At 39.3% G+C, this 72,089-nt stretch overlaps 2 protein-coding genes and 1 long non-coding RNA gene across 4 annotated transcripts in view; all 3 read right to left on the bottom strand.

Annotated features, from left to right (window-relative positions):
- Positions 1–624, bottom strand: part of LOC124285101 (neuropilin and tolloid-like protein 2) — an 8,622-nt gene extending 7,998 nt beyond the window's left edge. Inside the window, exon 1 of the mRNA XM_046721258.1 lies at positions 16–624. Coding sequence (XP_046577214.1) covers positions 16–103 — 88 coding nt within the window. The 5' untranslated portion in view covers positions 104–624. The remainder of the gene's footprint in view (positions 1–15) is intronic.
- A 1,857-nt stretch (positions 625–2,481) lies between these two features.
- LOC124285112 (U1 small nuclear ribonucleoprotein C-like) lies at positions 2,482–7,960 on the bottom strand. Of its 2 annotated transcripts, none has more exons than XM_046721276.1 (3): positions 7,653–7,960; positions 3,778–3,897; positions 2,482–2,863 (listed from the first exon to the last, which is right to left on the bottom strand). In XM_046721276.1, exons 2-3 carry the CDS (start codon positions 3,880–3,882, stop codon positions 2,603–2,605), a joined length of 366 nt encoding a protein of 121 aa, XP_046577232.1. In that variant the 5' UTR covers positions 3,883–3,897; positions 7,653–7,960; the 3' UTR covers positions 2,482–2,602. The 2 variants fall into 2 exon arrangements, with proteins under 2 accessions (XP_046577232.1, XP_046577224.1); XM_046721268.1 differs by having other exon boundaries at positions 3,778–3,901; positions 7,653–7,951.
- Positions 7,961–19,457: 11,497 nt separating this feature from the next.
- Positions 19,458–64,459, bottom strand: LOC124285087. The gene is made up of 4 exons (XR_006900723.1): positions 64,212–64,459; positions 58,439–58,481; positions 20,858–20,975; positions 19,458–19,747 (listed from the first exon to the last, which is right to left on the bottom strand). It is a non-coding gene; the product is annotated as an uncharacterized LOC124285087 (long non-coding RNA).
- Positions 64,460–72,089: the final 7,630 nt, after the last annotated feature.

Below are 72,089 nucleotides of genomic sequence, written 5' to 3'. Positions count from 1 at the left end.
AGTTTCTGACATTACCAACTGATAGCGACGACGTCAGCCCTGCCGCTAATACAAGCACTCCGCACGAAGTCAACATCCCTCGAATCGAACCTTCCACTGTCATTTTCCTCCTCGGCTGTCCCCCGAATCACATCTTACGCCATTTTTGTTTTCGTTGTGTTTAAACATGCATGGTACACCCCTACCGCGTCACAAGGTCACAACGTAGGTAATCCGTATTGTCAGTGCAATTGTCTTCTGGTCGCGGTCGATAACTATACCCAGTAGGCAATGTTTAGAAATGGCCTCCGTTGCCTAGCGACGGTATTGACTGACATTCAGAAGGGCTTATTTCTCATGATCGCGTTAGGGAGGTGTTAATTGCTGAAGTAAACTGCAGGTAGACTGTCAGGCCTACCTATACCTGTCGTCGTCAGCTGGCAATAAAAGCCCATGTGCCGTGTAATGAACGCATTATTTCCTTGTTAGGGACGGAAGATTGGGGAAAATTTAAATCAGGAAATATCACTCCCGTGCAGCCATTTTATCCTTGCTTCTGCTGCTTGTGTTCAAATATTGCTCTTGTGGGCGTATCCTGACAGTTATTGACATCTGTTAAGCTGCTCACAGGCACATAGCCGATTTAGTGAAAGAACATGCTCGGAAAACAAATATATTTTCTTATACCTTAAACAACTAAAGACCAGCGGGGACTATATGAATAACAATTAAAACATTATCAGAAAGATGAATAAATCAGGGAATGATTTAAAAAGCCTGTATTAAATACATACATGAAAAATATTACATGTTTGTAGGTTGGAAACATGATAACAATGAAAAAAAAAAAGTTTCAGTTGGGAATAAATATAGTTTATTGCTAGAATGTCACATAGATATTGATACAGCATGGGCTACGTCGTGTGTGACCTCGGCACTGATTAGCTTGTGGTCTAAGGCTGTCAAGCTTGCAACGTGGCTTCGACGAACTCCCAGCTGTTATGTAACAGAGACGTGCGTGATAATATAGGTTATACATAGGCGGATCCAGAGGGGGGGTGCAGGGGTGCGCATCCCCCCTTTTGTTCTGAAAGTATATTAAATGACCATTGAAACTCGGGTGAAAATGAAGTGTGCACCCTCCCTTTTCTCAATAGTGTGCACCCCCCCTTTCTCAAAAAGCTGTATCCGCCCCTGTTATATGTTAGATGTACAACAATAGAAGGGTAATAAAGGGCCACAATAAATCTATTATTGGACTTTCATCATTATCTATTTATCATTATTTATATAAATCATACTAATCCAATGCTTAAGGTATATTTTGATGCAGATGTGATTCACATAAATGTATATTCAAGTGGAGAATTGGGATGGCAACACCCGCAGAAATGTTTTTTGTCTCTGTAGCGACATTTTGTTTGTTTGTTGTTTAACGCCGCACTCAGCAATATTCCAGCTATATGGCGGCGGTCTGTAAATAATTGAGTCTGGACCAGACAATCCAGTGATCAACATCATGAGCATCAGGCAAGTCGGGGAGCCTGACCACCCGATCCCGTTAGAGAGCGCTTACGACAAGCATGGGTTGCTGAAGATCAAACTAGATCTTCCTGTCTTTACGTGAGGACAATAACATTGAATGAAGGGTGGAAGTCGGCAGAGAAAAACGGCGAAGATAATATGAGAACTGATTTAGAAAAAAACGCAGAGGAAAACGGGGATGATAATACAAGAACTGATTTATCACGATCTTTAAAAACAGAGCAAAACGGGATGATAATATAATAAGTGATTTATCACGGTCTATAAAAAACAGAGGAAAACGGGTTGATAATACAAGAACTGATTTATCACAGTCTATAAATAACACAGATTGTTTGTAGAAGCAATTTGTTCTTTATAGAACCCAATACTTGGTGTTATAGGTTATTCTGAATATACCGGTGCAGTAGAAACGAGGGGTCTTGTTGAAAGACGATACTTTGACGCATATCTGTTGCTGATATCCATTCTGACTGGTTGTGTTTGCCATGGACTTCCTAACCTATACGCGCGAATTGCCAGGATCTTTAACATCTGAGGCACTACAAAAAACAGTCCGTTTGGCTCAAAAGCGGACCGATGAATTGCAATCTAACTCGAAAACTAATAAACATAACATACTCAATGAAACGCTGATCATAATCAAAACATCATACCCACTCTGTGAGGTTTTTGCAGAATTTCTGTCCTAAAATTAAAAAGTTGTTTAACAAACTATCATTAAAATATTGACACAGGTCACTGTTTGTTACGAGGGAGGAGTGCAGAGAAAGGGACAGCCAGGTGTTCGAGAAGCACGTTCACAGCCAAAGTTATTTATTCATTAACCTGTGCTGTGCCGTCTCCATCAGTTCTCGAACACCTGGCTGTCCCTTTCTATGCACTATAACTATGATTATTACTATGGTGGCAAAATCAGGTAACCCTCAGCGAAGTGAAAAACGTGTAACTGTTGGTCCCGGTTGTCTCCACAGGAACCCCAATTTGACAAATAGAAAGTCGTACTCTGTCATGGAAAAGTCAGTCCAGAAGAAACGTTACTGAACACACGAGACCATGTTAAATGGCTATTCCTTCTTCAGAGCCTCATCGCTTGGTTCTGTGGTTCACGCATCGGGTACTGAGGGTGTCGTGCACCGGCTGGGGGTTGGGTCGAGTTTGCAGTGTAAGGGGGCGGCATGCCTTGGGCACCGGGTGGGGGTCGGAACTGGTTTGGTGTGTAAGGTGGTGGCATGGATCGTGGAGGGATCCGGTTGCCTGGGGGAGGTCTTGCGGCCATTGCTCGCCCAGGGTAGGATCTGTCAGGCATCACCTCATGTTGGACCAAGCCAGCTCGATCCTGAAACAGGGATTGGTATGTTCAAATGGCAACAGTGAATGAGCTTAGTTTTACGCCGCACTCAGCAATATTACTGCTATATGGCGGAGGTCTGTAAATAATCGAGTCTGGACCAGACAATCCAGTGATCACATCATGAGTATCGATCTACGCAATTGGGATACGATGATATGTGTCAACCTAGTCAGCGAGTCTGACCACCCGATCCCGTTAGTCGCCTCTTACGACAAGCATGGGTTACTGAAGATCAATTCTAACCCGGATCTTCACGGGTCAGATTAGTCTTGGGATTAGGAAAGATGTATATAGGGGACAGAATATTTTCGGCACTGGTTGAACGAAATTGTCAAAATGACACATTGTCTGATAAATTCTGGATGGAAAATTTTCGCATGGCAAGAGAAAAAAAAAGTTTTCTTGCGAAGAACTACAATAATGTTTTCCAACAGAATGTATATGTGATGGATCCTCCTGAGTTTGATCATAAACTGGTCATAACAATCTATTGGCTTGCCTCCTCTGATTAGTGTAGAACTATTGGCAACCTCTTCGGTTTTGGAGTCTTAACACTTCACAAATACAACATGTCTCCAATGTAATTACAGAAAGATTGTTAGCAAAATATGTAAAATTTCCATAGGTTGAGGTGTAACATGTCGCTGACACACACACGCACGCATGCACGCACGCACACACGCACGCACACACATATGTTCTAATCACTGTAAGGTGTTTGTAAAACATATATTAACTAAATTGCATCATATAAATGCATATCCATAAAAATGATATTTATATTATTTAATATATATTCAACCAATTGTTCAGATGTATGCTTTGCAAAGACCTTACAGTGAATGGAATAAATATGGTTTTGTGATTAAGACGATTCATATCTAAACGGTGCCACCTACAATCCGTTGCTCTCGCACCACTACAACAGCTCGCTGCCTCCTCTCCCTCTCTTCCTCCCTCGCCATTTCACGGAGACAGCAACAGATGAGGGTGGCGATCACCATGGTAACGGGTCACTGCTGGCTGAAGGAAGGAAGGTTTTAGAGGACTAAACAACACGTTATCGGATTAACAAGGTTATCCATCCTAAGCTTATAAGTTAAATTCTCCCCCTCCCTTATTTTGTCAGAAGAAATTCCAGCTCCTATTCGTAAAGAGGCACAGCGTCAGGGAGGGAAACACAATTGCTGCCTGTAAGGAAGCTTATTCTTTGCTAAAATGTCCTATTTCAAAATTTCGGGGAAATGGGGTAGCCCAGTGGTTGAAGCGTTCGCTCGCCACGTCAATGGCCCGGGTTCGATTCCCCAAATGGGTGCAATGTATAAGGCCATTTCTGGTGCCCCCATCGTGATATTGCTGGAATATTGCTAAAAGCGGAGTAAAACCATACTCACTCAGTCAATATCTAAAATTTTCAAATGGATGTTTATCTATGATTAAATAAATGGCCATGACTCATGACAGAGGATGTCTAGGTGTTCGAGCATGTCCTACCCTGAAACATCTGTAGCACATACCGTGTCACCTCACGCAAGTGACCTCGTTTGTGAGTGAGTGAGAGAGTTTAGTTTTACGCCGCACTCAACAATATTGCGGCGGTCAGTAAGTAATCGAGTCTGTACCAGACAATCCAGTGGTCAACAGCATTTGGGCTACGATGACGGATGACCTCGTTTGAAATGTGCCTCTGTTCACCCAGCGGTGAATGGGTACCAGGTAGGAACCTTCTAGCATTTGACAGGCAGCTTGGGTTGTGTTCACAGGTACTAATGTAACGCTTTGAGAAGCGATCGGGTGCGGGTTTGGCGCATGTACATTATTGTCATTCTTTGCTAACTGGTGTCATAGCTTTCACTGTATAACACAACCCAGTCCTGCGACAGTCGTAAACTTCAACTATTCAAATCCGTTCCGTTTCCTTTCTACAGTGTTTTCCTACGGATGTGAAAAGGGTTTTGTTGTTCCGATTCAGCACAGACCCGTCTAAAAAACAACAGTCGTTCTAGACTAACTCAATGCGTCACGATCTGGCGTTGTAGATACAATAACTTTAAAACAGAAAACATTATTCTATTGCTGCGCGAATGTAAATAAGGAAAGGTGTATCCGAGCGTGTACAAATAGTGCCTTGAGTTTTTGAATCACCTGCAATACTATTCTACGTAATGCTCAAACTAACCTTAATTCTGAATTTTAAAATTGACCCTCAGATCTTTTCTTCATCCAAGATAATAATTTGACGGGGAATGAAAACATTTCCTGTTTGCTCTGATACAAATAGAATTTGTAGTTTGTTTATTGCCGTAATCCGAATTCAGCGATACATGTCACAGCAGTGTTCAATTCAACAGCATCCGAGTGAATGATCTGCTCATACCGAAGTATTACCGTATTAAATCTAAATCACAATTCTCTTGTAACATTATGAGGGCGTTCTCAAATACTGGTTTGTTTCTCATCTCCCTCCACCTGAAAATATTCCCTCCTCAGAAAGACTAAAATTGTTCTATTTAATCCTCCGTAAATGTCGAATCTTTAACCTGTCGATAAATATGCCAAATATATCTCTTTGATACCATGGTCAAGCCAGTTCTGTTACATGGCTCGAAATCTGGAGTTTTGAAAACGGTAAAGTAATCAAATCTGTTCTATATGCAAATTACTTCCCGTATAGAGAAGCACTCCATTATACATATTATGTGGAGAACTTGGAAGGGTACCCCTAATTAACTCTATCAAATGTCGTATGGTATGTTTCTGGGCTGAATTCCACTCGTGAAAGAACAAAAGCTGTCACGAAATCTATGTCAAATGTTATATTTAAGCCTGTATAAACAACAGCAATCAATAATGGATAAAATCTGTGGAAGCCGCTGTTAATGAAACGGCTATATACTGAAATGAAACTGACATGTATTATCTCCTTAAGGTTACATTATATAGCAACTTAAACATGGCGCGCAGAGATTTTCGAATTCTTCTAAAGGGAATGCATGTGGTGCTACTTATCGCATATTCAAATCTACACTTGTCCTTGACATATACAAAGACGGTTCCGGGAGGGGGGCTTTTCTCCTGAAAGCTTAAATGACAATTGAAACTCTCGTGAAGTCGGGTTAAAATAAAATGTGCAACCCACCCCTTCTCAAAAATCTGTTATTTTGTAACCTCTGCGACACGTGTGATGTTGGAGATGAATTTCATTACAGTTATATTTGCCCTTTCTTCAAACGTTATCGGCAGACAGATATCTCAAGACATTGTGTTAAAAAATCCAATGGGTTAAAAGTTAATGAATTGTTGAACTGTCAACAAATATGTGTTTTTTAAAAACTATGTATATTCTGTAATCCCATCATGAAAACTGTCCAATCTTCCATGTAAACTATCCCGCCAACTGGTGTATTTTTACCTCTTATGCCAAGTACCCCGACCTGAGCGTAATACAAGTTCTGTTCTGGTCTGTCCTTGAAAATAAACAGTCATCATATCTCTCCGAGAGAGCTTTAAAGATTTTTAACACGAAATGTTGACTCAAACGGACACGGTGTGGTCAAGCTTTTCTTCACCAACCTATACGTTTTGTTCACATGCAATGACCCAGTTTGCCAACATTTCATTTATTCGTATGAATATGTTGTCATTTCATATATACAAATATAACTGAAAATGACATTGGAGTTCACCAAGCCGTAACTGTCAGTTTCAAAGTAATCACTAGTGGATATGCTTTGTTATAATGTCTTATTTCAAGACATTTCAAGATATTTTGATTAAAGTTTCCTTTTGTAGAAACCTCCGTTTATTTAATGCTTATAATATTTAATAATTTTAGAATTTGCGTGACATCTGTGAGATGTAACAAATATCACAAAATTGACCTTATTTTTGCCTTATTCGTTCCGCGGTGAAAATCGAAAAAAATGATTCTTGTAAATATTGTAGGAATGTTTTGTAATTAAACTTTTTAAAAATCTGCTTCACCTTAGGAAAAATTGGCATTTTGTTGTTGTCATATTTAAAGTTGACTGAATCAGCGAGAACAAGTCCATATGTAATTCTGTTATTTAATAAATTAGATAAAAGAAACCCAACGAATACGTGCTGCTTGTTTTAATATTTCAGTATATTTAATGATCGTAGCTTTGCTTTTTTTTGTCTAAATGTGTTTACGTGTTGATCCTTTGATTGTATTTTCCTATATTCATAATGTATATAATTTCGTTGTTGGTGTTCAGCTGGCTCTTGAAAGTCAACCTGACATGTAATACTTAATCTAGATCGTAAAAACCTTCAGACTACGATGGCCCGTTGGCTTTACTTTGAATGTTTTGACCATCTTGAATAGGTATACGGCAATAGGAACCTCATTGTCTTCTGCTTTGAGTCTTTATACGACAACTCGAAAATCTTGAGAAACGGGAAACGCACAAAACAAAATCACGAAATCACCTTGAAAGGGCAAACAGACTGATGTAACGTTTGTGTGACGGTTCGATGGATATTCGGGTCAACAACATGCAGGACTAAGTCGCAGTTTGTTGGAAGCCTGGGAAAGATGCGATAACTATCGAAACGTGTTCTCTCATATCATAAGATACACCCCATTCAATCTCCCAAATAAGTTCCAGAAACAGGCTGACAACCTACCCGACAGAACATATGTTTCAATAATGGATATACTTTTTCTCATCACAAATGATGTTTTCTGTGTTCATCTACACCCGGATGGTCAAGTGTGTTCTGATTATCTGCTACTGTATAAACGACTTACCTCAATTGGGGCTTGAGTTGGAAACAATGTGTCTCGCTTATCTTGTCTTTATCTTGGTCTCTGAACGGGACCGGGTAGGTCTAGCCAAGACGGTGCAGGGGATACCGGTTATGGCGGCCCTCTATTGTAGTCATCAAGTCGCTATGTAATACATACTGGGTCAACTTCCTTGTTACACAATGTAGTTGTTTGGCTCGCTAGGATGACGTCGCGGTCTGATGCAGGGTGTGTGCTTGAGGCCACAGCTGTTTGAGAGCAGGATAACTTGGACCAGTATTGCTCAGGTCAGGAGCGTATATCTTAATGGATCCAGAAACTGATGCCTTAAAGTCCGTTTGTCACCAATGACAACGATAAATTGCAAAATAATTCAAAATTGGGAAGTCTATTAAATGTGAGTGAGTTAAGGTTTTTAGTCACATCGGCTATTAAATGTCAATGGGGTACCTGGCAATGGATATTATCCTGTACTATACAATATCTCCTGTTTGATTTTTTTATACCCACCCCCTGAGAAAAGTTGCTTAAGAAACTACCATGGTAAGTGTACAAGCTGACATCTGTAACGGAGGGGAGCACAACCGTAGAAGGAACAGCTGGGAAACAAACACTACACATGACTCATGGTATGTGTCGATGTTGACAGACAAGATGCTCAACTCAGCTGAAGTGAAGTAGTTGATTTTTAAGGCGTATGATTTCTTTTAATGTGAAGCAAAGGGAGGAAAACTGCCATTTTTGTCATTAATAAATACTTGAAACAACCTTCTAAATCCTTTCGTTTGTCTCCTAACACGCTGGCGAGGGGCAGATCAAAACCATGTTGGGTTGATAACTTGAACAGTTTTCTGAAAAATCAAGGCAATCGTGCAATTGTTAAACTGCATTATGAAAACAAGTACATGTCAGTGAGAGTCTTGAAGAAATATCTTGAAACTGAAGATGATTGAATTGTTACAAAATCAGGATGACAGCTTTTGTATACAGTTGGATGCAATACAAAATTATAAGTAGTGAAAAAAGATCTGTGTTACAATCTGGCATCGTTAGTCTCCGAAATCATTATCTTCGAATCATTAAGTAGAAACAAGAAGGATGTGAGCCTGTTTTCCTAGATGAGGCGTGGGCAAATGCCTCTCACGTAGTCAGTGGGTACCCAGTGGGGACTGTATGCAGTCTGGGAGAAAGTTACCAACGGGAAGAGGCGAAATACTAATCGTTCTCTATGCTGTCTGTGGTGGTCTCGGTTTCTCCCAGGCTGTGACCTCGTCTTTCGAGCCCAAGCAAGGGACTACAAAACAGAAATGAACGACAAGGTATCTCTAGCCAAATCGATTGTGAGATCCCAACTGTACGGTTTTAAGAATGTGAGCGTATCCTGCCCCACCGGTGTCATCCGTCACAAACACATGCAATGACAAGTCAGTTGTTCACCTGAATTTTGATCGGAGGGAAGCATGGGGCAGTGAAAATAGGTAATTGCATCGGACAGCGATTTTGTCTCGGATGCATCAATGGAAATGTCTTCCAAAGTTCCAATGTATTCCAAGTTCATGGGAACTTGAATGTCAACGTTGTAATCTTGATCAAAACACTTTTTAGTAAGAGTCGAATGACGCTCTTTGAAAACTTTGTCAAACGTGTCAAACGCATATCACAAATTTTGATACACACACGAGAATTCTCTTTCTCCAAAGAGTATTTACCATGAGAAAATTTCCATATGACTGAAAACCTGACGCAGTACAAAATGGCGAATGGTTCAGGTTATTTTCATGTGAATAACTGAAATGTGAGCTTGATGGGTGGAGGCAGGATACAACCAGCTGGTAACATCAGTAATAGTAGTGGTTCACTAATACAAACGGGGTGTCCTCACAGGGAGGCTAAACCATTCAAACCTATTACACTGTCGAAATCCTACAAAAGTCTCTCCTTTTAGCATTTTCGGGACTTTGAAACTTATACATATTCCTTTAATGGATTGCCCGCTCCAGCCTCCGTCGATGCAGAACGTTAACATTGCGGCACACAACAACATGCAATCCTTCCTTCAAACAAATGCAACTTTCCTCAACAAGATATTACATATTTTAATTCATAAACCTGTAGTGGAGGGCGTGCTTACGCCTTTTCCGAATACCTGGGTGTCATTACTGATGGTTTTAAGTGATCGATAAATCTTTGTCGCTATTTTCCATTTTACACACATGTAGGCAGATATTCGAGATTGATTTTTCCCTGGGTTGATATTTTGAAATAAATCATATTGAAAAAACCCTGTTAGACCAAATATATCATCTGTGTAACAAACATGCCTGAAACAGCATACTAGGGAACTTTTTAGACTGACTGACTGAGTATGGTTTTACGCCGCTTTTAGCAATCTTCCAGCAATATCACGGCGGGGACACCAGAAATGGGCTTCACACATTGTGCCCATGTGGGGATTCGAACCCGGGCCTTTCGGCGTGACGAGCGAACGCTTTAACCACTAGGCTACCCCACCGCCCGAACTTTTTAGAAGATATATAGGCTATATAAGTAGGCACGAGCATGGATCTCCTACCTTAGAATTGATCTTCAGCAATTCATGCTTGTCGTAAAAGGCGACTAACGGGATCGGATGATCAGGCTCGCTGACTTGGTTGACACATGTCATCGTATCCCAAATGCTCAGATCGAAACAACAACAACAACAACAACAACAACAACAACAACAACAACAACAACAACAATTTAACTTGGTCTCTGAGGCAGATCATCTGTTACCCTGGCCATCCCCTATACGGTGGTTTGCTTGTTCACCCATCTTCTTGCCAGTTCGTTTGACAGTTTCGCTGTCCTCATGACACACTAATTCTCCCACAGTTTCCTGTCCTTATGCCCACCACGTTAACCAACAGTTTTCCTGTCCTTATGTCCACTTACTTACCCGACAGTTTCCCTGTCCCCATGTTCACCTACTTAACCCACAGTTCCCCTGTCCCCATGTCAACCTACTTACCCAACAGTTTCTCTGTCCCCATGTCCCACCCCTTAACCAACAGTTTCTCTGTCCCCATGTCCCACCCCTTAACCAACAGTTTCGCTGTCCCCATGTCAACCTACTTAACCGACAGTTCCTGTCCCCATGTCCACCTACTTAACCGACAGTTTCCCTGTCCTTATGTCCAATCCCTTAACCGACAGTTTCCCTGTCCCCATGTCAACCTACTTAACCGACAGTTTCCTGTCCCCATGTCAACCTACTTAACCGACAGTTTCCCTGTCCCCATGTCCAACCCCTTAACCAACAGTTTCCCTGTCCCCATGTCCACCTCCTTAACCAACAGTTTCCCTGTCCCCATGTCCACCTCCTTACCCGACACACAGTTTCCCTGTCCTCATGTTTCCACCTCATGTCCACCTACTTAACCGACAGTTTCCCTGTCCTCATGTCCACCTCCTTACCCGACAGTTTCCCTGCCCCCATGTCAACCTATAACCCGACAGTTTCCCTGTCCCCATGTCAACCTATAACCCGACAGTTTCCCTGCCCTTATGTCCACCTACTTAACTGATAGTTTCACTGTCCCCAAGTCCACGTCCTTACCCAACAGTTTCCCTGTCCTCATGTCCACCTTCTTACCCGACCGTTTCCATCTACCTAACCGACAGTCTCCCTGTCCTCATGTCCACCTCCTAACCCGACCTCTTCCATCTACCTAACCGACAGTCTCCCTGTCCTCATGTCCACCTACCTAACCAACAGTTTCCCTGTCCCCATGTCCACCTACTTAACCAACAGTTTTCCTTTCTCCATGACCACCAACTTAACAAACAGTTTCCCTGTCCTCATGTCCACCTCCTTACCCGACAGTTTCCCTGTCCCCATATCAACTAACTTAACAAACAGTTTCCCTGTCCTCATGTCCACCAACTTAACCGACAGCTTCCCTGTCCTCATGTCCACCTACTTACCCGACAGTTTCCCTGTCCCCATGTCCACCTCCTTAATGTCCAACAACAGTTTCCTGTCCCCATGTCCACTTTCTCCGTCCGCCATGTCCACTTAACCACAGTTTCCCTGTCCCCATGTCCACCTCCTTAACCGACCGTTTCCACCGTCCTTATGTCCACCTTAACCAACAGTTTCCCCTGTCCTCATGTCCACCTCCTTATGTCCACCTACTTAACCAACAGTTTCCCTGTCCCCATGTCCACCTACCTAACCAACAGTTTCCATGTCCCCATGTCCACCTACTTAACCAACAGTTTCCCTGTCCCCATGTCCACCTACATAACCAACAGTTTCCCTGTCCCCATGTCCACCTCCTAACCAACAGTTTCCCTGTCCCCATGTCAACCTACTTAACCGACAGTTTCCCTGTCCCCATGTCCACCTACTTAACTGACAGTTTCACTGTCCCCATGTCCACCCATGTTCCCTGTCCTCATGTCCACCTTAACCCGACAGTTTCCCGTCCTCATGTCCACCTTATGTTCCCCTACCCCATGTCCACCTTACCCAACCGACAGTTTCCCTGTCCTAATGTCCACCTACTTAACCAACAGTTTCCCCTGTCCTCATGTCCACCATGTCCACCAACTTAATTTCTCCATGACCACCTTTAACCAACTGTCCCTGTCCATGTCCACCTACCTTATGTCCACAACCCAACAGTTTCCTGTCCCCATGACAGTTTCTCCTGTCCCCTACGTCACCTGTCCTCTCCACCTTATGTCCACCTATTAACCAACAGTTTCCCTGTCCCCATGTCCACCTCCCCAACCGACAGTTCCACCTACCACCTACCTAACCAACAGTTTCCCTGTCCTCTTATGTCCACCTGTCCCTTACTTCTAACCGAACAGTTTCCCCTGTCCCCATGTCCACCTACTTAACCGACAGTTTCCCCCCTGTTCCACATTTCCACCTCCTTAACCAACAGTTTTCCCCTGTTCCACCTCTAACCTGACCCACCTCCTTAACCAACAGCTTCCCTGTCCCATGTCCACCTACTTAACCCCACAGTTTCCTGTCCCATGTCCCCATGTCCACCTACTTAACTGATAGTTTCCCTGTCCCCATGTCCACGTCCTTACCCAACAGGTTCCCTGTCCTCATGTCCACCTCCTTACCCGACAGTTTCTCCGTCCTTATGTCCACCTATATAACCAACAAAGTTTCCCTGTCCCCATGTCCACCTACCTAACCGACAGTTTCCCAGTCCTCATGTCCACCTACTTAATCAACAAGTTTCCCTGTCCTCATGTCCACCTACTTAACCAACAGTTTACCTGTCCTCATGTCCACATAAATACCCGACAGTTTCCCTGTCCTCATGTGCCACCCTTTAATGACCAACAACCAGTTTCCCTGTCCTCATGTCCACCCCTTAACCGACAGTTTCTGTCCTCATGTCCACCCCTTTAACCGACAGTTTCCCCGTCCTCATGTCCACCCCCTTAACTGACAGTTTCCCTGTCCTCATGTCTACCCCCTTAACCGACAATTTCCCTGTCCTCATGTTCACCTACTTAACCGACAGTTTCCCTGTCCCCATGTCCACCTACTAAAACAACAGTTTCCCTTTCTCCATGACAACCTACTTAACCAACAGTTTCCCTGTCCCCATGTCCAACCCCTTAACCGACAGTTTCCCTGTCACCATGTCCACCTACTTAACCAACAGTTTCCCTGTCCCCATGTCCACCTACTTAACCAACAGTTTCCCTGTCCTCATTTCCATCTACTTAACCGACAGTTTCCCTGTCCCCATGTCCAACCCCTTAACCGACAGTTTCCCTGTCCCCATGTTCACCTCCTTAACCAACAGTTTCCCCTTCTCCATGACCACCTACTACACCCAGTTTCCCTGTCCTAATGTCCACCTACTTACCCGACAGTTTCCCTGTCCCCATGTCCACCTACTTAATTGATAGTTTCCTGTCCCCATGTCCACGTCCTTACCCAACAGGTTCCCTGTCCTCATGTCCACCTACTTACCCGACAGTTTCTCCGTCTTTATGTCCACCTATATAACCAACACAGTTTCCCTGTCCCCATGTCCACCTACCTAACCGACACCGACAGTTTCCCCTGTCCTCATGTCCACCTACTTAATTGATAGTTTCCTGTCCCCATGTCCACGTCCTTACCCAACAGGTTCCCTGTCCTCATGTCCACCTACTTACCCGACAGTTTCTCCGTCCTCATGTCCACCTATATAACCAACACAGTTTCCCTGTCCCCATGTCCACCTACCTAACCGACAGTTTCCCTGTCCTCATGTCCACCTACTTAATCAACAGTTTCCCTGTCCTCATGTCCACCTACTTAACCAACAGTTTACCTGTCCTCATGTCCACCCCCTTAACCAACAGTTTCCCTGTCCCCATGTCCACCTACTTAACCGACAGTTTCCCTGTCCTCATGTCCACCCCGTTAACCAACAGTTTCCCTGTCCTCATGTCCACCCCCTTAACCGACAGTTTCCCTGTCCTCATGTCCACCCCCTTAACCGACAGTTTCGCTGTCCTCATGTCCACCGACTTAACCGACAGTTTCCGTGTCCTCATGTCCACCCCCTTAACCGACAGTTTCCCTGTCCTCATGTCCACCCTCTTAACCGACAGTTTCCCTGTCCCCATGTCCATCCCGTTAACCAACAGTTTCCCTCTCCTAATGTCCACCCCCTTAACGGACAATTTCCGTGTCCTCATGTCCACCCCTTTAACCAACAGTTTCCCTGTCCTATGTCCACCTTTTAACCGACAGTTTCCCTGTCCTCATGTCCAACCCTTTAACCGACAGTTTCTGTCCTCATGTCCACCTACTTACCTACGACAGTTTCCCCTGTCCTCATGTCCACCCCATGTCCAACCGACAGTTTCCTGTCCTCATGTCCACCCCCTTAACCGACAGTTTCCTGTCCCTCATGTCCACCTACTTAACCAACAGTTTCCCTGTCCTCATGTCCACCCCCTTAACCAACAGTTTCCCTGTCCTCATGTCCACCCCTTAACCGACAGTTTCCCTGTCCTCATGTCCACCTAACCAACAGTTTCCCTGTCCTAATGTCCACCCCCTTAACCGACAGTTTCGCAGTCCTCATGTCCACCTACTTACCCGACAGTTTCCCTGTCCCCATGTCCACCTATATAACCAACACAGTTTCCCTGTCCCCATGTCCCCCTACCTAACCGACAGTTTCCCTGTCCTCATGTCCACCTATTTAACCAACAGTTTACCTGTCCTCATGTCCACACCACCCTCATAGTTTTCCCCTGTCCTCATGTCCACCCCTGTTAACCAACAGTTTCCCTGTCCTCATGTCCACCCCTTTAACCGACAGTTTCCTGTCCTCATGTCCACCCCTTAACCAACAGTTTCCTGTCCACACTAACTCACAGTCCACCCCTCATGTCCAACCCGACAGTTTCCTGTCCATGTCCCTCATGTTCCACCCCCTTTAACCGACAGTTTCCCTGTCCTCATGTCCACCCCTTAACCGACAGTTTCTCTGTCCTCATGTCCAGCCCCTTAACCGACAGTTTCCCTGTCCTCATGTCCACCCCTTAACCAACAGTTTCCCTGTCCCCATGTCCACCCCCTTAACCAACAGTTTTCCTGTCCTCATGTCCATCCCCTTAACCGACAATTTCCCTGTCCTCATGTCCACCCCCTTAACCAACAGTTTCCCTGTCCTAATGTCCACCCCTTTAACCGACAGTTTCCTGTTTCCCCAGTCCTACGTCCACCCTACTTGTCCACCCGACAGTTTCCCCTGTCCCCATGTCCACTGTCACTTAACCAACAGTTTCCCTGTCCCCATGTCCACCCCTTACCCAACAGTTTCCCTGTCCTAATGTCCACCTCCTTAACCGACAGTTACCCTGTCCTCATGTCCACCTACTTAACCGACAGTTTCCCTGTCCTAATGTCCACTTACTTACCCGACAGTTTCCCTGTCCCCATGTCCACCTACTTACCCGATAGTTTCCCTGTCCCCATGTCCACCCCCTTAACCAACAGTTTCCCTGTCCCCATGTCCACCTACTTAACCAACAGTTTCCCTGTCCCCATGTCCACCCCTTAACCGACAGTTTCCCTGTCCTCATGTCCAACCCTTAACCGACAGTTTCCCTGTCCTCATGTCCACCTACTTAACCAACAGTTTCCCTGTCCTCATGTCCACCCCTTAACCGACAGTTTCCCTGTCCCCATGTCCACCCCTTAACCAACAGTTTTCCTGTCCTCATGTCCACCCCTTAACCGACAATTTCCCTGTCCTCATGTCCACCCCCTTAACCAACAGTTTCCCTGTCCTAATGTCCACCCCCTTAACCGACAGTTTCCCAGTCCTAATGTCCACTTACTTACCCGACAGTTTCCCTGTCCCCATGTCAATCTACTTAACCAACAGTTTCCCTGTCCTAATGTCCACCCCTTAACCAACAGTTTCCCTGTCCTAATGTCCACCCCCTTAACCAACAGTTTCCCTGTCCTCATGTCCACCCCCTTAACCGTCAGTTTCCCTGTCCTAATGTCCACCCCCTTAACCGTCAGTTTCCCTGTCCTAATGTCCACCCCCTTACCCGACAGTTTCCCTGTCCTCATGTCCACCTACTAATGGAGCGGTTCCTCGGCTCGTTTTGTTTCGTGTAAAACAAGCAACAAACAACAGATATGGTATGTAACAATTGTATCCTGACATTTACTAAGTTCACAAAACAATACAATGGTATCCGATGGTAGCACTATAACTGGGTGGCAGTACAAATCAAAGGGCAAGGGAATACAACAGCAGTGACTATAGCAATAGTGAAATACTCCTCAATGCAACTATAGTGGAGTTAAAACATAGGCCTTGGACGAGTCTCCTGAGTAAGATTTATCACACAATGCTGGTCTTCTTATAACTTAAGATGTAATATGATACGAGAGGCAAGAGTCAGTTCCCCTTACATGCCTATGAAAACGACCCCAGAAGATGCTCCAACTCCCTGAGTCAGGATATAGTGGAAAGGCCCAAATGATTGTAGAAACTGTCAGAGTGATGTTTAAATATAGCACACGCCTAAAAAAAGAGCCTCACTGCACTAAATGCTCACAATGCATAACCCTTGGAACAGACAACGCTGACACAAGACAGTACGTTTATCGGAATATCCTGCTGCGCATTTGCCGGTTGGCTTACTTGCCTCCCTACCCGACGGTTCACTTTCTTTATGTCTGTCTACCTCCCCAAGAGTTTACCTTTTCTTATGTCTACCCATAAGCAGTTCACCTGTTTGCATTTCTATCCACCTATCCAACAGTTCACCTGTTCTTATGTCTACCTACCAACCTAGCAGTTCACCTGTGCGTCTCTCTATCTACCTGCTCGACAGTTCATTCGGTTTCTTAATCAACAGCAAAAGCAGAATGATTTAATTGTACTGAACTTCATCCAGAAACGTACAACCTTAGACCTGCTCAAAATATACGCATATTACCCTTAAATAAAAATTTAACAACACAATACAATATTAAAACATTGTTAAAATTAATACTTACAATAACTGTATAAAGATACACCTCTTTAAATATTGACTGTATTTGATGGACTTCATACACATGTAAAAACAATAGTGAGTGAGCGAGTTTAGTTTTACGCCGCTCTCAGCAACAAATAATAGACTCTGGGCCTGTTTCTGTTTCTCCTTATCTGATTCACCAACTTCTAAAGATGCCACTCAAAGACGCTATCCCAGTTGTGTTTTGTGGTGTTTCGATACCGTTTTCAGCCTAATAAAATTTTGATAACTTTTGTAATTGTTTGGTCAAATCAAATTTCAAATGCCTACGTTTTGGAGGTCAATTTATCAAATTACCCCGAAAGGTGTTTTAGTACATAGAAAAAGCTCCCTGAACACATAGAAGACTGTTACAAAGAGATGACTGAGCCGTGTAAAATCAACTCTTTACAACCCAGCCACTTTTCATTTCAAACAAAGGGCACTATATGAATATTCCCAACATCGCCTATTGCTATTTATGTGAATGCGTTCGATGTATCGCACTCAGTCGTAATTAAAACCTTGCTTCTCGCGAAAGTTAGGAATAATGCGTTTACATTACTTCGGATGTTGCTTCCCCTTTCAAGCGCCACCCATAGCAAGATATCGCAAAGTAATTAAAACCTTGCTTTCTACGGATAGCGCGTGTTAACGCGGAGTGTCTAAGGATAACCTAAGTTCTAGCATGTTTACCAGCTTCAGAATGGAGCCCTCGTCATTCTGTACCTTGAAAATATTTGAGCGTTATTGTAAACATCAAGAACACGACAGCGGTCTCGAAATATCCTCTCAGGGCCAAATTTCTGTCTCCTTTGTTTATGAATTACAACAAACGCCGCCATCTTGTTCATACACAACAATCGATCGTAAGTAAGTTACAGACGGTCATAAGAAACTCACGAAAGTGATTGTAACTTACAACTATTGTAACTTACAATTGCTTTGAGGAACGGTGGAGTGATTGTAAGTTAAAGTTACAATTGTATTGTCGTGATTTACAGCTATTGTAGTGTTACAATTGCTTTGAGGAATTGTTCCTCAGCGATCGTTACAACTCGCTTTCGAGGAATGGGACTGTCGCCCGATCGCTTTGAGGAACGGGGCCCAGGAGGATTAAGTGAAGTTGGATTATAGCATTTACATTACGACGTTCTTCGGCATTTGCGTGTGTGTATGTGTGCGTGCAGGTGTGCGTGTGCATGCGTATGTGTGATTAGTGATCCAAGCCATCGTGGCAATATTACAAACGTTTGAAAATTTTAACAACTGTACTTATAAATACATCGTTCTTAAAAATCTTTGACACAAAAAAGCGGCCATTCTTTCTTATGGTTTGGTTAGATTACGTGGTGTTTAAGGTAGTAGCAAAGTTGTACGGCGAATGTGATCGCATACCTCACTAAATACTACTAATAAAATACTGCCAGAGAGTATATTACCCCCAAAATGTTTAATATGATGCTATTGTATAAAGAGAACCATGCTTTGCTTTTTAATATCAATAAGACAGACATCTCCTGCTAAGTACTTTCAAATTGAGACATCTATTGTGGGTGATTCGAGTAAATGTGAATGCATGTATACATGTGTTACAAAATGTGCCCGAAAATTATTTAACAGTTGTAAATATAGGAACATACATGATATCTTTCGTACAATTAATACCAACTCATACAGGTAAAAAGTTGAAGGTGGCAGGCACAATAACTAACAAAATGTATTTCAAATTACACAAACAATGCTAAGGACATAAATGCTATCGTTCATGAATGCCACTTTTTTTGTATGCTGCAGTAATGCTACATTTAAAGGGAAAATATTGACACAAAATATACTGGACAAAAATAGTTAGGGATATATGTACATTTTGAAATTATGAATAATGATGTATTTAGTCATTGACACATTGATAAAATATCAACCATAAAAATAGCAATATCCCTAACTTATCTTGTATAGTATATATACAACAAGTGTCTCATTAATGTCTCATGTGAGCTACACATCCACACGATATGTCTTTTTTATATATCATGCCATGTTATTAAGAAATCAATCCTTGTAAAACATTTAACCTCATTAACATTGCCCTGTATTCTGTACTATGCGCCTGTGGCCTTACCATGTGGCGACTAACGGGATCGGGTGGTCAGGCTCGCTGACTGGGTTGACACATGTCATCGGATTCCAATGGCGCAGATCGACGTTTATGCTGTTGATCACCGAATTGTCTGGTCCAGACTCGATTATTTACAGACCGCCGCCATATAGCTGGAATGTTGCTGAGTGCGGCGTAAAACTAAACTCACTCACTCACTCAAATTATATATGAACAAATTATAACTGAGACATCTGAAGTAATTGAAGGTGCAAGCTGGTTTGGCTCCATCTTAGACAGGATATGAGTATGAGTTTGAATTATGCAAATCACGATCAGCTCGTCCGTACGTCGGAGACTGGTTGTGTGACGAGGCGTCCGGGTTGCTAGGCGATCCGTTCAGACTTGACACATCCGGTGGGACTTCGCAGTCAATAATGGGCGTCCGATCCTGTAAAACAGAAGCATGTTCAATTGTTCAAAGACCACTGGCAGTGAAAAATGGACATGGCCGGAGCCGGACATGCAGTGGGTCTAACCCAAATACGAGATTTTGGATGGCAATTGCTTTAGTTCTGTCATTCGAACTTGGTTCAAAACAAAGCTTTTATGGCCCATGGAATATATATAATAAGACTAATAGTGCATGAAACCTACATACGAGCATGGAATAATACAGATATTGCATAAACGAGATAAAAGCATGCAATAATGCTCATATTGCATGAAACCTACGTGCGAGCATGGAATAATACCAATATTGGAAAAACGAGATAAAACAAAGCAACAATATACTGTTACTGCATAAAACTTACGTACGAATATTGAATAATACCGATATTGCATAAATGATATTGCATGAAACCTACATGCGAGCATGGAATAATACCGATATTGGAAAAACGAGATAAAACCAAGCAACAATATACTGTTATTGCATAACACTTACGTACGAATATTGAATAATACCGATATTGCATAAACGAGATGAAATAAAGCATTAATACTGACGTTGCATTAAACCTATATATGAACATGGAATACTATCGATATTGCATAAACGACATAAAAGCATGCAATAATACTAATATTGCATGAAACCTCCTGGCGAACATAGAATAATGCTGATATTGCATAAACAATATAAAAGCATGCAATAATACTAATATTGCATGAAACCTACATGTGAACATAGAATAATAGCATAAACGACATAAAAGCATGCAATAATACTAATATTGCATGAAACTACATGACATGCGAACATAGAATAACACTGATATTGCATAAACGACATAAAACCATGTAATAATACTAATATTGCATGAAACTACATGACATGCGAACATAGAATAACACTGATATTGCATAAACGACATAAAACCATGTAATAATACTAATATTGCATGAAACCTACATGCGAACCTAGAATAATACCGATATTGCATTAACATACATAAAACCATGCAATAGTACTGATATTTCATTAAGCCTACACCCGAACATTGAATAATACTGATAATGCATTAAACAGAAATTGATAAGTACAAGGGTTCCATACATTATTCCTTCCTGGCCGTGACGATGAATGCACCCATCGCTTCTCCTTTGGCTGAGCTCTAACGGAGCAGAATACAATCCAAAAGAGAATTTTTATGAAGATTAGTACGATGATGAAACTGAAACAGAAACGAAAATATATGAATTATGAACGTGTTTAATATGTACTACTCAAAGGCAAATTTAACAGATATTTTGTTTTATTACTAAGTTCAAGTTCTTAAAGGTCACATGCAACGTAAAACACAACTTTGCAGATTCTGATACCTTTCGGTATGGACTACAGTAACAAATAATCAAAAATGCAAATTCAACTTATAAAGTTGACAAATAACGCGATGAAAAAAGCCCGCGAAATCGGAGTTCAAACGATTCACTAAATTCACCCCAGCTGGGATGAAAAGTGGTTTCAACAGCTGCGCTGCGCTGCACTGCGCTCGTGGCGGATGCGCAGTGAATAGGTTCGCGGAGCTTGGAAGGGGGATGTCCGGATTTTAAGGTCGTGCGCAGGAGTAGTCTAATCTTGGTTGTGTACACAAACAACAACTAGTAAATAATCTACTCGTTGCATAAAAGAACCTTGTTAAGGATCTAGTTCTACTAAGCTATGTGTCAACCAGTGAGGCGTTCGACAAACAAGACGGAAAACCTTCGCTGGCGGTGAGTACTCGGAGTAGACTTTGATGGAGCTATTTTTCTAATGTTTTGTTGATATTTCAGAGTCGCGAGATTTTCTGATGTTATGACAGGAGATTACCGATTTAACTGCTTATATAATTTCATTTGACTATTTCACCACACGTTCTTCTTACCGAGTCACTTTCTCAGTTCGATACTTAAAGGGCCACTGATCCAGAGCGATTAATGTTTCTCGCCAACAGTCTAATTACGAAACCTAGTTGCAAACGGTTGTATCCCATTACCCCTACATTCCATTACCCCTACATCCCAGTACCACTACAATTAGTTAAAACAACACACGGCATTTACCTGTCTGGCATAATGAACTTACCCATGGGAGCGATTAAAGTGTTGTGTATACAACTTAGAAAGGATTAAGGTGTTCTTGGTTAGAGAAAGTTTAAGATGAAATGAAGTAAATGTTGAAACTGACACTGAGATGAGACAAGTAATTTGAGATGACTTAGTATAGTAAAGTGTTGTGTATACAAATTAGAAAGGATTAAAGGTCACATGCAACCAAAAAATCAAACATAATTAAAACACAATTATCACTTATTCATGGCATATAATATACATTGCTGGTTATGAAAAAACATATAAACAAAATTATAAGCGTACAATCGCAAATCAAAAGTGCAGTATTGTGTACTTCGGTTTACTTCCCAAGAAACGAAGCAGCCGGGATACCGAACCCAGTCAGAGCGGGTGGGTGTGCACTCAAGTGTAACGGCTGGTTCATTTGCAGATGCCGCTTTCACGGCTCATTGTGTGTGTATATATAGAGATGTTGGGTTTTGTAAATACATGCTCATTTTTTGTGTATAACATTTTGCAATCAACAGACATCATAACATGTTATGTGTTCAAGTATCACACCTGCCTGTCTGTGTAATTACATAATGTGACAGAGACCGAACTCGGGCCATAAATCAATGCATTTTGTTTATGGTGTACAGCCTGATTGGTGTTAAGTTCAATTGCATGTGGTCAGTGATAGCAGCTGTGTATTGAATATTGTCATTAGCAGACAGGCAGGCAGACACACAGGTGTCAATAAAACAAGACATTGAGTTTTGTCTGTGACAACGACATATCTATATCACAGTTAGAAATTCTGTCAACGCTAAATAATGACATTGCTTTTAAGTATCGAACTGAGAAAGTGACTCGGTGAAATAGACAAATGAAATTATATAAACAGTTAATTTACTGTCATAACCCAGCAGGCACATCAACGTTGTTTCAACGTTGAGAATAGGTTGATCCTCAACGTTGAAAATAGATTGAAAATAGGTTGTATATGAAAGTTTTTTTGACGTAGATATCCGACGTGGAATCAACGTTGAAGTTTGACCGATTATCAACGTTGAAAAAAGGTTGATCCTCAACGTTGAAAATAGGTTGTATATGAAAGTTTTTTTGACGTAGATATCCGACGTGGAATCAACGTTGAAGTTTGACCGATTATCAACGTTGCGAATAGGTTGATCCTCAACGTTGAAAATAGATTGAAAATAGGTTGTATATGAAAGTTTTTTTGACGTAGATATCCGACGTCGAATCAATGTTGAAGTCTGACATATTATTAACGTTGAAAATGGGTTGTTCGGTGGTTGTGTCTGGGAGGTATTACGCTTTCCTGTATATAGACTCGCATTTCATCTTTAAACTACAATAAAGTAGCACCAAACTCCTGCATCCAGCTAAAATACCCAAAAAGCTACCTGCAATAAACAGTGTTCAAACAGAAAATTGCAGTAAAAATATTTACCTGATAAAATACTTGGTTAAAATTCCACATTCAATATAATGTTCATTTAAGTTTTATGTCAGTTGGACGTATAATTCCCGTAAGAAGAAAAGATCATTCCAAATTAAGAAAAACTATTTACTGTTGTATTGTTACCTTGAAAAGGTGAAAATTGTCCCGAGAAGGCATTTTGTCTGAATTTCAGCTCTTAGACAGACCTCTGAATAAACACAATGCAATTACTTTCACCATGAAAGGGATCCAAGATGACCAGGAACTATACCTGAAGACAGCACATAAAACGAATCACTTTTCATGAAATCTTTATGAACACACACGCACACAGAAAACGTGGTTTAATGCATAATGTAAAACATCACACATGACATAGTCTGTAGGTGATCTCTGTTGTGCTAATAACACAATATCATCTGCATTTTTTCAACACAATTACAACTCCAAAAACAAAATTATCAGCTCCTCTTCTTTCTGCCACTCCCTGCCTGGCGGTCAGGTGGATACTTCAGAAACGTTCCTAACTCTTTCTTGAAATTTGCTTCGGATGCATTCCCATCTCATTCCCTTGAGATAGGACACATTCTGAAATTTTATATTTAAATACATGAATAAGTTATATGGAAGATATATTGTCTTAAATGATTCAAGTATTTGTTTAATCAATCACTTGAAAGGTTCATTTCACAGCTGTAACTTGGTATGTGAACATATGAACAGCATCAATACAAAATATGACGAAAAGTGTAAACGATTTATATTTTCAACCCGAAGGAATGGAAGTTTTCTTAAACATTTTCAAAGAAAATCCTCAACTGCAAGTTGATAATTTAATTAGACTATGAATTACCGGTAGGATGAATTAGACGATGCTTTACTGTCATATATTATTTGCTATGGTCATGATGAAAATGCTGCACTTGGTAATTAACTTACAAAAAAAGATGATTGAATACAACCTTGTATTCTTAAAAGAAAACTTGCCGTTTTGCCCATCAACATTCATTCTTGACATCAAATTGTTTGACATTGTCCTGCAAAACAATGGAAGATTGTTGTTATTCTGTCAGATTTAGTTTTCTTTAGAGATTCTCGGAAATGATTATTTCAAATTAATAGGAGTTGAACTGATGTAGCAATTTTGCTACCAGGAGTCATAAATTGTAACAAAAGCCATTTTACATTAAATGATAAGAAAACAAAATGGGTGGTGGTTCACAGGTCAAAGAACAAGTCTATTGTGGGAGGTCTCCCAACACCATTTGTTCCCAAACACAAGGAAGTATGGATCATGGAGTTCTGAAAACAATAATGAGCTCTCATAAGTATACAATATATTCTCTATTATCTACTCTCTCTCTCTCTTTGTCATTTGTACACTCATAAAACTCAGATAAATAACTTTTTTATAATTCATATATGTTTACACTTAATCTCTTATAGGAACGCTTAGAAAATCTCTCATATAATGAATTATGTGTGCGTATTATCTGCGACGTCATAACTATGCTTCTCTGAATCATGAACAATAAAATAATGAGATTAAACTCTACATTGTCAGAAATAATCTATCATACCATGAATAATAAGACATTGAATAACATCTCTTACAACTCCAATCTACATTCTTAAAAGAAAACTTGCCGTTTTGCCCATCAACATTCATTCTTGACATCAAATTGTTTGACATTGTCCTGCAAAACAATGGAAGATTGTTGTTATTCTGTCAGATTTAGTTTTCTTTAGAGATTCTCGGAAATGATTATTTCAAATTAATAGGAGTTGAACTGATGTAGCAATTTTGCTACCAGGAGTCATAAATTGTAACAAAAGCCATTTTACATTAAATGATAAGAAAACAAAATGGGTGGTGGTTCACAGGTCAAAGAACAAGTCTATTGTGGGAGGTCTCCCAACACCATTTGTTCCCAAACACAAGGAAGTATGGATCATGGAGTTCTGAAAACAATAATGAGCTCTCATAAGTATACAATATATTCTCTATTATCTACTCTCTCTCTCTTTTGTCATTTGTACACTCATAAAACTCAGATAAATAACTTTTTTATAATTCATATATGTTTACACTTAATCTCTTATAGGAACGCTTAGAAAATCTCTCATATAATGAATTATGTGTGCGTATTATCTGCGACGTCATAACTATGCTTCTCTGAATCATGAACAATAAAATAATGAGATTAAACTCTACATTGTCAGAAATAATCTATCATACCATGAATAATAAGACATTGAATAACATCTCTTACAACTCCAATCTACACTCAAAAAGACTTAAATGTACTCGTAAACAAACATCGCTGGCTAACGCAAATTCTTGGAAACAGTGCATCTCTGACTCTCAATTCCAAGAAATGGAAGTCCTACTCTATTTGACCAAAGGGGTGACAGGTGGCCAAAACATATTAAATGTAGGTCATACACTGAAAATAACTCTGATTTAAAACACTACAAATATACACCTTCTCTCTAATATACTCGATAGATAATCTTAACAAGGGAACATGTACATAAAATGCTGATATCTAACAACACCTGTACTTTATATAATGGACTCTTCCAAATCTCAGTATGTTTCACTGCACACATATTAGATTGCAAATAATGAAAAACCTACCCTTTGACAATAATAAAAAAACATCATATTCAAATTCTACAGCTGACCAAATACCTGAAGAGTGTGTTTCCCAGCAATAAACATCTCTATATATCTATAAATGTATGACTTCTGTCCTCTCGCGTGCTATCTTGCATCCAGCTGTTTACGGCGGAAAACAATATGGCGCCAAGCAAGGGAGTGCTCATTAAACTAAACATCTCCGGGAGAAATCATTGTCAGTTTTTTCTCTTAAATGATCAACCTTAATATATAAATGAAAATAAAGACCAACTATTATCACCAAAAAAGACCAAACATTATCACAAATATTCAAAACAGGTGGTAATGAAAGAGCATTATCATCTTTCTCTTAAACTTTGTGGTGATATACTGGAAACAAGTGAAATGTTAAAAACGTGTTACCTTAGCCTTGCTCCTTTTATGTGATCCACAAAATTGCTGCCACCCAGTCTTCGAAGATGAGATTTCTGCAAATTCCATTAGAATAATCTTATTTCATAATTAAATGTTCCTTACATTAAAATTACTTCTTTTGTATGTAAGATTTTAACCTTTAAGAGACATGAATTATCATATCCCTTCCAAACAAGTGTAAGAATGAAAGTCTGTGGGTGCAGTTTTGTTAATTGTCCCATCAAAGAATCATTAGTGAAGTTACACTTTTTGTAAATAAATAAAAGTTCAAATAAATTACAGTGTATATACAATTTCATCCTTAACAAAGACTTTCACAAGACATTTTAAAGTGAAAATTTTCGTTGCATTTCCTTACGCCATTCTCCCCCACCCCCTCCCCAATAATATACATATGTTGATAGGGTTCAGGGCGTGCTCAATGCATCATTTACTGATAGATCTATTCAAACGAACAAATGTTCATAATAATGGGATGCAATATAAAATGTTGATTAATCCTTTCCGATTTTGTATAGCTGCCCTTAGGGACCGTTCATAATGTATGGCTTTGGGGTGATGTTGATTATTATGTACAATGTGAATTACACCGCTCCCCCCCCCCCTCTAAAAATGTATGAGTATATACAGAATAAGAGACGCCCACCCTGCATGTCATGTACGTTATCTATGACGCCCTCTCCCCTTCCCATAATTTCTAAACATAGTGCGTGTGTACAAAAATGCTGACCCATTAGCTCCCCTGAACCAAATGGGTGACACCCCACCCCACCCTCCAACCCTTACAATCAACACCACCACCCGCAGCCATATATTTAATTATGAACGGTTCCTTATATTGATGTACTTCATTGATTATTTGAAAATGTATATTTGCAAAATTCAAATCAGGTGATGGGTACGAAAGGAAATCTTATTCGATTATATAATAAATTATATATGCATGCAAATATATTGAAAAATAACAAAACAAAATTTTTGAGAAACATGTACTGTGACATACCGGTAACCTTGTGAGATAAAACATGAGCCCTAATTCGGGTTTCTTGCTACTGCTAGATTTAAACGGCATTCCTACGTTTTCATTATACATGAAGGACATACTTACCAAATAAACACCAGCATGCCGTGAAGATGGTGAAAATAGAACGATATTGCGTTGAACTTCGCCAAAGTGAACTGACAACGATCAGCTGCCTTTGCGCGCGCGATAATTGTGCGCATGTCCGGATATGGCCAAACGAGGCGATCGAAAGGTCAACATCTGGCTTGTGTTTGAAACAAATTGTCGGGAATTATACAATTTTCACAGTTTTGTGGGAAAATATCGAATGTAATGCAATTTGGATAACTGATGACTTTATACCTAAAACTGCGATTTACGTAATATTTCCGTCCGTTGATCGATGCACAATCAAATAATATATAAGATTATATCTGTCACTAGCTCGATCTTGATCTTTTATGAAAATAATGTTCCGAAATGATAGTTGCTAAGTTGGATACCTATTACCAATATGAATTATGTATCAAATTTGCCAAGGAAACAATTAGTTGACATTTTGTTGGTTCCTTACGTTGAAACAACGTTGACAACTAAACGAATCTCGACTAACTTTCTTTGGTCGCATGATAAACGTTGAATCAACGTTTATGAAAGGTTGATCAACCAAACAACCAAAATTCAACGTTGATTCAACGTTGATTCAACGTTATGTGCCCGCTGGGATGACCTTTAAGGTGTTCTTGGTTAGAGAAAGTTTGTTAAGATGAAATGAAGTAAATGTTGAAATTGACACTGAGATGAGACTAGTAATTCGAGATGACTTAGCATAGTATATAAATGTTGGTAACAAACTAACATGACATCAACATGGCTGGTCTTCGCAATGTTGAGTTTGTTATGTCACGGAGAGGTAGCACCCAAGTCCTATTTGAGGGTTATCTACACACTAAGAATGTCGAGAGACAGTCTTGTGTACACTGGAAGTGTGTCCAGTCAACTTGCAGAAGCAGAGTCACAACAGTCGGAAATGTTTTGAGGAATGCGACGGAGCAAAATCATCCGCCAGAGGATAGCCAGAAGGTCCGGTTAAAAAGTTAACATGACCTGCTGCTCATATTCATGTCACGACCAGGAAGATATCTGTGTATTATATTCATTTATTTGTGTAATTAAATCCATAAATTAAAACATTAAATCTTGTGTTCATGTGTTTGGGCTAGTCCATTGTCCAGGTAACAGGTAACAGGAAGGGGATTAGCAGTGCATTGGACCGTGAACTGTGTTGTTATAAGCTGTAGGGGTAATGGGAGGATACCTTGCAAACTGGTCAGCCCCTGCTCCCTCGACCGTGACGGACGCGGGGACTGGGCTACTGTCCACCTTGGCATAATTTCTTTAACCTAATCAGAAGGGACATTTGGAAGGGTGGATGCCCATCAGATGCCGTTATTTGAAAATATTCCCTGTAGTTCTTGTCTGATTGTAATAAAGTATCCCAGCAGTGTAGGCTTTTTCAGATTTTCAAATGTTTGGATGGTATAGTGACTGATCCAATTTGATCCTATTTCTGTGTTTTTTACCTCAATATTTAATCATGTAAAAATATGAAGTCTATTAGGTATGCTATGATATCAAAAACACACATTTGAAATATTTGAATCCATAAACTAAACAACCCAACTTTGCCATTGCAAAATAAATCTGAAATTTTACATAGGTATATACAGTTTTTAACTAAGTACACAGCAAATGCTTATATATATTTCTTATGTAACAATGAAGTTCCGTTCGTATCCTCTAAACAGTGTCGGCCCATAAGTTGTTGTTTTTTTCAGGCAAACTTGCATGCAATACAGCGATTACTACTCTCTTGCTGTAACCCTTGTTTGGTGGTAAACCTACACATGTTATTTGTCATCATTCACTTGATGGTCCGTTAATGAATTTATAAAAGGTATAATTAGTGATAACACCCCTCAGATTACCCGACAAAGGTTCCCATTTGGCATTTCTTGTGTCTGGAGTAAATACTCATCATTATTAATTGAGGTCTGATGTGGCAAATGTATTAAATCTTATGTAATACGCTCATGAAAGTGCAGTAAGAGGAATTATCAGCTGAGTTACAAAACAAACATCGATCAATGGATTAACCGATAACACGCTGATTGATTAATTGCTTTTATCCTGCACAGCAGATTTGTCAAAAGGTAGTGTTTATGTATGTAGATTCACTCATCTATACTGAATACACCCTGTCGTACAGTGCCTGTGTAAAAACGACCTTCCTTCAAAGGATTAACCGCCAATACATTGATTGATTGCTCAATTGGCTAACTAAATTACTTTTTTAAAGAATGGTGGACAACATGCAATTAGTTGCCAGGTGTGCTATCTTAGGTGACCAATGGGACTATACACTAATGTGAAGAACCTGAAACGATAGATAACTTTTTTCGCATATGAGACAGTTAAAGGACACCACATGGAACAGGATACTTTGTCAGCTGCAGATGAATGGCATCTCATTCCTTTATGTGGATATTGATGGATACATTCCCCGGACAAGGTAATAGCCTGATATTGTTGCTATGACTTTAGTCTGTTTTAATTTTAATATTTGCATTTTGTTTTTATTTATTTGTTATGGCATTCAGCAGAATAAATGTTTTTTGCCGTGAAGTGTAATGAGACAGACAACATACACTAAGTCGCACTCAGGTTGTGTGTGTGAAATATGATACACGTTGGCAATATATAAAATGTCTAGATATTACAATCATGTTATAAATTCACTAAGTATAAGCAGATCGTGTGCATTCTATTAAGTTTCAAAATGCATACAACTATGATAGTAAACTAATGAGGATTATAAGACAAAATATAAAGACGTACATGACTTCGTTATTTCAGTCCTAACATTTTTTACCACTGGCAGATGGTTATAAAATGTTTTCATTTGTTATCAAAATAATGCCATTTAATACAACATTCAGACTGACTAGCAGTGAACCCACGCTCACTACTCTCCCCAAGACTCCCCATGTACTTAGTTAGCCTTACTTTCAAAACAACGCTATTATATCAGGCTTCTCACCAAATTCAAGGCCAATTATTCTACATCCATCCATTTACGTTAACATTACTATGAAACCAAAATTCTACATCAAAATCAGGATTTTTATCAAAGTGAATATTTTTTTATAAGAAATCAAATTATTCATCAAAGTCTACATAATTTTACAACAAAATCAACATAAGATTATCGAGTAAAAAAGATTTCATCTTTGTTGATCAGTCTATACTTATTCTATTAATTCTGGGTCATCATCCGAGTACTATTGGAGAAAAACAATAACAAAAGCAACAACCATGCAGTCCACGGAAATTGCTCTGGATCAGTGGCCCTTTAACATCAACGTCATTATTTACCATTGTCAGAATTTCTAACTGTGAATTAGATATGCCTCTGTCACAGACAAAACTCATTGTCTGTTTTATTGACACCTATGTGTCTGCCTGCTTGTCTGCTAATGACAATATGTAACACACAACTTAGATCATTGACCACATGCAATTTGAACTTAACACCTATCAGGGTATACACCATGAACAAAATCGAATAAAACGTATTGATTTATGGTCCGTGCACCCGAGTTCTGTCTCTGTCACATTATGTAATTACACAGACAGGCAGGTGTGATACTTGTACACATAACATGTTATGTTGTGTGTTGATTGCAAAATGTTATACACAAAAAAAGAGCATGTATTTACAAAACCCAACATCTCTATACACACACAAAGAGTGTATCGGCAAATGAACCAGCCAATGAAAGTCCCCGTTACACTTGAGTGTACGCCCACCCGCTCTGACTGGGTTCGGTATCCCGGTTGCTTCGTTTCGAGGGAACTAAACCCAAGTACAAAATATTGCACTTTTGATTTGCGATTGTACGCTTATAATTTTGTTTATATGTTTTTCATAATCAGCAATGTATACTCTCTATCATGAATAAGTGATAATTGTGTCTTAATTATGTTTATCTTTTTTTTTCGGTTGCATATGACATATAATTTAACTCAAAAACGCCACCATCGGTGGTGCATGAGTGACAATATCAAATAATAAAAGCAAAAGTTACAAGATGGACAAGGGCAAGAAAGTAAATGACAAGTGCTACAACAACAATAACAACAAAGAACAACAACACACCCCCCTTCCCTCCCCCCACACACTCCAACATATTGCGATGTAATAAAATACAGAAACGCATTAGAATTCAATAAATTGTCTTAAATAATGCATAGTATACATAAAATTACAATCAATTATCGTGCAAGCAAATGCAAATGAGTTTTTTGAAATTCATATAAATAAAGTTTGCTAATTTTTTTAATTCATTAACATACTACGTATACATCAGTTTCCAAACAAAGTTATAATCTATAACCAGCTGCCCTCGAGAGCCTTACACCTCAGTAGGTAGTGAAACTCAACCCTGACAGCAGCGAGTTACAAAGATTACAAACACGTTCTTCTCCAGGTATTGCTCGCCATAGACCTGTTAACAACTGGCAATTTATGATTATTTGCTCTGACTGTTAAAAGTGGCATATTTATAGATTAGGAGAGATAAAGACGTCGTTGAAGACGGGTTCCTCTTTACATATTTTATAGTAAAGGCCTTTGAGTCTTGTGTTAATCTCTGCTCTCCATGATTGGTTGAATTCGTATTTAAGTATTGTATTGAAACAAGCCATGATGTCGAGCAAACAGATGGTTTATCAAACTGACTGACTGACTGAGTTTAGTTTTACGCCGCTTTTAGCAATATTCCAGCAATATCACGGCGGGGGACACCAGAAATGGGCTTAACACATTGTGCCCATGTGGGGAATCGAACCCGGGTCTTCGGCGTGAGGTTTATCAAAAGCATACACAAGGACCACAGTTATCGAGGACTGATAAAATAGAAGACAACCATGGATTTTCGTTAACTGTTGCTTTTAAATTAATTGACATAAATGAATACATAACCTGGGAAAGCTTGCGACTCGATGCACTGCATGAGAGTTTGTGCCAGAAAGATAACATTCTTTTATAGATATATATATACAATGGATACCTTCCAAATTCCCCATACAACATAAATGAGGGTGTAGTTACTTTAAGGCCGACAGCCAAATTAAGAAATTTTAAATGAAATTTTTCAACATTATCCATTTTTTCATGACCCCACACCTCACAACCGAATAACAAAATAGAAACTACCATAAGATCAAACGCACTGACACGATCCAGAAGTAAATTTACGTTTCGGTCTTTCTTCAGTAATGCGAACATTGCTTTTGTTGCGCTTTCTGGTAGTTTCTTTATTCCTTTTACTAGTCGTCTATTTCTATGAAACATTATACCAAGATTTATCTCCAAGTGTGAATGAAAGTTTTGTACTTTTTGCATGACAGCTTCCGAATACAACAATTTTGGTTTTAAAATATTAACATTCCGTTTCCATTTCTTACAATAATCGTAAAGGTTGTTTAGAGATGTTTGTAGATCAGCTGGGTTATCACTCAGTAGGGCTGTGTCGGCAGCGTATAGTAGCGATATAAACTTCATTATAAAAGACACATGTTCACTAGTAACTGATTTAATACTAAACCCAATAGAGCCTTTATTTGTAAAGAAACCATCATCTAGATCATTAATAAAATATAGAAAACAACGTAGGCGAAAGATTTTCTTCCTGTCGTATGGGAAGGAGGACACAGGGAAGTATGCTTCCTGTAAGCCTTTTGGGCGGTTACACCTTTTGGTGAACGTTGATTGGCTGATTCCAGCCAATGAAATGATGAGCGTAGGGATATGGGGATTCCCCACATCGCGGGTTTCTTTATAGAGAAACTGCTGTTTGCATTTTAGCGTGTGTTTTTATCGAAAACTGTTTAATAATTAAACTGATTTTACATGCACACATTTAATTACAGGAGTTTATTTGCTTATGTTATTCCCTGTTCGCATGCACATGATTTACATGTGAGAGTATAATTACATATATAGAGAATACTACACGAGGTCTCGGTCTCATTGACATACGAATTATACGAAACGTATGTGTCCTTCCTATGGTATCTGACCGAGCGAAACCGAGGTCAGATAACATACTAATCTCGTAGGTCATCGAGTTTCGTATAATTCGTATGTATAACCGAGACAAAGTGTGGTATAACTATTTTATTACCCAATTCATTCGTCTTACATGCATTAAATTGACAAAATAGCGTATTCTTGTTATTGTTATGGTTTCCGAATGAAGCCAAACCGAAACCGGTTTCATAAAGAGGTTGCGGAAGAATTTTGTTCTGAAGTACAACTTTTGCATGACGTCACACTGTATAATAATTGACGTATTTATTACCCACGTGGTCAACGTCTTTATGGGTAGGTTTGCATAAGAACATATACGCTACACGAGGTAAGACGTTACATAAAAGAATTATACATACGAATTATACGAAACTGTCCTTCCTATGGTATCTGACCGAGCGAAAGCGAGTTCAGACAACATAGGAAGGACACTCAGTTTCGTATAATTCGTATGTAATGAGACCGAGTGTAGTATTCTTATTTATTACCCACGTCTTTCACATGCATTTTTATGCATTTAAATTGACAAAATAGCGTATTTTTGTTATGTTTTTGGTTTCAAACCGAAACCGGTTTCATAAAGAGGTTTCGCTCGGTCAGATACCATAGGAAGGACACTCGTTTCGTATAATTGTATGTAATGAGACCTCGTGTAGTATTCTCTATATATGCACACATGTGTAGATGTAGAATCACTATACGCTCGGATGATAATGAAGCAAGGTACGAAAATAGGGTATGTAAATATTATTTTCATTCAAGTATTCATTCACGATTTAGTCATAAGCTAAGTTTTATGTCCATAAGTTTCATAAGTTTTATGGACAGACTACAGGGCTATTGGAGGAAAGTTCCCTACCAACTCGCAACATCATTAATTTGTGGATTATGCAGTGGCAAGTCAGTTTGGGAGAAAGAGAGGCACTGTTACAACATAAATTGTAATAAAAACCCAAATAGTAATACTTGCAGCAAATTGAAATAAACTTGACGTAAATTGTAATAAAAACGTAAATTGTAATAATTTTCGTTGCGGTAAAATGTAACAAATATTTACGTAAATTGTAATAACAGTTTTAATCAGTCGTAAATACGCGGGTGTTTGTTTTTCGTTGCATTTCATACATCAAATAAGCTTGTTAGGGCGATAACTCAAGAAAGAAATGATGGATTTTGTTCAAATTTGGTACCAAAGTATATTGGCGAGATTCACCGGCACAAGTGAAATGGAGTGACCTTGAGATAATTTTCAAGGTCACAGCAAAAATCTGAGGGTTTTGCCAATATAAAGATTGTTAGCGCGATAACCCAAGAAAGAACTGACAAATCTTAGTCAAATGACGAAAATGATATTCGTCCTGATACATAATCGATATAAAATCTCTTACTGTCCTCTGTATCATGTCTTTTCGCAAATATCTTTTGAGGTTTTGATATGTATAAATAAAAAGTGGGGTGGGGTGGGGGTGGGTTTCTAACGGGTATATCAAATCAAATCAAATCAATTAGACATTTGAATAGCGCTACATATCCAGAGTCCTGCTCATGTGCGCTTAGTCGAATGCTCGTTTGAAGAGGATGGTTTTGCGACAAGATCGGGAACTGTTGATATTTTCCGATTTTCTGACATTTTCAGGTAATCAATTCCAGAGTACAGCACCCGGTCTGCTAAATGATCTGTCTCCGTATGTTGTGGTTCGGACAAATGGAATAGCCTAGCTGACTAGCAATGAAATGCATCACAAATTAAACTTCGGGAAACAAAATATGCAAGAAACATTTTGGTATGTTTGAGATTGGTAGAGGTCGGCTAGAATCAAACTTAGATATTAAACTGCACAAAAAGGCAATTTGAAACTACAATCGCTTGTTCAATTGACTCCCCCTTCGGTTTACTGAAAGAACTCGAGAAAGAAAATATGGATTTTGTTCAAATTTGGTACCAAGGTTTATTGACGAGATTTACCGACACCACTTGAATTTAGTGACCTTGAGGTCATTTTAAAGGTCACAGCGAAGGTGTAACAGTTTTGCACATGCCAAGCTTGGTAGCCGCGAACTTAGGAAAGAATTAATAGATTTTGATCCAATTTTATATCAAGGTGTATTGGCGGGAACCCCCCTACACCAATTGAAACAAAATATGCAAAAAACATCTTGTATGTTGGTAAAAGTCAAACTTAGATATTGAACTGCACAAAAAAGCAATTTTAAACTATAATCGCTTGTTCAAGTGAATCCCCCTTCATGTTTACTGAAAGGGCTTCTTTTGGAAACACTACCCACCCCCTTTCAGTTGACGTCATCATAAGGATATAACTCATCCTAAAGTTTTCACTTATTCATACATGATGTCAAGGGTTCAAACTAAATACTGAATGGTCACACAAGTGTCAGCTCTCAATATGTTGTATATCTGGACACAATGTTTTTGAAAATTTAAAATGAGGGTGTCCTAAAAAAACAGTCCCCGTCTAAATGTAAATCAAGCAATCCAAATCTTTGAATGTTGATGATGACGGGAAGTCATCCAATACTATGCTGAACATATTTTATATGATACTATCTGAGGGTATACCATTATCCAAAGGATAGCGCAATAGTGCAGTGGTAAGGCGTCTGCCTATCACGCTGAAGGCCCGGTTTCGAGGAGGCACCGAGGTTCGGTTCCCGAGTTGGGCACATTTGCGTAGTATCCTTGGACAAGATACTTTGATCTACACTGTCTCAGTTCACCCAGCTGTAAAATGGGTACCCGTGAGTATGTGCTGGCAATGTGAGTGTTTAGTTCATTGCGCCTAACAGGCACCATGGCTGTACAGTCCCCAGGGAGTTGAAAAAGAATCGGAAACTACGATAGTGTCCTATGATCGGGGATAGTAATGTGCGTAGCGCCGTGAGCAGGCAATGTGCCTGGATGTGAGCGCCATATAAGCGGACTATTACTATTACTAGATACCAAATGGGAGATCGTTTTCCATTTTCTGCAAATTTGCAAGAAACATAATACCCCAATGTTGTGATGACTAATATCTCGTTAACCACATTACCCACATGAAATTTTGGATATGACTTTGCTAATGCTTCCTTCAAAATAAAATGGAAGCTTCTTTTCAAACATTGGACATCGAGAATATAGTTAGTTTGACTACTTTTTCAACGCCCTTCGTAACATACTTAAAAGAAATGAGAACATATAAGGAAAAAAGCATTTCGATCTCTGAATACTTCTGAGCTATTTAAATACAAAAGGCAAAGGAATAAAGTAAATAATCTGAAAAGAATAGCCAAGGGAAACTTTTATTCTAATTTTGATAACTATTTATTACCTCAGTCTACTCAATCAGGTGGTTAGTACTTCATCGGGGCCCACTCCCCTTTTTGTCACTGATGATTTTGGGATACCTTCAGTTTTTACAGATTTGGATAAAGCTAAAACATTAAATGAATATTTTGTATCTGTTTCAAATGTTACTGATGGCGGCAAGACTTTGCCACCTGTTAGCCATCGCTGTGTTAACAGTATAACAAATGTCATTAACACGTCACAATTTTATTCTGGACTCACAAAAGTCCAGAAACTCTACGCACTGTGGGTACTTTCTGACAAGTGATTTGACCAAATGAAACATGCAGTTGTTATGAATATATGCCAAGGATGAAAAAATGAAAAAAAAATTGCGAAAACTTTAGAATTAAAAAATCTCGCCCATGGGCCGGTCCATGGGCGAGAATGTTTCAGTTTGCTCAGAATTCATGTTTTGGGGGTTGTAAATGAATGAATGTATTGTTATAAGCATCATGACACAAAATTCAACTCATTTTGACTTAATTCGACTAACTTAGGGCGATATTAAAAAATCTCGCCCATGGGCGAAAAATATGTTGGCCCATGGGCGAGAATGTTTAATTTCGCTCAGAATTCATGTTTTGGAGGTTGTAAATGAATGAGTGTATGTTTATAAGCATCATGACACAAAATTCAACTCATTTAGTCTTAATTCGACTAAGTTAGAACGATATTAAAAACTCTCGCCCATCAAATTATATATTCTGTAAGACATGAAATGAAAAATAGTGAAAAAAAAAAGATTTTTCGTAATGTTGCATTGCTGTACCTTTACCCGTCGGAGAAGTCCTTTTCAAAAGATATATATTCCGTTGTTTGGAGCAGGCCTATATGACTATTTCGCCCAAGTGCTGCTAAACAACTCGTAGACCTTTAGTCTGACATAGACGCAGACCTCGCATGTTCAAGTTCACATCTGATAGTGGCCGAAAAAATTGAATCCGACATGAATGCAATATCTCATTGGGTTATTGTTTTCCTAAGTAAGTGGAGTTTCTTCTACAACATTGGAGACAAGTGTATCGCTGTCCTTCTGATATTCCCCCGAACGGAAGCTCTACCCATTTTAGGTACAATGTGCATGTTACAGAATAGTAGGGAATAGTCTTAAGACGTTTCAACTTTGACCAAGATTCTCCGAACTTGTAACAGTCGTTTGAGAGATCAAAAAAGAAAGGGGTAGTGCGCGATGTATCTGACGGACGTATGTGGAGAACGTTTGAAGAATGTTACTATGTAAATACAATAATTGAAATACCAGTTATGTTAAAAAAGTACCCTCAATCTGATAGCCAGAGAGATTAATGTGAAAGATCTCAGTATTTATCTTCATAAACGGGCCAAGATAAAAGTACATGCCATTCATCCCGATATTATATCCCTTCTATATACAAGGGACATCGTTGTTACAGGTAGGGCAAACACTTTCTTCTAAAGGTATCTGCCGGTTTCACGCTACATACATGTATTCAGATTATTGAGAAAACTAGCGACGCAAGATCTCCTCCATCACACATATAATTGTATACACATACCCAGTGATTAGTGATAGCATTGAAGCAACTTATTAAAATTTGCGACAGACACTATCAACTGCAGTAGTACTGCCATACCTAGCATCGTATTTATTACTCTCTTACATAAGGTGAAATATCAAAGGGTTGTCATGGTAACGATAATTTGGCATACTATTTATTGTCTTACTCTTTAATCAGCGATTAGAATTTAAATCAGTTTTGAGGTCAGCATGTTAAGGGAAAAGAAGTTGTAAAACGAAAAGTATTGTGATCGAATCTATTGGCCTTTGTAAAAGCAAGTTTCAAGTCACCTACATAAAAACCTGTTTTCATGATAAATATCTGCTAATCCGTGGCATGATTCCGACCGTATCATAAGCATGTGTTTGTGAATCATAATCAAATAGTGATGTTACAAGGCGTCCATGCCGCGTCAACAACACATGCAAACGCACGAGAATTGCAATACGAGCCCCTACACCAATGATTCTCCGTGACCTGGAGACACTTGTGATTGAGCGTATGTAGGGACGTAGTCTGTCATACAGACCCTGAAGCAAATATATCCAAGTCCACGCAAGTCTAGAAAATGTGGCAAGTCTAGATTTCCACAGATTCAGGAGAATGTCTCAGGGCTCCTTTTTATTATATTTCTCTTTTTTACTATGAACTTTTTTTCTGTAAAATATGTTCATTTCAGAGACCAGTTGTTCGTCTAGTAGGGACGGGTAGAAGACATAAGACAAAATGGATACTCGTGCTGTCATACTTTTGAATTATATGTAAACATTCGTTCTTGTCTCGGGATAAATGTATATTTTCCAGTTTCAACCAAATGTACATTCGAAGGATATCGAAATCTAGGTCAAGCTATTTGAATCATATTTACATTTAAAAGACCCAAACAATGGTCTGTTGTCCAAATTGTTGGTTTTCCATACCTTGTCCGAGTCTGCATCACAGTCACAGACCGATATTATTTGCCCTTCTGTCCAGCCCTTACTGTAATATGTATACTGCAATACTGTATATGTCGCACATATACTACACAACGTATTATGCATGTAGTCAAAGCTATGCTAAGCAACGTCCACTCGTATTCAAGATTACACCTGGTTAGAGATGCAAACAAATGTGTATTCGTATGTGCATTCTAATGAAATGAGGAACTAAGCAAGCAAAATCATAGTATGCATAAAAATTAAGTTGGTACACTGGGACTCGTTATCATCGGAGGAAGCTCATTTTTTACTTGTATGGACGATCTATTATAAGTACGTGTTGTCTGTCTGTAGTAGACAGAACCGTTACATAGCATGTAGAGCACGGATACACTGCTCGTGCACCCCACACACTCACGTGCACGTGCTTCACAACATTCGCAGCGCGTTCACCGTTAACATCTGGCGGTGAGTGTCACTGACTGAAGACGTGAAGGGAGGCATTTACAACTCCATGAGCGCATATTATCATATTTATCTAAATCATATAAATTGTTCATTTACATCACATGTGAATCTCTGCAAAAGCGCAATGTTACTGTAAACAACACAGTTTTATGCACAGTTATACTGATGTAAAGCATGGAGTCATGATAACTATCGACAGTAACTGTTCATGAGATCGTGCAAGGGCATTATGGGTATTTCAAACAAGTTATATCATGACTGTAATAGTATACATTTGTCTTGACTCAGACTTATCACCACCTTGAGTTTACTAGACTCGCACACTTCATCGAAGTGCTGTTGGCCACCTTTCTCGCCGGCCCGTCCCCTGTCTTAATGAGGATGCATGACCCCGTTGGTCACCCATGACGCCTCAACTTTCTTATACAAGACCAGTTGGCGGGCCCTTCGAGCTTGCGCTGCTCGGGTCACGATTTGTGAACCTTAAATCTGAGTCTTATATGTGTTACTTAGAATGGTTGCATTGTATTCTCTCTTCAGAAACAGTTTTAAAAAGGAAGTAATAAAACTATGTTTTTTCAATGGCAATGCTAGAAAATAAATTTTATATATACACATACTTCACTTTCCGAATGAAATCATATATGAAATTATCTGCTGTGTCCATATATGAAAACAACCATAGGAATGTGCTTGATGTTTACCAAATTATGTTCTGGTCACGTGTCCTCGTTGATCATGGAGGGTCGGTTTGCTTGGCTAGTGGTTAAAGCGTTCGCTCGTGGATTCGGGTTCAATTTCCCATATTTGCATAATGTGTGAGGCTATCCCCGAGATATTGCTGGAATATTACAAAAAGCGGCGCAAACCACACTCACTCGCCCACTCGTTGATTACAGAGTAACAGCATGCGACGAGATTCCTTCTTATCGTTTATTTGCATATCTCCTTAAAGGCATTGTAACTCTTTAATCTTGCATGAAAACGCATTTAGATGATATCAGCTTTTACTGACATTATTGTAACATGCAATTTGTATGTGTCTCTGTATGGTTCATACACGGACATGGGCGACGGCAAATTAGTCGGGGCTGCATGAAATACATGGACAGTGTCGGTTATAATGAAGTGAGTGGGTGAGTTTAGTTTTACCCGCTTTTAGCAATATTCCGGCAATATCACGGCGGGGACACCTAAAATGGGCTTCACACATAGTAACCATTTGGGGAATCGAACCCGCGTCTTCGGCGTGACGAGTGAACGCTTTAACCACTTGGCTACCCCACAGCCCAAATAATGGCTGAACGTTTGTCAAGTTATATTTATCAATAATACCATTTGCAAGGCATTACATGTATTTAACTTCATACTCATAGGCATATATGGAGAGATTATTCATATTGGTCAACCCATTTCGATCGTTATTAAAATGTCATTACTGCAAAATGTACACTAGTCTTTCATGTTAAATAAGTGTCTTTGAAACACAACTTCTATTCCGAGCTGATTTGCTTTTCAGTCACTTCACGTCCCACGCCCAGCGATGACATTGGCATTATGTGATTTACACCAGCCATTAATGTTAAATAGCTGTCTTTGAAACACAGAAAGTATCCGAGCTGATTTGCTTTTCAGTCACTCCACGTCCCACGCCCAGCGATGACGTTGGCATTATGTGATTTGACAACGGAAAACAAATGGAAGTTCTTGTGCTTATTTACTCTTTGAAGTGTAGCGTTTCTACAACTTCACACATGCTACATGTTACATAATAGTGGATAAAAAGTGGATATATATATAACTATAACTATATATAACTATATATAACTATAACTATATTACATAGATAAATAAAAACAGAATGCCTTTTTCTCCAACATGTTTCGTTCTTTACTCTTCTTCTCCAACATGTTTCGTTCTTTACTCTTCAGGGAGATTGTAGCGGTTACAGTATGACGTCATTACATATATATTGTGACGTCACAATAAGGACTACATTCTTCTTCTTTTTTCATAATTTAATTATAATTTATTTTTTAAACCAAATGGGTTTGTTTGGGTTTTTTTGTGTGTGTGTGTGTGTGTGTGTGTGTGTGTGTGTGTGTGTGTGTGTGTGTGTGTGTGTGTGTGTGTGTGTGTGTGTGTGTGTGTGTGTGTGTGTGTGTGTGTGTGTGTGTGTGTGTGTTTATTCAGCCTCGGTAACCACGGTTTTACATAAACCCTACAAGTCCACGTGGTCAGGGACTACTGGTTTAAAGCCTTAAACTTTTACCAATTATATTTTCTATTGTAAATCTATCATGAGTGCTTGAACATACACAAACTTTACCTATATATAATTCCAGAGCATATTACAAATCTATAATGAAAAGCTTCATAGAAACTTTGATATTGGTATAGTGAGACGTCTATATAGAGTATTTTAAATCCAAATTTAAAAACTCAAATATTTACCACTTATAATTTTATTGTAAATCTAACATGAGTGCTTCTAAATATATAAACTTTACCTTTGAATATTTATATATTTCTAGAGCATATTTCAAATCTATAATGAAATGTTTCATAGAAACTTTGGTATCAGTATAGTGAGACTCATATATGAAGTATTTTAAATGCATATTTAAAAACTCAAATATTGGGTCAAAGTGATCTGTTTAACCGTACAAGAGGGATTCTACAGAAAATTGTTGCTGTGAATACTTAGAAAGAAACTTCACATAATCTTTAATCATTGAAGTAACATTTTTACAATTATAGAAATAATGGGAAACGTCCTCTTAAGTTTTACAGTCGTCACATTCTGGTGATTCACTTAAGTGAAGTTTAAACAACCATTTCTTACATGGCACAATATTGGGTATAATCTTGAATTGTAATTCTTTTAACTTGTTGGATAACGGAAGGGTTGTGAAAAGACCGTACATTTTGCTAGTATGTGATGAATCATTAAATGTATATGGTAAAGTGACTTTGTTATCCACAATAATTGAATAAAAGTGCCTACACTTAATCTTATAATTCATAATAGTTCCCTGTAACTTAGGTGGTGTGTTTAACAAAATCTGAAATTTCGGACTATATTTATAAAACATATTACTCCCTATTGCCCTTTGAACAGCTTTTTTGATGTTGTAAAAATATCTACTGTGAATATTCAAATTATATATATCTTGTAACTCTAGTCTAGTTCTTAGCTGTCCATTTTCATCAAGCAAATCTCTAACACATACAAAGCCAGCTTTTACCCATTCATCATTATACACAGACTTCTTATTTAAAATGACTAATTTATTATTCCAAATTATTTGATTAAATATATCTTCATCAATGTTAACAGTTTCTCTCCAATCCTTTAACATACATCTATAAAATGATGGTACAGCAATATGCAATTTTCTTAGGTCATAATTACATTTTAGAATAAAAGATAACCCTCCTACATTTTTCAAACCTTTATCTAAAAACAATTTCCAGCTTCCACCAGAGGAATAATATCTTGGTATCCATGCCAAACAGAGTGCCTTACTCATACTGGTAAAATCCAAAGCTGAAACTCCCCCTAGTTCTTTTACATTCAGCATTGTTGTTCTTTTCAATTTTTTCATTCTTATAATTCCAAATAAATCTAAACAATTCCACATTGATTTCTTTACACAAACTTGCTGGAACCTGCATCATACTGCTTTGCTATATGAGCCTTGAACAACCTTCCCCTTTAGAAAGAAATATTCTTCCAAAAATTGATAAATTTCTTGATGACCAAGTTTGGAATCGTTTTCTTATTTTCAAAATTTGGGGTTTGAGATTTTCTGTTGCTAAAGTGTCATTATTTCTAAACAATTGGATGCCTAAACATTTAATGCCACTATAAACAATGTCTAAACCTTTTATACCACACGATATTGGACGGTTCTGTATAGGCATAACATTACTTTTCTTTACATTTATCTTAAGGCCTGTTATTTTTTCAGATCTGTTGTAAAATTCTACAGCTTTTGCTACTGATTGTATGTTTTTTAATGTCAAATTGGTATCATCTGCAAAATAAATGCCTTTCACTTCTTTCTCCCCAATTCTGACCCCTTGAATATCTAAATTTCTCCTGATTTTCATATTTATGATTTCGGAGCAAATGATAAAAATATAAGGGCTTAAAGGGCATCCCTGTCTAACACCTTTGAACAACTGAAACCAATTGGTTGCCCTGCCTTTGTTAACAACACAACTTTGAGGCTTTTCATACAAAACTGAAATCCATTTACACATTGTCTCACCAAAATTGAATTTTTTAAACCATTTTAACATATAATCCCACTCAATGGAGTTAAATGCCTTTTGGAAATCTAGTGAAACAATAAAACCAACATCTGAGTCTTCATACATTTCCAATAAATCTAATAAGAATCGAATATTCTCTCCTATATATCTACCTTTCACAAATCCTGTCTGGGTAGGATGGATTATATCTGGGAGCACTCTTTTTAATCTATTAGCTAAAGCTTTGGCAATTATCTTATAGTCAACATTCAGCAGAGTAATTGGTCTTTTGTTTTCAATTAGCAAGGGATCTTTGCCTGGCTTGTCCAGCAATGTAATAATTCCTCTCTTCTGTGAAACAGTCATGGTTCCTACTTGAAAAGTATGCTGTAAATTCTTTATAAATGGGACTTTAATATCCTCCCAGAACAACTGATAAGATTCTGCTGATATACCATCGCATCCTGGAGATTTATTACTGTTCATTTGAGATAAGCTTGCTTTCAGTTCTACTTCTGTAATATCTCTCTCAAAAATTTCCTTTTGCCAGTCTGTCAAATTAACATTCACCGCATTAAAAAAATCATCAAAATAAGATTCTAGTGGCCTTTCACTTAGGGAATACAAATTTTTATAAAAGGATTCTACCTGTTGCAAAATTCTTATTTCATCTGTAACAGCTTCATCATTTTCTGTTACAATCTTTTATCTTTACTCTGCTTTTCCAAATTGTAAAAATATCTAGTACTTTTTTCCCCTTCCTCAAACCATTTAGTTCTTGATCTTATAAAAGCACCTTTAGCCTTTTTAACATAAATATTTTCCAACTCATTCTTAGCTTCCAGATATTGTTGTTCTACTTTATCATTCTCACCATCTGACAACTGACAGTCCAATATTGCTAATGTTCTTATCAAGTCTCTTTCATTTCTATTGATTTCATATATTTCCTTTTTAGAATGGTCTCTCGAAATCTGCATGATTTTATACTTGATCCACTCCCAATCCACATGTGCATTTACTGATACTTCCTGACTAAAGGTTTCAGAAATTCCTTAATTTTATTCCTGTACTCCTCATCTAAAAGACAAGAATTGTTCATTTTCCAAAAATTTGGTGCAAAATGTCTATCTTTATCTATTTCTAGCAAAACAATTTTGTGGTCTGATTTTATACTTGGAATGATGTTTGAGTTAACACATCTACATCCTACAGATTTGGTAACAATAAAAAAATCAATCCTAGATTGAATAGTTTTATTTCTTCTCCATGTGTACTTAGTTTCCTTAGGGTGATTTTCTCTCCAAATATCTGTTAATTCAAACTTAACCATAAGATTAGCTAAGGTTTGGCTAGTTTTGGTTGAGGATCCCAATCTATCTTTTGAAGGATACAACACTGTATTAAAATCCCCTCCAATTACAAGATTATCTCCTGCTTCATATGTCTTACACAATTCAGCCTGAATAGCTTGAAAAAAAATGTTCTCTTTCTTTGTAACCATTTGGGGCATACACATTTACAACAGTCTGAATACCTGTATCCCTTTCAATATCTAACATAATTACCCTGCCCTTGTTGTCACTTGAACCGGAAGTGACTCGGAGTTGTCTCCCCTTAATCAAGATTGCAACCCCTCTGCTCTCTGAACAACCATGACTAAAATATATTTGATTATTCCTCCCCCACTGCTGACTCCAAAATGTTTCATCTTCAGTAACACTATGAGTCTCTTTAAGCAAATAAATATCTGCATCCTGCTTTTTTAAAAACAAAAATATTTCTCTTCGTTTATGTTTATCTCTTAGTCCCCTCACATTCAATGTAATAATGTCGACCATGTTATATACCACAGATAATGTTATCTTCAAACCGTTAAAAAAAGAAAAAAACAATAAAAGGTAACAAATTCAAGAAAACCAACTCCTTCTGTAGAGACCTAATGTAAAAGGTGGTCGGCATAGTGTATATATACCTAAAATAAAAGGGAGTAGACTAATTTTACTCTGAATAACTCCATGTCTGTCTGAAAGTGATACCTGACTTAATTGTTCCGTGAAGATAACATGTCATATGTAAGTTCTCAATAAAAAGTACAATCCTTGTACCTCAACTGTCAACGAATATAATCATTATTTAAATGTATGTATACTGAGTCAAAAAAGAAACTTCACAAAATGTAATTTGAAAAATAATGAATATTATTTCTCTGATGATACATCTATGTATCCGAAATGGGATCCCTATCTTTCGACTCTAGAAAAACGTTAGCAAAACCCACTCAAAACTAATGACGTGAGTGCAAATCAGGTTTTGCCAAATCAGTTTTGCAGTCGATCACGTGATCACGTGCTTCGCATCGAAGTTTTCTTCATATGCACGTGTTTGCATTGGCCTCAAGAATTGAAAAAACACTTTTAAACCACAGTTCTAACGGTACTTGAAATGCCATGATTGTCAAATGTGCAACGTGAACGTGCCGTTGGCATGTTGCAAGCGGGAAGATCAGTTATTGACGTCGCAAGAGCAATGGGATGCAGCCGTCGTACTGTGTATGACTTGCGAGGTCGTCTACAACAAACTGGCACCACTTCTGATCGCCCAAGGTCGGGTCGTCCACGTGTGACGTCACGAGCAGAAGACCGTCAAGTCGTCCTGAGTCATCTACGTGACAGATTTCTGCCGGCTACACGAACCAGGGCTGAGATGTTTAGAGGTCGACTGTACTCACAGACCAATTCGAAATCGGTTTTTGCGGGCTGCCAATCTCCATTCTCGACATCCATATCGTGGGCCAATATTGACGCCGTTTCATCAACGTCAACGTCTTCTGTGGGCCCAACGTCACCTCCGATGGACCCAGAGAGACTGGAATCGAGTCGTCTTTAGCGATGAATCCAGGTTTACCCTCAGATTCGCGGACGGCAGGCATAGAGTCTGAAGACGACGTCGTGAATGTTGTGTACAGGAAGTCGACAGATCCGGGGCGGAAGTTGTTGTGGGTGCTTTCTGTGGGGAACAACCGTTCCCGACTTCTGGTGGAAACCTCACAGCTGCTGCTTACCGTCCAGGTGCTCACCCCTGAACTCGTTCCTTTCATGGCGGCTCATGGCCCAGGTCTACAGTTCCAGCATGATAATGCTCGGCCGCATTGTTGACACTTTCAAAACGCTGGAATCAACGTCATGGACTGGCCATCGAGGTCCCCTGACCTTAATCCAATAGAGCACGTTTGGGATGCACTTGGGAGAAGGCTTCCTGGTCTTAGGAACGAACCTCAGAATTTGCAGGAACTTGGCGCTGCCTTGCAAGAGCAATGGCGCAGAATCCCCAACCACGTGTTCACAAGCATCAGGCAGTCGATGAGGAGACGGCGTTTGGCAGTGGTGAATGAGCGGGGCGGCCATACACGATATTGAACTGAGAAACTTCGCATTTTTATTCTTGTGACTTGACATTCTGTATACCCATGTTTTGGAACGGCGGTGTAGCCTAATGGAACTGATTATGGCACTGTCAGTATATCGAGTACATCACACAGATCTCAGCAATGAAATAATAACAATTTAACCATCTTACCATCTCTTGTTCTTTTTATAGTGCCCTGAAGAAAGAATGTGAAGTTTCTTTTTGACTCAGTATATTACAATTTGCAATTACAATTTACGTTTTATTACAATTTACGTCAAGTTTATTACAATTTGCTGCAAGTATTACAATTTGCGTTTCTATTACAATTTACGTCGTAACAGGCACTCTTAGAGCAGTCGACGACAAAGATTGGTATGACAATTTTAGGATGACTAAAGACGTTTTGTAGTTGGTTTATACCAAAGTGGCAGAGTGTGTCAAACCAAAAGAAATCTATGTATGTCTTTCTTTGGTTACCAGAAAAAAGGTTGCTTTTGCTTTCTATTGGCTTACCACATCTGCTAAGTACAAAACATTTGCAAATCAATTTGGATTTGGTTGAAGCTGTTTAAGATGTTCCACTGGAACAGTCCGTGGTTTTCCTTAAACATGAATATCTCCGAGACGGCATTTAAGGTTTCGAGAAAAAGTGGAATTTCCCAAACTGTACAGGAGCAATAGACGGCTGCCACATTGCCATAATTGTTCCACAAGTGTCCAATAGGAACTCCCTGAATACAATCGGCTGGTACTCACTATGTGATTACAAGCATTTGTTCAGAGACATTTACATTGGGAGACCTGGTCGTGTTTAATGTTCATGACGTAAGAGTGTTTTCAAAGTCTGAGATCTTTTGTTCAGGTTAAGAACCTTCTGTATTTCCTCAGTGGTCAAGGAAGATTATGCTCACCGACACGAAGGATATCCCATTTACCTGTAGTTATCCTCGGAGATCTTACATTCTAAGACCATGGCTTCTCAAACCTTCTTCGCAGAGGCATGTACGGACAAAGTCGTGCAAGAATGACAATCGAACATTGCTTTTGGTAGACGTTCATTAAAGATTTCCCTGACCCACTTCCGACAAACTTAGACAAAGAAACTGTGAAGCAGTTATTAGTCTTTCTCCACAGGCACCACCAGGAGCTGTAACTCTTTCCATCGTAATATGCAACTCAGGAGGCCTTGTTGGTAAAAGTTAGTGGGCTGAACCTCAAGCCACGACTTCATCTTGGAAATCAGTGTTTCATCATCTGGGGACCTGTTCCTTAAAAATGACTTCATGGTTGGAAACAGGTGAAAGTCAAATGGTGCCAGGGCAGGAGAATAGGGTGTGTGTGGAAGGATTTCATAGCCACAAGAACGCGCGTCTGGGCAACATGCGAGTTGTGGACTGGGGCATTGCCTTGTAAGAGACGGACTCCTCTGGTCAGCATGCCTCGCCTTTGATTTTGATAGCTCCTCGCAATTTTACGGAGTAGTGAGGCATAGTAAGTCCCAGTAATTATGGTACCCTTTGCCAGGAAATCCGTCATCAGTATTCCGTACTGTTCCCAAAATATGGTGAGCATGACCTCTCCTGCATAGGGCTGAACACTTGCCTTCTTTGGGGTGGTGATTCAAAGTGCTTTCACTGCACAGACTGGACTTTAGTCTCAGGGTCATAGTGATGAACCCATGCTTCATGCTATGTGACGGAAAAGCCTTTCAAAAAAGGCTTCTTGGTTTTGTTTGCTCATGTCCAAAAGAGCCTTTGAGCAATCGACTAGTTCCTGCTTCCACCTTATGCATGTGAAAATGGTCGTGAAGGATTTTTTCCCACAGACCCTACACTTATCTTGACATTTTGGGCTAACTGGCCAACAGTTATGCCATATTCTAAAATGGCAGCCTCCACTTGCTGGATGGTGTCTTCATCGTTGGTAGGGTGGGGAATGGGAATGGAGCCGTTTCAACAGATGTTCGGCCGAACCTATAGCTTCACGTAACACTACAAGAATATGTTAACTCCTGAGTTTAATCACACGTTAGAGTCATATTTCCGCAATAACATAATGATTACGGTGTTGACTAATAAATGATTTTAATATTTATTTTTTTGATTATTTATTTATTTTATTTTTTTATTTATTTCTTTTAAATCATATAATAAATGGGGTACATATCCAAAATCCTCATCTTTCAGGTTAGAATTATACCACGTGAGTTGGAATTCTGACTTTCAAACATCAAAATATAACCTGTTTTGTTAAAGAAATAACTTGAAATACACACCAATGTATTTTTGCTATGCGTTGGCATGGCACATATACTGACCATGCAAATTTGCACACGTGTCACTATACATTTGCATGACCTCCAGACTACATGCAAATTTGATCCTTGTGTAAATATACCAACGCGTGTGCTACAGTTTACTAGATGCGTTCGCATGATACATTTACACACGTGTGTACTTTTTAACATCGTGTGTAAATTAGCTCACGTATGTAAACAGGTGCATGCCAACAGGGTATGATTAGTAAATTTACTTCTATGGTAAGTAAATTGACCATGTAAACGTCAAAAAAACGAATTTACTCATGTAGGTATTTATACTACTGGAGTAATTTACACCTACTCCAGACTCCAGAGGTAAAAGGGGCGGTGGGGTAGCCTAGTGGTTAAAGCGTTGGCTCGTCACTCCGAAGACCCGGGTCTGAATCCCCACATGGGTACAATGTGTGAAGCCCATTTCTGGTGTCCCCGCCGTGATGTTGCTGGTATATTGCTAAAAGCGGCGTAAAACCAAACTCAGTCAGTCAGTCAGTCCAGAGGTAAAGTAAAAGTATATTTACTCCAGGAGTATGTTACTCCACGAGCAAATTTATCTTATAAAGGACACTTTGATTTGCTCCTTTAAGTACATTTGTTTGCATCATGTATTCAAATGGACTATTATTTCATCATTATTATGTTTTATCAATGTTTCATCAAAAGACATGAGTTTCATTTGGAATTGATATGTTTTAATAATCCGTCTTTGTTCCTTTTATTCAATTTCTTTTGAACGGGGCGGTGGGGTAGCCTAATGGTTAAAGGGTTGGCTCGTCACGCCGAAGACCCGGGTACGAATCCCCACATGGGTACAATGTGTGAAGCCCATTTCTGGTGTCCCCGCCGTGATGTTGCTGGAATATTACTAAAAGCGGCGTAAAACCAAACTCACTCAGTCTTTTTGAACGACCATCTTACGAGACATGGATTCTACTTCATTTAAGTCAGTTTGAGAGCGGTCTCTGTTTTTCAGTTGTTCATTTAAAAGTTTTACATTTTACATCAATTGTTCAAATTGTGTTTTCCTTTTCTGTATCAATGATTATGTAATACACATTGTTCTCAAGTAAAATAGAGCGATTAGTAATTTCTTCTACATAAAGTTTGTAACAGCCCTGTCAATTGGACAGTCAGCTTGTTTGAAAACAGTTCGACCTGTGCCATAACAGGTTATGATGCAAAACCCTTTTATACGAATCAAAGAAGTTGTTATCCATAAAGTTTGTTCTATTTTATATAATTCTCACTAGATGTGTTTGTGTTCTTTACACAAAAAGTGATATTATTTTCATTCCTAACAAGACACGTGTTTCAGTTTGGGAGAGAAAGTAGCGTTTGTCTCCGTTTCCTTTACTTACATGTAGTAATAATACCTTAACATAGGCACAACCATCTGAACAACATACTTACATGCAGTAATACCTTAACATAGGCACAACCATCTGAACAACATACTTACATGCAGTAATACCTTAACATAGGCACAACCATCTGAACAACATACTTACATGCAGTAATACCTTAACATAGGCACAACCATCTGAACAACATACTTACATGCAGTAATACCTTAACATAGGCACAACCATCTGAACAACATACTTACATGTAGTAATACCTTAACATAGGCACAACCATCTGAACAACATACTTACATGCAGTAATACCTTAACATAGGCACAACCATCTGAACAACATACTTACATGCAGTAATACCTTAACATAGGCACAACCATCTGAACAACATACTTACATGCAGTAATACCTTAACATAGGCACAACCATCTGAACAACACACTTACATGTAGTAATACCTTAACATAGGCACAACCATCTGAACAACACACTTACATGTAGTAATACCTTAACATAGGCACAACCATCTGAACAACATACTTACATGTAGTAATACCTTAACATAGGCACAACCATCTGAACAACACACTTACATGTAGTAATACCTTAACATAGGCACAACCATCTGAACAACACAATTACATGCAGTAATACCTTAACATAGGCACAACCATCTGAACAACATACTTACATGCAGTAATACCTTAACATAGGCACAACCATCTGAACAACATACTTACATGCAGTAATACCTTAACATAGGCACAACCATCTGAACAACATACTTACATGCAGTAATACCTTAACATAGGCACAACCATCTGAACAACATACTTACATGCAGTAATACCTTTAACATAGGCACAACCATCTGAACAACATACTTACATGCAGTAATACCTTAACATAGGCACAACCATCTGAACAACATACTTACATGCAGTAATACCTTAACATAGGCACAACCATCTGAACAACATACTTACCTGTAGTAATAACAATTTAACCATCTTACCATCTCTTGTTCTTTTATAGTGCCCTGAAGAAAGAATGTGAAGTTTCTTTTTGACTCAGTATACAATTTGCGTTTTTATTACAATTCGCGTTTTTATTACAATTTACGTCAAGTTTATTACAATTTGCTGCAAGTATTACAATTTGCGTTTCTATTACAATTTACGTCGTAACAGGCACTCTTAGAGCAGTCGACGACAAAGATTGGTATGACAATTTTAGGATGACTAAAGACGTTTTGTAGTTGGTTTTATACCAAAGTGGCAGAGTGTGTCAAACCAAAAGAAATCTATGTATGTCTTTCTTTGGTTACCAGAAAAAAGGTTGCTTTTGCTTTCTATTGGCTTACCACATCTGCTAAGTACAAAACATTTGCAAATCAATTTGGATTTGGTTGAAGCTGTTTAAGATGTTCCACTGGAACAGTCCGTGGTTTTCCTTAAACATGAATATCTCCGAGACGGCATTTAAGGTTTCGAGAAAAAGTGGAATTTCCCAAACTGTACAGGAGCAATAGACGGCTGCCACATTGCCATAATTGTTCCACAAGTGTCCAATAGGAACTCCCTGAATACAATCGGCTGGTACTCACTATGTGATTACAAGTATTTGTTCAGAGACATTTACATTGGGAGACCTGGTCGTGTTTAATGTTCATGACGTAAGAGTGTTTTCAAAGTCTGAGATCTTTTGTTCAGGTTAAGAACCTTCTGTATTTCCTCAGTGGTCAAGGAAGATTATGCTCACCGACACGAAGGATATCCCATTTACCTGTAGTTATCCTCGGAGATCTTACATTCTAAGACCATGGCTTCTCAAACCTTCTTCTCGCAGAGGCATGTACGGACAAAGTCGTGCAAGAATGACAATCGAACATTGCTTTTGGTAGACGTTCATTAAAGATTTCCCTGACCCACTTCCGACAAACTTAGACAAAGAAACTGTGAAGCAGTTATTAGTCTTTCTCTCCACAGGCACCACCAGGAGCTGTAACTCTTTCCATCGTAATATGCAACTCAGGAGGCCTTGTTGGTAAAAGTTAGTGGGCTGAACCTCAAGCCACGACTTCATCTTGGAAATCAGTGTTTCATCATCTGGGGGACCTGTTCCCTTAAAAAATGACTTCATGGTTGGAAACAGGTGAAAGTCAAATGGTGCCAGGTCAGGAGAATAGGGTGTGTGTGGAAGGATTTCATAGCCACAAGAACGCGCGTCTGGGCAACATGCGAGTTGTGGACTGGGGCATTGCCTTGTAAGAGACGGACTACTCTGGTCAGCATGCCTCGCCTTTTGATTTTGATAGCTCCTCGCAATTTTACGGAGTAGTGAGGCATAGTAAGTCCCAGTAATTATGGTACCCTTTGCCAAGAAATCTGTCATCAGTATTCCGTACTGTTCCCAAAATATGGTGAGCATGACCTCTCCTGCATAGGGCTGAACACTTGCCTTCTTTGGGGGTGGTGATTCAAAGTGCTTTCACTGCACAGACTGGACTTTAGTCTCAGGGTCATAGTGATGAACCCATGCTTCATGCTATGTGACGGAAAAGCCTTTCAAAAAAGGCTTCTTGGTTTTGTTTGCTCATGTCCAAAAGAGCCTTTGAGCAATCGACTAGTTCCTGCTTCTGAAAGGAGTGACCACCGTGCAAACACCTTATGCATGTGAAAATGGTCGTGAAGGATTTTTTCCCACAGACCCTACACTTATCTTGACATTTTGGGCTAACTGGCCAACAGTTATGCCATATTCTAAAATGGCAGCCTCCACTTGCTGGATGGTGTCTTCATCGTTGGTAGGGTGGGGAATGGGAATGGAGCCGTTTCAACAGATGTTCGGCCGAACCTATAGCTTCACGTAACACTACAAGAATATGTTAACTCCTGAGTTTAATCACACGTTAGAGTCATATTTCCGCAATAACATAATGATTACGGTGTTGACTAATAAATGATTTTAATATTTATTTATTTGATTATTTATTTATTATTTTTTATTATTTATTTCTTTTAAATCATATAATAAATGGGGTACATATCCAAAATCCTCATCTTTCAGGTTAGAATTATACCACGTGAGTTGGAATTCTTGACTTTCAAACATCAAAATATAAATTGTTTCGTTAAAGAAATAACTTGAAATACACACCAATGTATTTTTGCTATGCGTTGGCATGGCACATATACTGACCATGCAAATTTGCACACGTGTCACTATACATTTGCATGACCTCCAGACCACATGCAAATTTGATCCTTGTGTAAATATACCAACGTGTGTTACAGTTTACTAGATGCGTTCGCATGACACATTTACACACGTGTGTACTTTTTAACATCGTGTGTAAATTAGCTCACGTATGTAAACAGGTGCATGCCAACAGGGTATAATTAGTAAATTTTCTATGGTAAGTAAACTGACCATGTAAACGTCACAAAATGAATTTACTCATGTAAGTATTTAGGTCTACTCCCATTTGTGAGAACTCCCAGTTGTGAGACTCCCAGTTGTGAGACAGTGGAGAAGGTAATTAGCAAAGAAAACACACCTTACTCCCCTATCTGATTGAATGGATTAACCCAAGCTAATTATGGATTAGCTATTTCACTGAATCTTGTGGAGGTAACTTAATGAAACTCTAAAAGATAAAGTAATTAACCTACTCAGATAAATGGCTTTAAAAAATAAACACTTTGTGTAGGTAACTTCGTGATCATTTGAAAGAGAAATTAATTTACCTACTCAGATTTACGTGTTTGAAAAATCTAGCAATAACTGTTGTAACTATAATTAATACAAATGTATTTATTAACCTTTGACTGCTCTTTCCGATCACCATTATGGCAGGCCTTCAACAAGTAGAATATATCACCAGTTCACGATAATCTTTTTCAGTATTTCAGTATCAAATGAAAACATAAATGCTCTTCAACGAACAATGTCTTCTGTGTTAATTAACTCATTAATGAACTATGCCTCCTGCGGGTACTCTTCAGCAACAGGGCTGTTCCCACTTTCATCATAGGGACGGGGAAGCACCACCTGTGTGCACTGAACCATTAATTAATGTGTCTCACAACTGGGAGTTCTCACAAATGGGAGGACACCAAGTATTTATACTACTGGAGTAATTTACACCTACTCCAGACTCCAGAGGTAAAGTAAAAGTATATTTACTCGAGGAGTATGTTACTCCACGAGCAAATTTATTTTATAAAGGACACTTTGATTTGCTCCTTTAAGTACATTTGTTTGCATCATGTATTCAAATGGACTATTATTTCATCATTATTATGTTTTATCAATGTTTCATCAAAAGACATTATAAGTGTCATTTGGAATTGATATGTTTTCATAATCCGTCTTTGTTCCTTTTATTCAATTTCTTTTTGTACGACCATGTTACAAGGCATGGATGCTACTTCATTTAAGTCAGTTTGACAGCGGTCTCGTTTTTCAGTTGTTCATTTAAAGTTTTTAGATTTTACTTCAATTGTTCAAATTGTGTTTTCCTTTTCTGTTTCAATGATTATGTAATACACATTGTTCTCAAGTAAAATAGAGCGATAAGTAATTTCTTCTACATGTAGTTTGTAACAGCCCTGTCAATTGGACAGTCAGCTTGTTGGAAAACAATTCGACCTGTGCCATAAGAGGTTATGATGCAAAACCCTTTTATACGAATCAAAGAAGTTGTTATCCATAAAGTTTGTTCTATTTTATATAATTCTCACTAGATGTGTTTGTGTTCTTTACACAAAACTGATATTATTTTAATTCCTAACAAGACACGTGATTCAGTTTGGGAGAGAAAGTAGCGTTTGTCTCCGTTTCCTTTGGTTAATGTTGCCCTTTATACACCTCAATAAACAGCATTTTACAATAATGGTCAAGTGATGGCGGGTAACTGAGGCAATACCTTAACATAGGCACAACCATTTGAACAACATACTTACATGTAGTAATACCTTAACATAGGCACAACCATCTGAACAACATACTTACATGTAGTAATACCTTAACATAGGCACAACCATCTGAACAACATACTTACATGTAGTAATACCTTAACATAGGCACAACCATCTGAACAACATACTTACATGTAGTAATACCTTAACATAGGCACAACCATCTGAACAACATACTTACATGTAGTAATACCTTAACATAGGCACAACCATCTGAACAACATACTTACATGTAGTAATACCTTAACATAGGCACAACCATCTGAACAACATACTTACATGTAGTAATACCTTAACATAGGCACAACCATCTGAACAACATACTTACATGTAGTAATACCTTAACATAGGCACAACCATCTGAACAACATACTTACATGTAGTAATACCTTAACATAGGCACAACCATCTGAACAACATACTTACATGTAGTAATACCTTAACATAGGCACAACCATCTGAACAACATACTTACATGTAGTAATACCTTAACATAGGCACAACCATCTGAACAACATACTTACGTACATGTAGTAATACCTTAACATAGGCACAACCATCTGAACAACATGCTTACATGTAGTAATACCTTAACATAGGCACAACCATCTGAACAACATACTTACATGTAGTAATACCTTAACATAGGCACAACCATCTGAACAACATACTTACATGTAGTAATACCTTAACATAGGCACAACCATCTGAACAACATACTTACATGTAATACCTTAACATAGGCACAACCATCTGAACAGTAGTAAATACCTTAACATAGGCACAACCATCTGAACAACATACTTACATGTAGTAATACCTTAACATAGGCACAACCATCTGAACAACATACTTACATGTAGTAATACCTTAACATAGGCACAACCATCTGAACAACATACTTACATGTAGTAATACCTTAACATAGGCACAACCATCTGAACAACATACTTACATGTAGTAATACCTTTAACATAGGCACAACCATCTGAACAACATACTTACATGTAGTAATACCTTAACATAGGCACAACCATCTGAACAACATACTTACATGTAGTAATACCTTAACATAGGCACAACCATCTGAACAACATACTTACATGTAGTAATACCTTAACATAGGCACAACCATCTGAACAACATACTTACATGTAGTAATGCCTTAACATAGGCACAACCATCTGAACAACATACTTACATGTAGTAATACCTTAACATAGGCACAACCATCTGAACAACATACTTACATGTAGTAATACCTTAACATAGGCACAACCATCTGAACAACATACTTACATGTAGTAATACCTTAACATAGGCACAACCATCTGAACAACATACTTACATGTAGTAATACCTTAACATAGGCACAACCATCTGAACAACATACTTACATGTAGTAATACCTTAACATAGGCACAACCATCTGAACAACATACTTACATGTAGTAATACCTTAACATAGGCACAACCATCTGAACAACATACTTACATGTAGTAATACCTTAACATAGGCACAACCATCTGAACAACATACTTACATGTAGTAATACCTTAACATAGGCACAACCATCTGAACAACATACTTACATGTAGTAATACCTTAACATAGGCACAACCATCTGAACAACATACTTACATGTAGTAATACCTTAACATAGGCACAACCATCTGAACAACATACTTACATGTAGTAATACCTTAACATAGGCACAACCATCTGAACAACATACTTACATGTAGTAAACCATCTTAACAACAGGCAAACCATCTGAACAACATGGGCCATCTGAACAACACACTTAATACATGTAGTAGGCACAACCATCTGAACATAGGCACAACCATCTGGCACAACCATCTGAAACATGCTTACATGTAGTAATACCTTAACATAGGCACAACCATCTGAACAACATACTTACATGTAGTAATACCTTAACATAGGCACAACCATCTGAACAACATACTTACATGTAGTAATACCTTAACATAGGCACAACCATCTGAACAACATACTTACATGTAGTAATACCTTAACATAGGCACAACCATCTGAACAACATACTTACATGTAGTAATACCTTAACATAGGCACAACCATCTGAACAACATACTTACATGTAGTAATACCTTAACATAGGCACAACCATCTGAACAACATACTTACATGTAGTAATACCTTAACATAGGCACAACCATCTGAACAACATACTTACATGTAGTAATACCTTAACATAGGCACAACCATCTGAACAACATACTTACATGTAGTAATACCTTAACATAGGCACAACCATCTGAACAACATACTTACATGTAGTATTCAACCATTCTGGTAACACAGCTTGTATATCCTTCTGAAAAAAAGACAGAGATAAAAGTTTAATGCAATTATATATATTATGCATTCATGCACCTCACCAATTAAGCACCATCTAATTAGAACTTTATATTCGAGTGAGAAATCAGCCCCCCCTTGACAGTCGTAGCACCAGGCTTTGCTTACAGGCCACAGACACGTGAAGATCCGGGTTAGAAGTGATCTTCAGTAAACCATGCATGCTTGTCGTAAAAGGCGACTAACGGGATCGGGTGGTCAGGCTCACTGACTTGGTTGACATACGTCATCGTATCCCAGTTGCGTAGATCGATTTATTGCTGAGTGCAGCGTTCAAAAAACCAAGCAAACCAACCAACCAACATGGAGGCAGGAATCTTTATGTGCAGCGTCAAGGAGCAAAAAAAAACCACTTACGTTTGTGTGCAAACTGCATATGAGAAGGGGGCAGACACACAGAGCAGGATATGTGTACCCTTTTCGCGAACACCGGGTGTTAAAACGTAACGCTACATCGGTAATATTACGGAAATATTTAATCAATATCGTGACTGATATATAGTGATCTATATAATTCCCACGGCTATTTCTCCTTTTAGGCTCCTTGGATATAATCGAGACCGATAATTCTCGGGCGTGAACGTTTTGTATTTACATGGCATTAGTATGATGTTTCGTAAAGCAGATGCTTTGTCTGACTGACTGACTGAGTATGGTTTTACGCCGCTTTTAGCAATATTCCATCAACATCACGGCGGGGAGACACCAGAAATGGGCTTCACACATTGCACCCATGTGGGGATTCGAACCCGGGTATTCGGCGTGACGAGCCAACGCTTTAACCACTAGGCTACCCCACCGCCCCTTCAGATGCTTTGTAACAATGAAACGAAATATTTCTAGATATTTCAACCGGGGCCCTTATTCTCGAAACGTTCGTAGCCCTAAGAATTCTTAACTTTGATCGTAACCAATGTGTTAAGAATGGGCTAAAGAAGTTCCTAAGGTTACGAACGTTTCGAGAATAGCTAGCCAGATAGTGTAAACTATAAGTTTGATAACGACCCCTACTTTGAAAGTTAATACGTCAATTTGTGCGAATCTGTTGGATTAGCTGAAGACGAAGTTAGCATCCCTTTTCAGAATATTTGATGTTAAAGTTAGTCCGATTCTATTATACGGCGCTGAAATTTGGGGATCTCAATATTTCGACCAATTAGAAAAAGTTCATTTACTTGCATGTAAGATGTTTCTTGGGGTAAATATAATTATGATCACACCTAATGTAATGATTTATGGTGAGTGTGATAGGTTTCCTCTTAGTATAAATTCACAAGTGAAAGTAATCCAATATTGGCCAAGACTTTTAAGTATGTCCTCTTATCGTTTACCAGTGAAATGTTATGACATGATGATTTTTATATGATAGAAATGGACACACAAATTGGGTAAAGAATGTAAGGAATCTTTTATTTACAACAGGTTTTAATCACATGTGGTATGAGCAGTATGTTGAGTTTCCCTCAACGTTTATTAGTTTATTTACGCAAAGATTGAAAGATATATACCAACAAAACTTTCTTGAAAACTTTCCCTTTCTACGAAATGTGATTACTCTTCATCTTTTAAGCCATACATTTACACTGAGCATTATATCCATGTGTCACGATAAAAAAATCTAGAGTAAGTTTAGCACGTTTTCGCTGCTCATCACATGATCTATGGATTGAAAAAGGTAGATTTATTAAGATAAAAAGAGAAGATAGGTTATGTAAATAATATGTCTTTAATATGTCTATAATGTCTGTAATATTAATGCCTTAGAAAATGAATATCATTTCTGCTCATATGTCCACTATATGATAAACTACGTAGAAAGTACGTAGAAAGAATGTTATTATGTACATCCATCTACAAATAACTGCAACAACCATGATGTGATTCAGAATGTTGCTATGTTTATATATCTGGCTATAGAACTGAGAAAAGAATAATCGTCATCGAGCATGTAAACATAATATCAAATAGTAATATTGTATAATATAAAACTCTTCTATATTGTACTACTACATATTGTACTATAGGCCTGTGGCCTTTGAGTATTGAATAAAGATTGGACATTGGAAGTTGCGTGAAAACATGCATATTGAAACCGCCTACGTTGCCATGCGCCACATCATTGACGAGGAGGGGGAATATGCGCATTACCTTGTTGCAAGTTTCTGCAGCAACTAGCAAGACATGCTGTGCTCTCTGATATTGCTGTGCGGCAAGTCACTATACACCCGAACACAGGTTTTCCAGCATCCTGTTACAATAGTGCCCTTGACTGCACTCTGCCGTCCGTGTTGTTATGTTATGACACACATATCCTTAAAGCAACTTTAGATATCAGTAATTTCTTAATGTGAATACAGCTTGCCATACATTTCGTGCTGTTTTCGTCAAGCCTGAAAACTTCCATTCATAAAACAGCCGCTTGCATGCTTTCACGCTATTTTGTTATATCTTCCTCGTGTAGACTGTACCAAATCTGATTTCAATACTGGCTTCACACAAATATGCCTCCTGTTGTCAACTGTCTTTTTGGTAATTGATACTCTAGGCTTTTGTTGTCAAATAACATTGTGGGTGATTTCGAGGGTTAAAAGAAGGACAGAAAACCCTAAATGCCGCCATGTTACATGTTACAGACACTGTCGTGCTTCAATACTTAGCGAACAATACAGTTGGGCAATACATCAGCACATGTACTCGTTGTCCTGTATTTAGTCAGGTCAGGTGTTACCTTGGCGACAGAGTGGAGTGAGTGAGTTTAGTTTTACGCCGCTTTCAGCAATATTCCAGCTATATGGCGGCGGTCTGTAAATGATTGAGTCTGGACCAGACAATCCAGTGATCAACAGCATGAGCATAAATCTACGCAACTGGGATACGATAACATGTGTCAACCAAGCCAATCCCGCTATATTGCCTCGTACGACAAGCATGAGTTGCTGAAATCCAATTCTTACCCGGATTTTCACGGGTGACAGGGAGGAAGTATTTTAAGAAATATTTGTATCAAATATCATCGAAATGAAATAAAAACCTAAAGGATATTACCGCTTAACTTATCCTGGCGTCATCAATGTTAGCCCGTATAAGACACACGTGTAAAATACAAACGAATATTTAAACAGGTATACTACGGTACTTACATGTTATTATGTTTATTGTTAGTTCATTCAAGTGTTTAATACATGTTTAAGTCTACGAAACTAACGTCAGCATCGATCGCTTCCAAAGTGCGACCATGACACTTTGGCATGACGTCATATGTTTCCGTCGGCTCATAGGCTTGAGCTAAAATGTCAAATGAGTATGGCACAAGCCATGTGATTTTATTTTTGATCATGTTTTGTTTTTATGTTTTCACTCACTGGTTGGCCTTGCACCGATTCGAGTATATACTGGTAATCGTGGTATAGTTTGAATAGTTCTGACTGCGGGTTCACTCCCAAAAGACAGACCTCCCATAAGACAGACTCAATGAGTACAATAATTAGCTGAGCCATGCTGTCCACCCCTATTTAATTAATGAGCTGGCCTAAGAAGAGCAGAGTATGTCCCATCCCAGAAAGGTGCGCACCAGGATCTTTTAGAGGTTGTAGGGGTGCGGTGAAATTGGGTTTAACGTCGCGCTGGAGAATATTTCGCTCATATGACGACGTGCATGCGTGTGTATGTGTAGGTGCGGCTGCTTGAACTAGCCCAGACGCAAGCTGGTTTTATAGTGCTAGCCCACTGAGATACCATGCCGCAGTGAAGCATGAATACCCCACTCAGACACATTATACTGACTCCGAGCCGACCTGTCCTTGTTGTACCCATTAATGCCGAGCGCCAGACAGGGACCAACAAGTACCATATTTTAACGTCTTTTGGTATGACGCGGTCGGGGATCGAATCCGCGACCTTCCGCTCTCCGGGCGGACGCTCTAACCACTACACCACGGAGGCGGTCCAGAGGTTGTAGGGAAAAAAGCATAGGAACATAATTAAATTCAAACTTCCAAATAAACGGGAGCCATGGTCTCGTATGCGATCCACCCGTGAAGGTCCGGGTTAGAATGAACCTTCAGTAACCCATGCTTGTCGTAAGAGGCGACTAACGGGATCGGGTGGTCTCGTTGACTGGGTTGACACATGTCATCGCATCCCAGTTGCGTAGATAGATGTTCATGCTGTTGATCCCTGGGTTGCCTGGTCCAGTTCCGATTATTTACAGTCCGCCGCCATATAGCTGGAATATTGCTGAGTGCGCCGTAAAACTCAACTCGCTCACTCCACCCTGTCCCAATATCCATTCATTCAGATTTGCACGATTTAAGATGTTCCTTCCTCTGTTATTTTTTGAATGTTATAAAAAGATATCCATTAAAGGATTCTAACGATTGCAATGCATTTGGAGCAAAAGATATAGTATGACCAGAAATTATTGAGAATTTTAGGAATATGTTTAACTGGATTTCTAGTATAAACAACCTTGACCAGCTATCAAGTGCTTGGTTTCATTCAAGACAGACAACTCTGCTAGTCCTTTTTCATTAGTTTGTGAAGGGTTATGCCCCTTTGTTTACTTGCTAGCAGACGACATTTTCAGTTATCCTCAGTATGGATGATTTAGAGAAGAGGAAGTTGATTTTAGAGTATTATAACAAAAACATCAGATCAGCTAAAGTGATTTCAAGTAGAACAGGCATCCCTTTGTCCACTGTTTATCATGTTTTGAAAAATATTGCAAATGGATATGGCATTGAGCACCAGGGAGGCGCAGGTAGGCCCAGAAAATTGACTGTCGGTGACAGGAGGGGGCTTGGTATTCTTGTTTCTAAAAACAAACGAAGGAGTTTAGAAAACTTAAGGCTGGATATCGTTGATAGAGGAACTGTGGCTGTCTGTCAGGAGACAATTACAACTGAGCTGCATCCAATGGGTTGGCAGAAAAGTCGAGGAATTCCATCATCGATCATGAAACCTGAACAAAAGGAGCGAAGGTTGAACTGGTGCTTACAGCATAGAAATTTTAACTTGGACAATGTGATTTTCTCAGATGAAAGTTCTGTGTGGCTGTTTCCTAATACACTGAAATTCTGGACCAAACAAACTGAAAAACCTTTGTATCAGCGCCCAAAGTACAGTCCGAAATTTAACGTGTGGGGTGGCATGTATGTGTTAGGGGCAATGCCCCTATGTGTATTTGAAGGGAATATGAACAGTGAGCGATACACAGATATTCTCGAAGGACATTTACTTCCATCTGCTCACGTGTTCTGTGGAAATTTTGGATTTTCCAGCAGGACAACGACCCAAAACATCGTTCAAAGCATTCACAGGCCTGGTTTCGGACCCAAAATATGACATTATTAGATTGGCCAAGCTATAGCCCTGACCTAAATCCAATAGAAAATGTTTGGGGACTTATGAAGGAAAGTGTCAATAAGAAAAATCTGACAAATATTGCTGAAATGAAAGAAGAGGTGGTCCGATATTGGGACAGCATGGACCCGCCGCATTGAAGCCTGCATTGCTTCCCATGGTGACTTGACAAAATACTAACTGCTCACCTGTCTTTGAATCTCGAGTTATGTTCTATTATATTCACATTTAATACGTGAGTAATGAATGAAAATATAAAAAAATTACAATCTTTAAATTCTCAATAATTTCTGGTTGCACTGTATAAGGTAATAAATATATCTCTTACCCGTTACGATCTGATCGTTTTAACATCTACGAGAAAGAGTCTAAACTCATCAAGCCTCCAACGATTACACTCGATTGCTCAATCGTCAGTTACAGGAAATAGCTGCGTGTATTTTCGTCCTCAGCAGTTGCCTAGAAATACCCGGATCAAGATTAACCTTTGATAGAGGACAATTGTGTCAGCTGCGTCTAAAGCGATTGCGCAGACCACACTTGGCAGACCCCAGCGTTAAGTTTGATCAAACTTCCAAAATGGCCCCAGGCTACACCTGGTTGGGCACATTATCCCAATACAACCGCTGGTCTGGTTGTACTGTGAGGTGATACGCGGGATTTACACCACTGGTAAAACCTTAGGGGGAGGGAAATCCCCCGGTTTAACATTCTCTACGAAAACCTCGGGGGCGTGTTTTCTCCGAAACAAACAAACACGTCTCCAGAAGGCAAAGCACCTTATGACCTTATATGCTTATGTTTTTCCAGTAATAACTAACTTAAGCGTTTATTGCATATGAAGCTACGCCTTTGAAGCTTGCGCTCATCGTATATTGCTGTACACACAAGCACCTTGTCATGTATGCCATGACCGGTGTTTCAGATATTTCCAAACATGAATTAAAAAATACGTCATGACGCCTCGCCATGTACTTGATCATCGAGTATTTCCAATACATGCCTTTTTATTGTAATATCTGCTGAAATTTCAGAATACTTTCTTAATTATGATAGGGTTTGAAATATGATCATTTCCTTAGACTGGGATACATTTGTGAATACATATATGGTCAGTAGCAGCGTTTCATACCTTAGAGACTTATGTATCATTCCGGAGACTTATGTATCATTCCGGAGACTTATCATTCCGGAGACTTATGTATCATTCCGGAGACTTATGTATCATTCCGGAGACTTTTGTATCATTCCGGAGACTTATGTATCATTCCGGAGACTTTTGTATCATTCCGGAGACTTATGTATCATTCCGGAGACTTATGTATCATTCATTCCGGAGACTTATGTATCATTCCGGAGACTTATGTATCATTCCGGAGACTTTTGTATCATTCCGGAGACTTATGTATCATTCCGGAGACTTTTGTATCATTCCGGAGACTTATGTATCATTCCGGAGACTTTTGTATCATTCCGGAGACTTATGTATCATTCCGGACCGCCATATAGCTTCAATATTGCTGATTATGGCATTAAACAACACAATAACCAAAACAAACTAACGGATATCAAGGGCATGTGTTCGAACAGTTTTATGTGTTAATATTACAATACAAGACCTTTTAGTGCACATGAAATTAATATGTTTACTCTAAAATTTTACTCAATTGAGTGCTCACACCACAAGTCGTGTGTAACTGAATGAAAACAGTGGGGCAGTCTTTCTTTTCTCATCCGCCTTATCGTCAGCCTGAGAAGAAAGGTAGAGTATGAAAAAATAACAGTTTTACATTTCCTTTTTTTTCCTGCAGATATTATCAGATAATGTCATATACATATTTCATGCATCATAAATCTCTTCCTAATCTGTACTGTCTCCGTAGCACACTGCAGCTCCTACTTCATCCCAGTATCAGTTATTACCTCCCTTGTTAGTAATCCAGCCAGCTGAGATTCAAGCCCAGCTTCCTACACAAAACTTTTGTATATGAAATTTTGTTAAGTTATGTTTCATATCCCATAGTACCACTTTCCTGTCATGTGACCATAAAAGCACATGTGGTACTGGGACCCCACGCTTCAGTGTGTTAGCAGCCTCCATACTGTCAAGAGACCGCCTGTGTTAGCAGCCGCGGGTTCCACCGCGTCATACTGGTACATTAATGGGTACAACAACGACTGGTCGGATCGGAGTCAGTATAATGTGTCTGACTGCTTCATTGCGGCATGGTATCTCAGTGGGCTAGCCCTATAAAACCAGCTTCAGCTGGGCTACAGCAGCCGCAACACACATGCATGCACGTCGTCATATGGGCGAAATATTCTCAAGCAGGACGTTAAACCCAATTTCACCTCACCTCACCTCACCATACTGTCAAGAGGTCTCTCCTCTGACTGTTAATCTCAACGTAGCTCACAGGAACACAAATGTGAGTCTTGCATCTTTATTATCTCACTGTTACTATTCTGTTTTGTGCAAATATAATGTTTAATGGTCTTCTTTGAAGTTCATGGTTTCATAATGCTATTGTTACATGCAATATTGCTAAAAGTGTTCAAATAATGTTCAAACGTTTTCAAAGTTGTTAAACATGATTTGAGATGATATTTTGTCAATGCATTATATTTTATAGTCAAATTATATTACAAATTGTTTCTGTTTATTCTAGTTTTACAAACCTCATCCACTCATCTACTTATCCTTTCTATCAACGATTGCAATGGCTAATGATCAACGTGAAATGTGTACTGTCCATTGGTCAACGCACTTCAACGCCTAAAGTGTTAATCATTGTTTTCCATCAACGAAAAAATCCCTGTGGATGCGAGTTACGGGAGCTTTGTTATTCTTGCGTCTACACAGAATTATCGTAGGATTATGTATATGCTTAATGTTTTTATAACGTATGTCCCATACTGTATCGGTAAATTGAACAGTATAGTTCACTGGTCTCAAGGGGGACATGGGCTGATGTACCCTTGATGTCTGTGTATGTTCCCTGAGCCCGAAGGGTGAGGGGAACATAAAGAAACATCGAAGGTACATCAACCCATGGGCCCCGAGGGACCAGTGAACAAGGTATTTATCTTACCAAACACCTCAATGGTAATTTTGAACTGTTTGAAGCACGGGTATTGGATCATAGTATGGAGTACCAGACGACAAGAAAAACAAATTTAGAGTTATCTCCCTTCCATCGATTTGCATTCGCAAGACATCGGTAATTTCCGTACATCATACATGATTCAATGTTATTCGAGAATTACTACTACGAAGTACCAAATGAGTTTTGCATTCCCAGCGGGGTACATAGGAAATGTTACTCGCTTGTAAGCGGGGTACATTGAAAATAATAGAAGAGCGCTCAGCCAATCAGAAAACGATAGTTATGTGTGAGGCAAGATAAAAATTAATGTTCATAACTTCAAGCACAAGACACATACACTTTGGTATCAACAGGCGATTCAGTATTTAAACTAACAACGTTGTACCCAAAGGCAAATTCAACATATATCATGTTCTCATTTATCTTAGAATCACATACAAAAATCATTTGTTTCTTTGAAGGTTTGCAGTGACCCCAATTGGTTTAAAAACTAGTATGTAATTCTCACTAGATATGTTGGTGTTCTTTATACAAAAGTAATATTGTAATGTACGCTTATTTTCATTCCTAACAAGGCACGTGCTTCGGTTCAAGTAATGTTTTCAATTATATAGTCATAGTTAAGAATTCTTAAGAATGTTGCGGCTATTTCGCTCACATTTCCTTCTTAAAAAATAGTGAACTTATACTCAAAGGCTGAAGTTATTGTGACTGACTTTAAGTTAGATATGTGAATTAACAACCGATATTTTTATGATGAGACTTTTTTAATATTGCAAGAAAATCATTCCACAATAGGATTGGGAATGGCACATTTTAAACTTTTCTGGCGGACACATGCTAATGAGGTCACAGCAGAGACCATATAATAGACCTATTATATGGTCTCTGGTCACAGTGAGAGAACGGTCAAATGAAATTCACGCAGTCAATAACGTGTATGTCCATGTTTGACACCTGCGCCTCATAAAGCAAATCAAACGTCGCAAGAAGTCTTGGGGAATGTCATTCCATATCTGTGGAAGCACCTGGCGGAGCTCCTGAAGCCTTACTGGAGGATTTGGCCAACGTCTCAACCTCCTCTCATTGTCGTCCCAGACGTGTTCGATAAGGGACAGATCTGGGGATTTAGCGGGCCTGGGAAGGACGTTAACATTGTGCTGCGCTAAGAACTGCTGAACCACCTTGGCGACATGAGGTCTGACGTTGTCTTGCTGGAAGATCATTCTTTTCATTCTGGACCATTCTGCGGCATGACCATTCTGCCGTGGAAACGGTATGACGACTGGATTAACAATTTCGTCTCTGTACCTGAGGCCCGTTAAATTTACATTGGTGACAAGCATAGGTGCACGTATATATGGCACTCGTTATTCCACCCCAAATCATCACCACACCGCCACCAAAACGGTCGGCCCCAAAGGAAACAGTTTATAACATAACGCTCACCACGTCGCCGGTAAACTCGGGTTCGGCCATCAGCGCGGTGCAAGAGGAATCTAGACTCGTCAGTGAAGAAGAGACCATGTCTCCACCCACGTGCTCTCCACCGCAGATGTTGTCTGCACCACTGCGGTCGCAGACGTTGGTGACCTAATGTCAGAATGTGTTGTCTCGCAGGATGTCTAGCACGTATCCCGTGTGCAGCCAGACCCCGGCGAATGGTCCTTGGCGATATCCAGTTGAAACGAGGAACTGTTCGGGCTGTCAGAGTGGCTGGGCACGTTTTATGCCTTTTTTCAACGGACATCTTGAAAGCACGAAAAACTCATCCAAAACAAAATCTACCGACAGGGCCCTGTTTAGATTATGGATAAAGTGTATTATAAAGAATATTATAATGCATTATAAACATTTTCTCATGTATATAAACCAGTGTGTTGATCACACTAATACCCTGTTCGCATGTACATGATTTACATATGTGAGCATATTTCCATATATGCAAATATACACATATGTGCAGATGTAAATATACTATGCGTTCGCATGATAATTAAGCAAGGAACGTAAATAGGGTATGTAACATTATTTCATTTAAAGTTTTCGTCCAAGGTTCAGTCATAAGCTTGACGTTGTAATGGACAGACTGCCAACTCGCATCTGCATTAAGTTGTGGATTATACAGTGACAAGTCAGTTTGGAAGAAAGACGGGCAATCGCCCTGGTGGGACGACATGATTAGATCAGGCGACGAGTAAGATTGGTATGACAATTTTAGGATGACTAAAGATGTATTTGAGTGAGACCTTCACATCCCTCAACGAATACCCTGCAGACCTTGTCACCAAGACCATCAACAAGACCATCAACACCACAGATGCCAGCCCCAAGCCTGCACCATCCCCCATTAGAATCACAATTCCCTACATAGGACCTGTCAGCCACAAGATCTCCCGCCTCATCAAAAACCAAACCAGCATTGACGTCACATTCTCTAGCGGCAAGTTCCTCAAGAATCTTCTCAGAGCCAACGGCAGAAGATCCAGCACTGCAAGCCCCAACCCAAGAGGATGCATCTACCAAATTTCATGTAGTTGTGGAAAACTGTACATCGTGGAAACACTGCGACCTGTCAACACAAGACTCAAAGAACACCAACCTTCCGTCCAAAAGCTCGACCAGAAGTCTGCAATATCAGAACATATATTAAAGAACAAGGACCACACCATCAAATGGGAAGCCACCAAGATCTTGTCCACTAACAACAACAACTGGCGCCAAAGGAAGCTTCGGGAAGCCATAGACATACGGAGATGTCAGCCAGCTATCAACCGTGACCAAGGAATCTACCTACCATGTGCTTCGGACTCACTCATTTAATTACTTGTTCATCGCCATTGCTTATCACCACATCTCAGCCCACTGGCCTCTTGCATGTTTATACAGTATCACTGGCTTCCCTATGTTATTCTTTACCCTATCAGTTACCATGTTGTTTTAGCGTATCACTGGCCTCCTCATGTTTGTACTATATCCCACCAAATTTATTACCATGTTGTTTTAGTGTATCACTGCCCTCATGTTTTTATTACATACTCTTTCCTCATCATTGTTATCTTGTTATACATGTTTTCTTTGTAAGTGCCTCACGTATGGATATATATATTCTCCCTGATACTCCCTACCATTCACCTGATGAAGGAGCAAGCATACACTCCGAAACGTCGTGTTATTCACAATAAAGAAGTGTTGACATCCATAAATCTTGCTTTTCTTAACAAGCACATAAACGCACTTATCAGCATAAGTCAGGCTTGGTAGCATTGATTATCACATACCCTGTCATGTTGTTCAGATATTAGTTTACAAAATGAATTTAATTTTTAAACATCAAAACAAAACTTGTTTTGTTAAAGTAATCTAGCAAATGCCAACCGATTACAACAAATATCAAATGATTAAAAGGGAAAACAATTCTATAAATCAAATAAAATGTGTGTCACTTCAAATATCTGACGCTGTTTGTCGCGTTTGTTCATAAAAATAAAAATGTCTGCTGTACATGTCTGTTTACAGACCGAAGTGTGTACCAGTATCGGCACGCGTGACAGATGCATCTGGGTCTTGCCACATTGAGGTTGTTGGCCTGGTTATGGTGGAGTGCTGATTGGGGTTAATCTGCTGGGTTACAGAGCCTTGCCTCTGACCAACACCCCCAAAATCATCTGCATCATGTTGAACTGATGATGGCGGTCTTCTCTCCGTTGACGTTCCTCCATCTCCATTCTAGCTCTCTCCATGGCAATACGATGTTGTTCTGTCTCCAGCTTCGTCTTCTCTATGTCCACGTACTTGTCCTCGATGGTCTGATTGTCGAAGAGAATTTGGACATAACAGAGGAAAGAGCTACCTCGAGCTGACTCTTGCGTGCTTTTTTTAACATTTGGTGGCTTTATCCTGTCGGTCGTGTCCTGAATGAGCGATCTTCTAGGTGGCTGTTTCAGTTTCTTTAGCCTTTTCAGTGCGTCCTTCATGTCTTTGTTCGTCATCTGCACGATGCCTCTCATCTCTTATTTCACTACCATTGTGTGGTCCATCATCTTCATCTTCATGGTCCTCCCAATTTCCATCCAAGTCATTCCCTGTTTCGGCATTGTTATCAACATCGACGATCAACATCGATGGGTTCGTAAAATCATCCATAATATCATCACCGTCTCTTCCGTCTTCAGACTCAAGCACTACAGACTGAGGTCTTCTTCGTGTGAGTGTATCAATCACCTTTAGTGGTGAAGATGCTGGGCTGTCACCCAGTATTCAATTAAGTTTGTCGAAATACTTGCATTGGGAACGACCTGAGCCACACCTGTTTAACTTATTTTTACAAAGACGGTAGCCGCGCCTGAGTGTGAGGTGAGGTGAGGTGAGGTGAAATTGGGTTTAACGTCGTGCTTGAAAATATTTCGCTCAAATGACGACGTGCATGCGTGTGTATGTGTATGTGCGGCTGCGTGTACTAGCCCAGACTGAAGCTGGTTTTATAGTGCTAGCCCACTGAGATACCATGCCGCAGTGAAGCATGAATACCCCACTCAGACATATTATACTGACTCCGAGCCGACCAGTCCTTGTTGTACCCATTAATGCCGAGCGCCAGGCAGGGACCAACAAGTACCATATTTTAACGTCTTTTGGTATGACGCGGTCGGGGATCGAACCCGCGACCTTCTGCTTTCCGGGCGGACGCTCTAACCACTACACCACGGAGGCGGTCCGCCTGAGTGTGTGCATCTTTGTTTTACATTGTTCCATGCTCTTCTCATAACCTCTTTCTTCCATTTCAAATGCAATAGTTTTGTATATGTTAGCATTGCTAACTTTAGGATCATCCAGGATATCCTCAAGGTGAAGTTCTTGCCAGATAGTATGCAAAGTTGTTGTTGCTCCTTCATCCAATGCTGGACCAAGCTGTTTGGGCTTTGATGAACTTGCAATGTTCTTTGCCTGATCCCTCACTTTCGACTTGGATGCACCTAGCATGTTAACTACTGGATAGCGCACTTTGAGCTTGGACGTTCCTCACATTGCAAGTGATAGGGATGTCAGAAAGTTGCAACTAAACTCTTTGAGACACAGTGACGTCGTGTCTAGATACG

The sequence above is a fragment of the Haliotis rubra genome, unplaced genomic scaffold (genome assembly GCF_003918875.1).
Source record: "Haliotis rubra isolate DU_JTF1 unplaced genomic scaffold, ASM391887v1 Scf11, whole genome shotgun sequence".
In the NCBI taxonomy this organism is placed as follows: domain Eukaryota; kingdom Metazoa; phylum Mollusca; class Gastropoda; order Lepetellida; family Haliotidae; genus Haliotis; species Haliotis rubra.
This window is presented reverse-complemented; position numbering and strand designations above follow the sequence as displayed.

What these genes read in the sequence shown, in the direction of transcription:
- LOC124285112 (XM_046721276.1), bottom strand. Translation starts at nt 3,882, where the DNA reads ATGGTGATCGCCACCCTCATCTGTTGCTGTCTCCGTGAAATGGCGAGG. An exon ending in TGGTGCGAGAGCAACGGATT is followed by an intron (nt 2,864 to 3,777) that starts GTAGGTGGCACC and finishes TCCCTGTTTCAG; the next exon opens with GATCGAGCTGGCTTGGTCCA.